Source organism: Schistocerca gregaria, chromosome 1 (assembly GCF_023897955.1).
Source record: "Schistocerca gregaria isolate iqSchGreg1 chromosome 1, iqSchGreg1.2, whole genome shotgun sequence".
NCBI lineage: Eukaryota > Metazoa > Arthropoda > Insecta > Orthoptera > Acrididae > Schistocerca > Schistocerca gregaria.
This window is the reverse complement of record NC_064920.1, coordinates 110,507,099-110,579,187: the sequence shown is the minus strand read 5'-3', so window position 1 is coordinate 110,579,187 and position 72,089 is coordinate 110,507,099.

The following is a 72,089-nucleotide window of genomic DNA, read 5'->3' as shown; positions in this document are numbered from 1 at the left end:
GGACTTTAGTCTCAAAGCCTACTTATCTGCAAGGTCAGCAGTGGAACCATGGAGCATTACCTGGTGGACCAGTAGCTTAAATCCGATCCACCAAAGCAGGTTTACTGTAGCTATCGAAAGATCCTAGTGAGAATATAACGCAGAAATTTCGTCGCAATATAGAACTTTAGTCTCCAAGCCTACTTATTTGCAAGGTCAGCAGTGGAACCATGGAGCATCACCTGCACGACCAGTAGCTTAAATCCGATGCACCAAAGCAAGTATACTGTAACTCAAGAAGCTTCTTAGTGAGAATGTAACCCAGAAATTTCGTCATAATTCAGAACTTTCGTCTCCAAGCCTACTTCTGAATTGTGACGAAATTTCTGGTTTATATTCTCACTAGGAAGTTTCGAGAGTTAGAGTAAACTTGCTTTGGTGCATCGCATTCAAGCTACTGGTCCACCAAGTTATGCTCCATGATTCCACTGCTGACTGTGCAGATAAGTAGGCATGGAGACTAATGTCCTGAATTGCGACGAAAGTTCTGGGTTATATTCTCGCTAGGAAGGTTCGAGAGTTACAGTAAACGTGTTTTGGTGCTTCGGATTCAAGCTACTGGTCCACCAGGTGATGCTCCATGGTTCCACTGTTGACCTTGCAAATAAGTAGGCTTGGAGACTAAAGTTCCGAATTACGACGAAATTTCAATGTTACATTCTGACTAGAAAGCTTCGAGAGTTACAGTAAACTTGCTTCGGTGCATGGGATTCACGCTACTGGTAAACCAGGTGATGCTACTTGGTTCCACTGCTGACCTTGCAGATAAGTAGGCTTTGAGACTAAAGTCCTGAATTGCGATGAAAGTTCTGGGATACATTCTTACTATTAAGCCTCGAGAGTTACAGTAAACTGGCTTTGGTGCATCGGATTCAAGTTACTGGTACACCATATGTTCCTCGATGGTTCCACTGCTGAACTTGCAGATAAGTACTCCTGGAGACTAAGGATCACAATTGCGACAAAATTTCTGGGTTATATTCTCACTAAGAAGCTTCGAGAGTTACAGTAAACTTTCATTGGTGTATCGTATTCAAGCTACATGTCCACCACATGATGCTCCATGGTTCCACTGCTTACCTTGCAGATACGTAGGCTTGGAGACTAATGTTCTGAATTGCTACGACATTTCTGATTTACATTCTCACTAATAAGCTTCGTGAGGCACAGTAAATTTGCTTTGGTGCATCGGATATAAGCTACAGGCCCACCAGGTGATGCTCCATGGTTACACTGCTGACCTTGCAGATAACTAGGCTTGGAGACTAAAGGACTGCTTTGCGACGAAATTTCTGTTTAATATTCACACTACGAAGGTTCGAGAGTTACAGTAAACTTCCTTTGGTGCATCGGATTTAGGCTACTGGTCCACCAAGTGATGCTCCATGGTTTTACTGCTGACCCTGCACATCAGTAGGCTTGTTGACTAAAGATCTGAATTGCGCCGAAATTTCTGGGTTATATTCTCACTAGGAAACTTCGAGAGATACAGTAAACTTGCTTTGGTGCATCGGGTTTAAGCTACTGGTCCACCAGGTGATGCTTCATGGTTCCTTGCAGATAAGTAGGCTTAGAAACTAAAATTCTGAATTGCGACGAAATTTCTGTGTTATATTCTCACTAACAAGATTCGAGAGTTACAATACATTTGCTTGGTGCATTGGACTAATGTTACTGGTCCACTATGTGGTCCTCCATGATTCCACTGCTGACCCTGCAGATAAGTAGGCTTGGACATTAATGTTCTGAATTACAACGAAATTTCTGGGTTATATTCTCACTAGGACGCTTCGAGACCTACAGTAAACTTGCTTCGGTGCATCGGATTTAAGCTACTGGTCCACCAGGTGATGCTTCATGGTTCCACTGCTAAAATTGCAGATAAGTAGGCATTGAGACTAAAGTTCTGAATTGCGGCGTAATTTCTGTTTTACGTTCTCACTAGGAAGCTTCGGGAGTTACAGTATACTTGCTTTTGTGCATCGGATTTAAGCTACTGGTCTACCATGTGATGCTCCATGGTTCCACTACTGCCCTTGCATGTAAGTAGGCTTGGAAACGAAAGTTCTGAATTGAGACGAAAATTCTGGGTTATATACTCAATAAGAAGATTTAAGAGTTGCAGTAAACTTGCTTTGGTGCAACGGATTCAAGCTGCTGGTCCACCAGGTGATGCTCCATGGGTACACTGCTGAAATTGCAGATAAGTAGGCTTGGAGACTAAAGTTCTGAATTGCGACGTAATTTCTGTTTTACGTTCTCACTAGGAAGCTTCGGGAGTTACTGTTAACTTGGTTTGGTGCATCGGATTTAAGCTACTGGACCACTAGGTGATGCTCCATGGTTCAACTGCTGACCTTGCAGATAAGTAGACTTTGAGACTAAAGTTCTGAATTGCAACGAAACTTCTGGGTTATATTCTCACCAGGAAGCTTCGAGATTTACAGTAAACTTGCTTTGGTGCATCAGATTTAAGCTACAGGTCCACCAGTTGATGCCCCATTGTCCCATTGCTGACCTTGAAGATAAGTAGGCTTAGAGACTAATGTGCTGAATTGCGATGAAATTTCTGTTTTACATTCTCACAAGGTAGCCTCAGGAGATACTGTAAATATGCTTTGGTGCATCGTATTTAGGCTACTGGTCCACCAGGTGATGATCCATGGTTCCACTGCTGACCTTGCAGATAAGTAGGCTTGGAGGCTAAAGTTTTGAATTGCGACGAAATTTCTGGGTTATATTCTCACTAGGAAGCTTTGAGAGTTACTGTAAACTTGCTTTGGTGCATCGGATTTAAGCTACTTTCCACCAGGTGATGCTCCTTGGTTCCACTGCTGATCCTGCAGATCTGTAGGCTTGGAGACTAAAGTTCTGAATTGCGACGAAATTTCTGTTTTACATTCTCACTAGGAATATTCGGGAGTTACAGTAAACTTGCTTTGGTGCAACGGACTAAAACTACTGGTAAACCAGGTGATCCTCCATGGTTCCACTGCTGCCTTGCAGATAAGTAGGCTTAGAGACGGAAGTTCTGAATTGCGACGAAATTTCTGTTTTACATTCTCACTGGGAATATTCGAGAGTTACAGTAAACTTGCTTTGGTGCATCGGACTAAAACTACTGGTAAACCAGGTGATGCTCCATGGTTCCACTGCTGACCCTGCAGATAAATAGCCTTGGATACTAAAGTTCTGAATTGCAAAGAAAAATTCTGGGTTATATTTTCACTAGGAAGCTTCGAGAGATACAGTAAATTTGCTTTGGTGCATCGGATTCATGCTACTGGTCCACCAGGTGATGCTCCATGGTTCCACAGCTGACCCTGCAGGTAAGTAGGCTTCGAGACTAAAGTTCTGAATTTCGATAAAATATCTGGGTTATATTCCCACTAAGAAGATTCGAGAGTTACAGTAATATTGCCTTGGTGGATCGGATTTAAGCTAATGGTCCACCAATTGGTGGTCTATGGTTCCACTGCTGACCTTGCAGATAAGTAGGCTTGGAGACTGATGTTCCGAAATGCGACGAAATTTCTAGGTTATGTTATCACTAGGAAGCTTCGAGAGTTACAGTAGTCTTGCCTTGGTGCATCGGATTTATGCTACTGCTCCAACAGGTGATCCTCCATGATTCCACTGCTAACCATGTAGATAAGTAGGGTTGGAGAATAAAGTTCTGAATTGTGACGAAATTTCTGGGTTACTTTCTCACTAGGAAGCTTCGAGAGTTACTGTAAACTTGCTTTGTTGCATCGGATACAAGCTACTGGTGCACCATTTGATGTTTCGTTGTTGCACTGCTATCGTTGCAGATAAGTGGGCTTGGAGACTAAACTTCGGAATTGCGACGCTATTTCTGCGTTACATTCTCACGAGGAAGCTTAGAGAGTTACGTAATCTTGCCTTGAAGCATCGTATTTAAGCTACTGTTCCACCAGGTAATGCTCCATGGTACCACTGCGGACCTTGCAGGTAACTAGGCTTGGAGACTAAAGAAATTAATAGCAACGTAATTTCTTGGTTGTATTCTCACTAGGAACCTTCGAGAGATACCGTAAACCTGCTTTGGTGCATCTAATTTAAGCTACTGGTCCACCAGGTGATTGTACTTGGTTCCACTGCTGACCTTGCAGATAAGTAGGCTTGGAGACTGAAGTTCCGAATTGCGACGAAATTTCTGGGTTATATTATCACTAGGAAGCTTCGACAGATACAGTAATCTTGCCTTGGTGCATCGGATTTTTGCTACTGGTCCACCAGGTGATTTTCCATGGTTCCACTGCTGAACTTGCAGATAAGTAAGCTTAGAGAATAATGTTCTGAATTGCGACAAAATTTATGGGTTACATACTCTCAAGGAAGTTCCGAGAGTTACAGTAAACTTGCTTTGGTGCATCGGATAAAATCTACTGGTCCTCCAGGTGATGCTAAATGGTTCCACTACTGACGCTGCAGATAAGTAGTCTTAGAGACTAACGTTCTGAATTGCGACGAAATTTCTGTTTTACAAATGCACTAGGAAGCTTCGTGAGTTACTATAAACTTGCTTTGGTGCATCGGAATTAAGCTACTCGTTTACCAGGTGATGCTCCATGGTTCCATTGCAGACCTTGCGGTTAAGTACTCTTAGACACCAAAGTTCTGAACTGCGACGAAATTTCTGTTTTACACTCTCACTAGGAAGCTTCGACAGTTACATTAAATTTGCTTTGGTGCATCGGACTTAAGCTACAGGTCCACCAGGTGATGCTCCATGGTTCCCTGCTGACATTGGAGATAAGTAGGCTTGGAGACTAACGATCGGAATTGCGACGAAATTTCTGTGTTACATTCTCATAAGGAAGCTCCGAGAGTTACAGTAAACTTGCTTTGGTGCATCGGATTAAAGCTACTGGTCCACCAGGTGATCCTAAATGGTTCCACTACTGACACTGGAGATAAGTAGTCTTAGAGACTAAAGTTCTGAATTGCGACGAAATTTCTGTTTTACATTCTCACTAGGAACCTTCGGGAGTTACTGTAAACTTGCTTTGTTGCATCGGATTTAAGCTACCGGTTTACCAGGTGATGCTCCATGGTTCCACTGCTAACGTTGCAAATAAGTAGGCTGTAAGATTAAAGTTCTGAATTTTAAGGAAATTTCTGGGTTTCATTCTTACTAGGAAGCATCGATATTTACAGTAAACATGCTTTGGTGCATCAGATTTAAGCTACAGGTCCACCAGTTAATGCTCCATGGTCCCACTGCTGACCTTGCAGATAACTAGGCTTGGAGACTAACGTTCTGAATTGCGACGAAAATTCTGGGTTATATTCTCACTAAGAAGATTCGAGAGTTACAGCAAACTTTCTTTGGTGCTTCGGATTCATGCTACTGGTCCACCAGGTGATCCTCCATTGTTCCACTGCTGACCTTGCAGATAAGTAGGCTTGGAGACTAAAGTTCTGAATTGCGACGCATTTTCTGGGTTACATTCTCACTACGAAGCTACGAGAACTACAGTAAATTTGCTTTGGTGCATCGAACCTAAGCTGCTGCTCCACCAGGTGATGCTCCATGGTTCCCCTGCTGACCGTCCAGATAAGTAGGCTTGGAGACAAAAGATCTGAATTGCAACGTAATTTCTTGGTTGTATTCTCACTAGGAAGCTTCGAGAGATACAGTAAACTTGCCTTGGTGCATCGGATTCATGCTACTAGTCCAATAGGTGATCCTCCATGGTTCCACTGCTGACCTTGCAAATAAGTAGGCTTTAAGACTAAAGTTCTGAATTTTATGGAAATTTCTGGGTTTCATTCTAACTAGGAAGCATCGATATTTACAGTAAACATGCTTTGGTGCATCGGATTCATGCTACTGGTCCACCAGGTGATGCTCCATGGTTCCACTGCTGACCTTGCGGATAAGTAGGCTTGGAGACTTAAATCCCGAATTGAGACGAAATTCTGGGTTGCATTCTCACTAGGAAGCTACGAAAACAACATTAAATTGGCTTTGGTGCATCGGACGTAAGCTACTGGTCCACCAGGTGACGCACTATGGTTCTACTGCTGACCTTGCAGATAAGTAGGCTTCGAGACTAAAATTCTGAATTGCGATGAAATTTCTGGGTTATATTTTCATTAGGAAGCTTCGAGAGATACAGTAATCTTGCCTTGGTGCATCGAATTCACGCTACTGGTCCACCAGGTGATCCTCCATGATTCCACTGCTGACCTTGCAGACAAGTAGGCTTGGAGACTAAAAATATGAATTGCAACGTAATTTCTTGGTTGTATTCTCACTAGGAAGCTTCGACAGATACAGTATACTTGCCTTGGTGCATCGGATTTTTGCTACTGGTCAACCAGGTGATTTTCCATGGTTCCACTGCTGAACTTGCAGGTAAGTAAGCTTGTAGAATAATGTTCTGAATTGCGACAAAATTTCTGGGTTACATTCTCACAAGGAAGCTACGAGAACTACAGAAAACTTGCTTTGGTGCATCGGACTTAAGCTACTGGTCCACCAGGTGATGCTCCATGGGTCCACTGCAGACCTTGCGGTTAAGTAATCTTAGAGACTAAAGTTCTGAACTGCGACGAAATTTCTGTTTTACACTCTCACTAGGAAGCTTCGACAGTTACATTAAAGGTGCTTTGGTGCATCGGACTTAAGCTACTGGTCCACAAGGTGATGCTCCATGGTTCCACTGCTGACATTGGAGATAAGTAGGCTTGGAGACTAAAGTCCTGAATTGCAACGAAATTTCTATGTTACATTCTCATAAGGAAGCTCCGAGAGTTACAGTAAACTTGCTTTGGTGGATCGGATTAATGCTACAGGTCCACCAGGAGATGCTAAATGGTTCCACTAATGACACTGCCGATAAGTAGGCTTAGAGACTAAAGTTCTGAATTGCAACGAAATTTCTGGGTTTCATTCTTACTAGGAAGCATCGATATTTACAGTATTCATGCTTTGGTGCATCAGATTTAAGCTACAGGTCCACCAGTTAATGCCTTATGGTCCCACTGCTGACCTTGCAGATAACTATGCTTGGAGACTAAAGTTCTGAATTGCCACGAAATTTCTGTGTTATGTTCTCACTAAGAAGATTCGAGAGTTACAGCAAACTTGCTTTGGTGCTTCGGATTCATGCTACTGGTCCAGCAGGTGATCCTCCATTGTTCCACTGCTGACCCTGCCGATAAGTAGGCTTGGAGACGAAAGTTCTGAATTGCGACGAAATTTCTGTGTTACATTCCCATAAGGAATGTTCGAGAGTTACAGCAAATTTGCTTTGGCGCATCGGATTCATGCTACTGGTCCACCAGGTGATCCTCCATGGTCCCATTGCTGCTCTTGCAGATAAGTAGTCTTAGAGAATAAAGTTCTGAATTGCGACGAAATATCTGTTTTTCATTCTCATTAGGAAGTTTCGATAGTTACTGTAAACTTGCTTTGGTGCATCGGATTTAAGCTACTGGTCGACTAGGTAATGCTCCATGGTTCCACTGCTGACTTTGCAGATATGTAGGCATGGCAACTAAAGTTCTAATTTGCGACGGAATTTCTGTCTTATATACTTACTAGGAAGCTTCGAGAGTTACAGTAAACTTGCTTTGGTGTATCGGATTCCAGCTACTGGTCCACCAGGTGAAGCTCAATTGTTCCACTGCTGACCTTGCATAAATAGGCTTGGAGACTAACGTTCTGAATTGAGACAAAATTTCCGGATTCCATTCTCACTAGGAAGCTTCGAGAGTTACAGTAAACTTGTTTTGGTGCATCGGGTTTAAGCTACTGGTCCATCTGTTGATGCTCCATGGTTCCACTGCTGACCTTGCAGATAAGAAGGCTTGGAGATTAAAGTTCTGAATTGCGACGGGACTTCTAGTTTATATTCTCACTAGGAAGCTTCTAGAGTTACAGTAAACTTGCTTAGGTGTTTTGGATTTAACTATTGGTCCACCAGGTGATGCCCCATGTTTACACTTAGGACCTTGATGAGACGTAGGCTTAGCGCCTAAAGTATTAAATTGCGACGAAATTTCTGTGTTATATTGTCACTAGGAAGCTTTGAGACTTACAGTAATCTTCCATTGATTCATCGGATTCAAGCTACTCGTCCACCAGGTGATGCTTCATTGTACCACTGCTGACCTTGCAGATAAGTATGCTTGGAGACAAAAGTTCTGAATTGCGACGAACTTTCTGGGTCATATTCTTACTAGGAACCTTCGAGAGGTACAGTGAACTTGCTTTGGTGCATCGGATTTAAGCTACTGGTCCACAAGGTGGTCCTCCATGGTTCCACTGCTGACCCTGCAGATAAGTAGGCTTGGAGACTAAAGTTCTGCATTGTGACGAAATTTTTCTTTTACATTCTTACTAGGAAACTACGAGAAACACAGTAAACTTGCTTTGGTGCATCGGATTTAAGCTACTGGTCGACCAGGTGATGCTCCAAGTTCCACTGCTGACCTTGCTGATAAGTGCTCCTGGAGACTAAAGTTTTGAATTGCGACGAAATTTCTGGGTTATATTCTCACTAAGAGGATTCGAGAGTTACAGTAAACTTGCTTTGGTGCATCGGATTTAAGCTACTGGTCCACCAAGTGAGGCTCAATGGTTCCACTGCTGACGTTGCAGATAAGTAGGCTTGGAGACGAATGTTCTGAATTGCGACAAAATTTCTGGGTTATGTTCTAAGCAGGAAGCTTCGGGTGTTACAGTAAACTTGCTTTGGTGCATCGGATTTAAGCTACTGGACCACCAGGTGATGCTCCATGGTTCCACTGCTGACCTTGCAGTTAAGTAGGCTTGGAGACTAAAGTTCTGAATAGCGACGAAATTTCTGGGTTATATTCTCACTAGGAAGCTTCTGGAGTTACAGTAAACTTGCTTCGTTGCATCGGATTTAAGCTACTGGTCCACCAGTTGATGCTACATGGTTCCACAGCTGACCTTGCAGATAAGTAGGCTTGGAGACTGACGTTCTTAATTGCGACGGAATTTCCGGTGTCCATCCACACTAGGAAGCTTCGAGTGTTACAGTAAACTAGCTTTGGTGCATCAGATTTAAGATACTGGTCCACCAGTTGATGCACCATCGTTCCACACCTGACCTTGCAGATAAGTAGGCTTGGAGACGAATGTTCTGAATTGCGACGAAATTTCTGGGTTATATTCTCACTAGGAAGCTACGAGAACCACAGTAAACTTTCTTTGGTACATCGGACTTAAGCTACTGGTCCACCAGGTGATGCTCCATGGTCCCACTGCTGACCTAACAGATAAATAATCTTGGAGATTAAAGTTCTGAAGTGCGACGAAATTTCTGTCTTACATTCTCACTAGGAATCTTCCGAAGTTACTGTAAACTTGCTTTGCTGCATCGGATTTAAGCTACTGGTTCACCAGGTGATGCTCCATGGTTCCACTGCCGACCTTGCAGATACGTACTCTTGGAGACAAAAGTTTTGAATTGCGACGAGTTTTCTGGGTTATATTCTCACTAAGAGGATTTGAGAGTTACACTAAACTTGCTTTGCTGCTTCGGTTTCATCCTACTGGTCCACCAGGTGCTGCTCCATGGTTGCAGTGCTGACCTTGCAGATAAGTAGGCTTCGAGACTAACCTCCTTAATTGCGACGAAACGTATGGGTTACATTGTCACTAGGAAGCTTCGAGAGTTACATTAAACGTGCTTTGGTGAATCGGATTCAAGCTACTGGTCCACCAGGTGATGCTCCGTGGTTCCATTACTGACCTTTCAGTTAAGTAGGATTGGAGACTAAAGTTCCGAATTGAGACGAAACGTCTGTGTTATATTCTCACTAGGAAGTTTAGAGAGGTCCAGTACTCTTGCTTTGGTGAAGGATTTAAGCTACAGGTCCACCAGGTAAAGCTCCAGTTTTCCATTGCTGACCTTGCAGATAAGTAGGTTTGGAGACTAAAGTTCTGAATTGCGATGAAAGTTCTGTGTTATGTTCCCACAAGGAAGCTTCGAAAGTTACAGTAAAGTTGCTTTGATGATTAAGATTCAAGCTACTGGTCCACCAGGTGCTGCTCCATGGTTCCACTGCTGACCTTGCAGATAAGTAAGTTTGGTGACGAAAGTTCAGAATTAGTACGAAATTTCTGGGTTATATTCTCACTCGAACCCTTCGAGAGTTATGTTAAACTTGCTCTGGTGCATCGGATTTAAGCTACTGGCCCACCAGATGATGCTCCATGGTTCCACTGCTGACTTTGCAGATAAGTAGGCTTGGAGACAAAAGTTCTGAATTGCGACGAAATATCTGGGTTACATTCTCTCTAGGAAGCTTTGAGATGTACAGTAAACTTGCTTTGGTGCATCGGATTTAACTTACTGATCTAGCAGGTGATGCTCCATATTTCCACTGCTGACCTTGTAGATAAGTAGACTTGGAGACCAAAGTTCTCAATTGCGACGTAATTTCTCTTTTATATGCTCACCAAGAATATTCGAGAGTTACAGGAAACTTGCATTTATTCATCGAATTTAAACTACCGGTCCACCAGGGTATGCTCCATAGTTCCACTGCTGACATTGCAGATAATTAGTATTGGAGACTAAATTTGTGGGTTACATTCTCACGAAGATGCTTCGAGAGCAACAGTAAACGTGCTTTGGTGCATCGGATTCAAGCTACAGGTGCACCAGGTGATGCTCCATGGTTCCACTACTGACCTTGCAGATAAGTAAGTTCGGAGACTGGCGTTCCGAATCGCGACGAAATTCTGGGTTACATTCCACTAGGATGCTCCGCAGGGTTACAGCAAACTTGCTTTGGTGCATCGGATTTAGGCTACTAGGTGGACCGGCAGCTAAAATCCGATGCATAAAAGCAAGTTTCCCTTTAACTGTCGAAGCCTCCTAGTGAGAATATAACCCAGAAAGTTCGTCGCAATTGAGAAATTTAGTCTCTAAGTCTACTTACTTGGAAGGTCAGCAGTGGAAACATGGAGCATCACCTGCTGGATCAGTAAGATAAATCTGATGCACCAAGCAGGTTTACTGTAACTCTCGAAGCTTCCTAGTGAGAATGTAATCCAGAAATTTCGTCGTAATTCACAACTTTATGGTCCAAGCATACTTATCTGCAAGGTCACCAACGGAACCATGGAGCATCACCTGATGGACCAGTAACTTTAATTCGATGCTCCGAAGCAAGTTCACTGTAACTCTCGCAGCTTCCTAGTGATAATGAAACCCAGAAATTTCGTCGCAATTCAGAACATTAGTCTCCAAGCCTACTTATCTGCAGGGTTAGGAGTCGAACCATGGAGCATCACCTGTAGGAAAAGTAGCTTCAATTCGTTGACCAAAGCACGTTTACTGTAACTATCGACGCTTATTAGTGAGAATATATTCCCAGAAATTTCGTATCAATTCTGATCTTTAGTCTCCAAGCCTACTTATCTGCAAGGTCAGCAGTGGAACCATGGAGCATTACCTGGTGGACCAGTAACTTAAAACCGATGCACCAAAGCAAATTTACTGTAATTCTCGAAGCTTCCTAGTCAGAATATAACACAGAAAGTTCGTCGCAATTCAGAACTTTGGTCTCCAAGCCCACTTATCTGCAACGTTAGCAGTGGAACCATGGAGCATCACCTGGTGGACCAGTAGTTTAAACCTCATGCACCAAAGCAAGTTTACTGTAAGTCTCAAAGCTTCCTAGTGAGAATGAAACCCAGAAATTTCGTCGCAATTCAGAACGTTAGTCTCCAAGCCCACTTATCTGCAAGGTCAGCAGTGGAACCAAGGAGCATTACCTGGTGTACCAATAGCTTAAATCCAATGCACCAAAGCAAGTTTGCTGTAACTCACGAAGCATCCTAGTGAGAATATAACCCGGAATTTCGTCGCGATTCAGAAGGTTAGTCTCCAAACATACTTATCTGCAAGGTCAGCAGTGGAACCATGGAGCTTCCCCTGGAGGACCAGTAGCTTAAATCCGATGCACCAAAGCAAGTTTACTGTAACTCCCGAAGTTTCCTAGTGAGAATATACCACAGAGATATCGTCGCAATTCGTAACTTTAGTCTGCAAACCTACTTATCTGCAAGGTCACTAGTGGCACCATGGAGCATCACCTGGTAAACCAGTAGCTTAAAACCGATGCACCAAAGCATTTTTACTATAACTCTCGAAGCTTCCTATTGAGAATGTTGCCCACAAATTTCGTCGCAATTCAGAACTGTAGTCTCCAAGCCTACTTATCTGCAAGGTCAGCAGTGGAACCATTGAGCATCACCTTGGCGACCAGTAGCTTAAACCCGATGCACCAAAGCAAGTTTAGTATAACTCTCGAAGCTTCCTAGGGAATATAACCCAGAAATTTCATCGTAATTCAGAACTTTTGTCTCCAAGCCTACTTATCTACAAGGTCAGCAGTAGAACCATAGAGCATCACCTTTTGGACCAGTAGCTTAAATAGGATGAACCAAAGCATGTTTACTGTAACTGTCGAAACTTCCTAGTGAGAATATATCCCAGAAAGTTCGTCGCAATTGAGAAATTTAGTCTCTAAGTCTACTTACTTGGAAGGTCAGCAGTGGAAACATGGAGCATCACCTGCTGGATGAGTAAGATAAATCTGATGCACCAAGCAGGTTTACTGTAACTCTCGAAGCTTCCTAGTGAGAATGTAATCCAGAAATTTCGTCGTAATTCACAACTTTATGGTCCAAGTATACTTATCTGCAAGGTCACCAACGGAACCATGGAGCATCACCTGATGGACCAGTAACTTTAATTCGATGCTCCGAAGCAAGTTCACTGTAACTCTCGCAGCTTCCTAGTGATAATGAAACCCAGAAATTTCGTCGCAATTCAGAACATTAGTCTCCAAGCCTACTTATCTGCAGGGTTAGGAGTCGAACCATGGAGCATCACCTGTAGGAAAAGTAGCTTCAATTCGTTGACCAAAGCACGTTTACTGTAACTATCGACGCTTATTAGTGAGAATATATTCCCAGAAATTTCGTATCAATTCTGATCTTTAGTCTCCAAGCCTACTTATCTGCAAGGTCAGCAGTGGAACCATGGAGCATTACCTGGTGGACCAGTAACTTAAAACCGATGCACCAAAGCAAATTTACTGTAATTCTCGAAGCTTCCTAGTCAGAATATAACACAGAAAGTTCGTCGCAATTCAGAACTTTGGTCTCCAAGCCCACTTATCTGCAACGTTAGCAGTGGAACCATGGAGCATCACCTGGTGGACCAGTAGTTTAAACCTCATGCACCAAAGCAAGTTTACTGTAAGTCTCAAAGCTTCCTAGTGAGAATGAAACCCAGAAATTTCGTCGCAATTCAGAACGTTAGTCTCCAAGCCCACTTATCTGCAAGGTCAGCAGTGGAACCAAGGAGCATTACCTGGTGTACCAATAGCTTAAATCCAATGCACCAAAGCAAGTTTGCTGTAACTCACGATGCATCCTAGTGAGAATATAACCCGGAATTTCGTCGCGATTCAGAAGGTTAGTCTCCAAACATACTTATCTGCAAGGTCAGCAGTGGAACCATGGAGCTTCCCCTGGAGGACCAGTAGCTTAAATCCGATGCACCAAAGCAAGTTTACTGTAACTCCCGAAGTTTCCTAGTGAGAATATACCACAGAGATATCGTCGCAATTCGTAACTTTAGTCTGCAAACCTACTTATCTGCAAGGTCACTAGTGGCACCATGGAGCATCACCTGGTAAACCAGTAGCTTAAAACCGATGCACCAAAGCATTTTTACTATAACTCTCGAAGCTTCCTATTGAGAATGTTGCCCACAAATTTCGTCGCAATTCAGAACTGTAGTCTCCAAGCCTACTTATCTGCAAGGTCAAAATTGGAAACATGGAGCATCACCTGGTGGACCAGTAGCTCAATTCCGATGCTACAAAGCAAGTTTACTGTAGCTCTCGAAGCTTCCTAGTGAGAATGTAACCCAGAAATTACTTCGCAATTCAGAACGTTAGTCTACAATCCTACTTATCTGCAAGGTTTGCTGTGGAATCATGGAGCATCACTTGGTAGAACAGTAATTAGAATCCCATGCACCAAAGCAAGTTTACTGTAACTCGCGAGGCTACCTAGTCAGAATGTAACCCCAGAAGGTTCGTCGCAATTCATAAGTTTAGTCTCCAAGCCTACTTATCTGCAAGGTAAGCAGTGGAACCATGCAGCACCACCTGCTGGATCAATAAGTTAAATCTGATGCATCAAAGCAAGTTTACTGTAACTCTCGAAGCTTCCTAGTGAGAATGTAACCCAGAAATTACGTCGCAGTTCTGAACTTTAGTATCTAAGCCTATTTATCTGCAATTTCAGTAGTGGAACCATGGAGCATCACCTGGTGGACCAGTAGCTTGAATACGATGCGCCAAATTACGTGTACTGAATTTCTCGAAACTTCATACTGAGAATATAGCCCAGGAGTTTCGTCGCAATTCAGTACTTTAGTATCCAAGAGTGCTTATCTGCAAGGTGAAAATTGGAACCATAGAACATCACCTGTTGGACCAGTAACTTAAATCCGATGCACCAAAGCAAGTTTATTATAACTCTCGAAGCTTCTTGGTGAGAATATAGAAGATAAATTTCTTCGCAAATCAGAACTTTAGTCTCCAAGCCTTCTTATCTGCAAGATCAGCAGTGGAACCTTGGAGCATCACTTGGTGGACCAGTAGCTAGAATCCGATGCACCAAAGCAAGTTTACTGTAACTCTCCAAGCTTCCTAGTGAGAATGTAACCCAGAAATTTCGTTGCAATTCGGAACTTTAGTCACCAAGCAGACTTATCTGCAAGGTCAAAATTGGAAACATGCAGGTTCGTCGCAATTCATAAGTTTAGTCTCCAAGCCTACTTATCTGCAAGGTAAGCAGTGGAACCATGCAGCACCACCTGCTGGATCAATAAGTTAAATCTGATGCATCAAAGCAAGTTTACTGTAGCTCTCGAAGCTTCCTAGTGAGAATGTATACCAGAAATTTGTTCGCAATTCAGAACTTTAGTCTCCAAGCCATGGTGGATCATTTGGTGGACCTGTAGCTTGAATCCGATGCACCAAAGCAAGTTTACTGTAACTTTCGAAGGTTCCTAGTGAGAATGTAAAACAGAAATATTGTCGCAATTCAGAACTTTAGCCTTAAAGATTACTTATCTGCAAGTCAGCAGTGGAACCATGGAGCATCACCTGGTGGACCAGCAGCTTCAAGCCGATGCACCAAAGCAAGTTTACTGTAACTCTCGAAGCTTCCTAGTGAGAATGTAACCCAGAAATTTCGTCGCAGTACAGAACATTATTCTCCAAGCCTACTTATCTGCAAGGTCAGCAGTAGAACCATGGGGGATCACCTGGTGGACCAGTAGCTTAAATCCGATGCACCAAAGCAAGATTACTGTAACTCTCGAATCTTCCTAGGAAGAATTAAGACAGAAATTTCGTCGCAGTTCAGAAATTTAGTCTCCAAGCCTACTTATCTGCAACGTAAGCGGTCGAACCATTGTGGATCACTTGGCGGACCTGTAGCTTGAATCCGATGCACCAAAGCAAGTTTATTGTAACTCTCGATGCGTCCTAGTGAGAATGTAACACAGAAATTTCGTCGCAATTCAGAACTTTAGTCTGCAAGCGCGATCAACTGCTGGGTCAGCAGTGGAACCATGGAGCATCACCTGGTGGCTCAGAAGCTTGAATCCGATGCACCAAAGCAAGTTTACTGTAACTCTCGAAGCTTCCTAGTGAGAATTTAACCCATAAATTTCCTCGCAATTCAGAACTTTAGTCTCCAAGCCTACTTATCCGCAAGGTCAGCAGTGGAACCACGAAGCATCACCTGGTAGACCTGTAGCTTAAATTCGATGCGCCAAGGCAAGTTTACCGTAACTCTCGAAGCTTCCTGGTGAGAATATAACGCAGAAATTTCGTCACAATTCAGAACTTTAGTCTCCAAGCTTACTTATATGCAAGGTCAGCAGTCGAACGACGGAGTATCACCTGGTCTACCAGTGGCTTAAATCCGATCCACCAAAGCAAGTTTACTGCAACTCTCGGAGACTCCTAGTGAGAATATAACATAGAAATTTCATCGCAATTCAAACTTTAGTCTCCATGCCTCATTATCTGCAAGGTCGGCAGTCGAACCATGGGGCATCACCTGGTGGACTAGTAACTTGATCCGAGGCAGCAAACAAAGTCTACTGTAGTCCTCGAGCTTCCTAGTGAGAATGCAACAAAGAAAGTTCGTCGCTATTCAGGACTTTAGTCTCCAAGATTACTTATCTGCAATGTCAGTTGTGGAACCAAGGAGCATCACCTGGTGGACCAGTAGCATTAATCCGATGCACCAAAGATAGTTTACTGCAACTCTCGAAGCTTCCTAGTGAGAATGTAACCCAGAAATTTCGTCGCAAATCAGAACTTTAGTCTCCAAGCTTACTTATCTGCAAGGTCAGTAGTGGAACAATGGAGCGTCACCAGGTGGACCAGTAGCTAATATCCGATGCATCAATGCAAGTTTACTGAAACTCTCGATGTTTCCTGGTGAGAATATAAGCCAGACACTTCGTCAAAATTCGGAACTTTAGTCTCCAAGCCTACTTATCTGCAAGGACAGCAGTCTAACCATGGAACATCACCTGCACCACCAGTAGCTTGAATCCGATGCAACAAAGCAAGCTTACTGTAACTCTCGATGCTTCCTAGTGAGAATGTAACACAGAAATTTCTTCGCAATTCAGAACTTTAGTGTCCAAGCCCAATCATCTGCTAGGTCAGCAGTGGAACCATTGAGCGTCACCTGGTGGACCAGAAGCTTGAATGCGATGCACCAAAGCAAGATTATTGTAACTCTCGAAGCTTCCCAGCGAGAATGTAAAACAGAAATTTCGTAGCAATTCAGAACATTAGTCTCCAAGACTAATTATCTGCAAGGTCAGCGGTCGAACCATGTTGAATCATTTGGTGGACCTGTAGCTTGACCCGATGCACCAAAGAAAGTTTACTGTAACTCTCGAAGCTTCCTGGTGAGAATGTAACCCAGAAATTTCGTCGCAATTCAGAACATTAGTATCCAAGCCTACTTATCTGCAATGTCAGCTGGGGAACCATGGAGCATCACGTGGTGGACCAGCAGCCTAAAGCCGATGCACCAAAGCAAGTTTAATGTAACTCTTGAAACTTCCTAGTGAGAATCTAACCCAGAAATTTCGTCGCAAATTAGAACTTTATTAACCAAGCCTACTTACCTGCAAGGTCATCAGTGGATCCATGGAGCATCACCTTGTGGACCAGTAGCTTAAATCTGATGCACCAAAGCAAATTTACTGCAGCTCTCGTAGCCTCCTGGTGAGAATGTAACCTAGAAATTTCGTCGCAATTGAGAACTTTAGCCTCCAAGCCTACTTATCTGCAAGTCAGCAGTGGAACCATGGAGCATCACCTGGTGGACCAGCAGCCTAAAGCCGATGCACCAAAGCAAGTTTAATGTAACTCTCGAAGCTTCCTAGTGAGAATGTAACCCAGAAATTTCCTCGCAATTCAGAACTTTAGTCTCCAAGCCTACTTATCCGCAAGGTCAGCAGTGGAACCACGAAGCATCACCTGGTGGACCTGTAGCTTAAATTCGATGCGCCAAGGCAAGTTTACCGTAACTCTCGAAGCTTCCTGGTGAGAATATAACGCAGAAATTTCGTCACAATTCAGAACTTTAGTCTCCAAGCTTACTTATATGCAAGGTCAGCAGTCGAACGACGGAGTATCACCTGGTCTACCAGTGGCTTAAATCCGATCCACCAAAGCAAGTTTACTGCAACTCTCGGAGACTCCTAGTGAGAATATAACATAGAAATTTCATCGCAATTCAAACTTTAGTCTCCATGCCTCATTATCTGCAAGGTCGGCAGTCGAACCATGGGGCATCACCTGGTGGACTAGTAACTTGAATCCGAGGCAGCAAACAAAGTCTACTGTAGTCCTCGAGCTTCCTAGTGAGAATGAAACAAAAAAAGTTCGTCGCTATTCAGGACTTTAGTCTCCAAGATTACTTATCTGCAATGTCAGTTGTGGAACCAAGGAGCATCACCTGGTGGACCAGTAGCATTAATCCGATGCACCAAAGATAGTTCACTGCAACTCTCGAAGCTTCCTAGTGAGAATGTAACCCAGAAATTTCGTCGCAAATCAGAACTTTAGTCTCCAAGCTTACTTATCTGCAAGGTCAGTTGTGGAACAATGGAGCGTCACCAGGTGGACCAGTAGCTAATATCCGATGCATCAATGCAAGTTTACTGAAACTCTCGATGTTTCCTGGTGAGAATATAAGCCAGACACTTCGTCAAAATTCGGAACTTTAGTCTCCAAGCCTACTTATCTGCAAGGACAGCAGTCTAACCATGGAACATCACCTGCACCACCAGTAGCTTGAATCCGATGCAACAAAGCAAGCTTACTGTAACTCTCGATGCTTCCTAGTGAGAATGTAACCCAGAAATTTCGTCGCAATTCAGAACTTTAGTCTCCAAGCCTACTTATCTGTAAGGTCAGCAGTCGAACAATGGAGGATCATTTGGTGGACCTGTAGCTTGAATCCGATGCACCAAAGACAGTTTACTGTAACTCTCGAAGCTTCCTAGTGAGATTCTAACCCAGAAATTTCGTCGCAATTCAGAACTTTAGTCTCGAAGCCTACTTATCTGCAAGGTCAGCAGTGGAACAATGGAGCATCACCTGGTGGACCAGTAGCTTGAATCCGATGCACCAAAGACAGTTTACTGTAACTCTCGAAGCTTGCTAGTGAAAATATAATCCAGAAATTTCGTGGCAATTCAGAACTGTAATCTCCAAGCTTACTTATCCGCAAAGTCAGCAGTGGAACCATGGAGCATCACCTGGTGGACCAGTAGGTTGAATCTGATGCACCAAAGACAGTTTCCTGTAACTCTCGAAACTTGCTAGTGAGAATATAACCCAGAAATTTCGTCGCAATTCATAACTTTAGTCTCCAAGCCCACTTAGCTGCAAGGTCAGCAGTGGATCCATGTAGCATCACCTCGTTTACCAGTAGCTTATATCCGATGCGCCAATGCAAGATTACTGTAACTCTCGAAGCATCCTAGTAAAAATGTAAATCAGAAATTTCGTCCCAGTTCAGAACATTTGTCTCCAAGCCCACTTATCTTCAAGGTCAGCAGACGAACTATGTAGCAACACCTCGTCCATCAGTAGCTTAAATCCGATGCACCAAAGCAAATTTACTTCAACTCTCTAAACTTCCTACTGAGAATATAACCCAGCAATTTCGTCGCAATTCAGAAGTTTAGTCACCAAGCCTGTTTATCTGCACGGTCAGCACTGGAACCTTGAAGCATCACCTGGTGGACCAGTAGCTTGAAACCGATGCACCAAAGAAAGTTTACTGTAACTCTCGAAGCTTCCTGGTGAGAATGTAACCCAGAAATTTCGTCGCAATTCAGAACATTAATCTCCAAGCCTACTTATCTGCAATGTCAGCTGGGGAACCATGGAGCATTACCTGGTGGACCAGCAGCCTAAAGCCGATGCACCAAAGCAAGTTTAATGTAACTCTTGAAGCTTCCTAGTGAGAATCTAACCCAGAAATTTCGTCGCAAATCAGAACTTTATTAACCAAGCCTACTTACCTGCAAGGTCATCAGTGGATCCATGGAGCATCACCTTGTGGACCAGTAGCTTAAATCAGATGCACCAAAGCAAATTTACTGCAGCTCTCGTAGCCTCCTGGTGAGAATGTAACCTAGAAATTTCGTCGCAATTGAGAACTTTAGCCTCCAAGCCTACTTATCTGCAAGTCAGCAGTGGAACCATGGAGCATCACCTGGTGGACCAGCAGCCTAAAGCCGATGCACCAAAGCAAGTTTAATGTAACTCTCGAAGCTTCCTAGTGAGAATGTAACCCAGAAATTTCGTCGCAATTCAGAACTATAATCTCCAAGCTTACTTATCTGCAAGGTCAGCAGTGGAACCTTGTAGCACCACCTGGTGGACCAGTAGATTATATCCGATGCGCCAATGCATGATTACTGTAAATCTCGAAGCATCCTAGTGAGAATAGAAATCAGAAATTTCGTCGCAGTTCAGAACAATAGTCTCCAAGCCCACTTATCTTCAAGGTCAGCAGTGGAACCTTGGAGCATCACCTGGTGGCCCTGAAGCTTGAATCCGATGCACCAAAGCAAGATTACTGTAACCCTCGAAGCTTCCTAGTGAGAATGTAAAACAGAAGTTGCGTAGCAATTCAGAACTTTAGTCTCCAAGCCTACTTATCTGCAAGATCAGCGGTCGAACCATGGTGGATCACTTGGTGGACCTGTAGATTGAATCCCGTGCACAAAAGCAAGTTTACTGTAACTTTCAAAGCTTCCTAGTGAGAATGTAAAAAAGAAATTTCGTCGCAATTCAGAACTTTAGCCTTAAAGATTACTTATATGCAAGTCAGCAGTGGAACCATGGAGCATCACCTGGTTGACCAGCAGCTTAAAGCCGATGTACCAAAGCAAGTTTACTGTAACGCTCGAAAATTCCTAGTGAGAATGTAACCCTGAAACTTCGTCGCAATTCAGAACTTTAGCCTCCAAGCCCACTAATCTGCAAGGTCAGCAGTGGAACAATGGAGAATCACCTCGTGGACCAGTAGCTTGAATCCGATGCACCAAATCAAGTTTTCTGCAACTCTCGAAGCTTCCTAGTGAGAATATAACACAGAAATTTCGCCGCAATTCAGAACTTTAGTCTCCAAACCCACTTATCTGCAATGTCAGCAGTGGAAACATGGTGCATCACCTGGTGTACTAGTAGCTTGAATCCGATGCAACAAAGCAAGTGTACTGAAAGTCTCGAAGCTTCCTAGTGAGAATCTAACCCAGAAATTTCTTCGCAATTCGGAACTTTAGTCTCGAAGCCTACTTATCTGCAAGGTCAGCAGTGGAACAATGGAGTATCACCTGGTGGACCAGTAGCTTGAATCCGATGCACCGAAGACAGTTTACTGTAACTCTCGAAGCTTCCTAGTGAAAATATAACCCAGAAATTTCGTGGCAATTCAGAACTGTAATCTCCAAGCTTACTTATCTGCAAAGTCAGCAGTGGAACCAGGGAGCATCACCTGGTGGACCATTTGTTTGAATTCGATGCACCAAAGACAGTTTACTGTAACTCTCCAAGCTTCCTAGTGAGAATGTAACCCAGAAATTTCTTCGCAATTTAGAACTTTAGTCTCCAAGCCTACTTATCTGTAAGGTCAGCAGTCGAACAATGGAGGATCATTTGGTGGACCTGTAGCTTGAATCCGATGCACCAAAGACAGTTTACTGTAACTCTCGAAGCTTCCTAGTGAGAATCTAACCCAGAAATTTCGTCGCAATTCGGAACTTTAGTCTCGAAGCCTACTTATCTGCAAGGTCAGCAGTCGAACCATGGAGCACCACCTGGTGGACTAGTAGCTTGAATCCGATGCTCCAAAGATAATTTACTGTAACACTCGAAGTTTCCTAGTGAGAATATAACCCAGAAAGTTCGTCGCAATTCAGAACTATAATCTCCAAGCTTACTTATCTGCAAGGAAAGCAGTGGAACCTTGGGGCATCACCTGGTGGACTAGTAGCTTATATCCGATGCGCGATTGCAAGATTACTGTAACTCTCGAAGCATCCTAGTGAGAATGTAAATCAGAAATTTCGTCGCAGTTCCGAACAATAGTCTCCAAGCCCACTTATCTTCAAGGTCAGCAGTCGAACTATGTAGCAACACCTCGTCTACCAGTAGCTTGAATCCGATGCACCAAAGCAAATTTACTTCCACTCTCTAGACTTCCTACTGAGAATATAACCCAGAAATTTCGTCGCAATTCAGAACTTTAGTCACCAAGCCTGTTTATCTGCAAGGTCAGCAGTGGAACCTTGGAGCATCACCTGGTGGCCCAGAAGCTTCAATCCGATGCACCAAAGCAAGATTACTGTAACCCTCGAAGCTTCCTAGTGATAATGTAAAACAGAATTTTCGTAGCAATTCAGAACTTTAGTCTCCAAGAATACTTATCTGCAAGATCAGCGGTCGAACCATGGTGGATCATTTGGTGGACCTGTAGCTTGAATCCGGTGCACCAAAGCAAGTTTACTGTAACTTTCAAAGCTTCGTAGTGAGAATGAAAAACAGAAATTTCGTCGCAATTCAGAACTTTAGCCTTAAAGATTACTTATATGCAAGTCAGCAGTGGAACCATGGAGCATCACCTGGTGGACCAGCAGCTTAAAGCCGATGCACCAAAGCAAGTTTACTGTAACGCTCGAACCTTCCTAGTGAGAATGTGACCCTGAAACTTCGACGCAATTCAGAACTTTAGCCTCCAAGCCCACTAATCTGCAAGGTCAGCAGTGGAACAATGGAGAATCACCTGGTGGTCCAGTAGCTTGAATCCGATGCTCCAAAGCTAGTTTAGTGTGACTCTCGAGGCTTCCTAGTGAGCATATAACACAGAAATTTCGTCACAATTCAGAACTTTAGTCTCCAAGCCCACTTATCTGCAATGTCAGCAGTGGAAACATGGTGCATCACCTGGTCTACTAGTAGCTTGAATCCGATGCAACAAAGCAAGTGTACTGAAAGTCTCGAAGCTTCCTGGTGAGAATATAACCCAGAAATTTCGTCACAATTCAGAACTTTAGTCTCCAAGCCTGCTTATCTGCAATGAGAGCAGTGGAAACATGGAGCATCACCTGGTCTACTAGTAGCTTGAATCCGATGCAACATAGCAAGCGTACTCTAAGTCTCGCAGCTTCCTGGTGAGAATATAACCCAGAAATTTCGTCGCAATTCAGAACTTTAGTCTCCAAGCCCACTAATCTGCAAGGTGAGCAGTGGAAAAATGGAGCATCACCTGGTGGACCAGTAGCTTGAATCTGATGCACCAAATCAAGTTTACTGTAACTCTCGAAGTTTCCTAGTGAGAATATAACCCAGAAATTTCGTCGCAATTCAGAACTGTAATCTCCAAGCTTACTTATCTGCAAGGTTAGCAGGCGAACATCGGAGTATCACATGGTCTACCAGTGGCTAAAATCCGATCCACCAAAGCAAGTTTACTGCAACTCTCGGAGCCTCCTCGTGAGAATATAACATAGAAATTTCGTCGCAATTCAGAACTTTAGTCTCCATGCCTCATTACCTGCAAGGTCAGCAGTCGAACCATGGAGCATCACCTGGTGGACTAGTAGCATGAATCCGATGCACCAAAGGAAGTTTACTGTAGTTCTCGAGGCTTCCTAGTGAGACTGGAAAAAAAATATTTCGTCGCTATTCAGGACTTTATTCTCCAAGATCAGTTATCTGCAATGTCAGTTGTGGAACCAAGGAACATCACCTCGTGGGCCAGTAGCTTTAATCCGATGCACCAAAGATAGTTTACTGTAACTCTCGAAGCTTCCTAGTGAGAATATAACCCAGAAATTTCGTCACAATTCAGAACTCTAGACTCCAAGCCTACTTAACTGAAAGGTCAGCTGTGGAATCAACCAGCATCACCTGGTGGACCAGTCGCTTAAATCCAATGCAGCAAAGCTAATTTACTGCAACTCTCGAAGCTTCCTAGTGAGAATGTAACCCAGAAATTTCGTCGCAATTCAGAACTGTAATCTCCAAGCTTACTTATCTGCAAAGTCAGCAGTGGAACCATGGAGCATCACCTGGTGGACCAGTAGGTTGAATCCGATGCACCATAGACAGTTTCCTGTAACTCTCGAAGCTTCCTAGTGAGTATGTAACCCAGAAATTTCGTCGCAGTTCAGAACTTGAGTCTCCATGCCTCATTATCTGCAAGGTCAGCAGTCGAACCATGGAGCATCACCTGGTGGACTAGTAGCTTGAATCCGATGCTCCAAAGACAGTTTACTGTAACTCTCGAAGCTTCCTAGTGAGAATATAACCTAGAAATTTCGTCGCAATTCAGAACTCTAATCTCCAAGCTTACTTATCTGCAAGGTCAGCAGTTTAACATTGGAGCATCACCTGGTGGACCAGTAGCTTATATCCGATGCGCCAATGCAAGATTACTGTAACTCTCGAAGCATCCTAGTAAAAATGTAAATCAGAAATTTCGTCCCAGTTCAGAACATTTGCCTCCAAGCCCACTTATCTTCAAGGTCAGCAGTCGAACTATGTAGCAACACCTCGTCCATCAGTAGCTTAAATCCGATGCACCAAAGCAAATTTACTTCAACTCTCTAAACGTCCTACTGAGAATATAACCCAGCAATTTCGTCGCAATTCAGAAGTTTAGTCACCAAGCCTGTTTATCTGCACGGTCAGCACTGGAACCTTGAAGCATCACCTGGTGGACCAGTAGCTTGAATCCGATGCACCGAAGACAGTTTACTGTAACTCTCGAAGCTTCCTAGTGAAGATATAACCCAGAAATTTCGTGGCAATTCAGAACTGTAATCTCCAAGCTTACTTATCTGCAAAGTCAGCAGTGGAACCAGGGAGCATCACCAGGTGGACCATTTGTTTGAATCCGATGCACCAAAGACAGTTTACTGTAACTCTCGAAGCTCCCTAGTGAGAATGTAACCCAGAAATTTCGTCGCAATTCAGAACTTTAGTCTCCAAGCCCACTTAGCTGCAAGGTCAGCAGTCTAACCATGGAACATCACCTGCTCCACCAGTAGATTGAATCCGACGCGACAAAGCAAGTTTACTGTAAGTCTCGAAGCTTCCTAGTGAGAATATAACCCAGAATTTCCGTTGCAATTCAAATCTTTAGTCTCCAGGCTTACGTATCTGCAAGTTCAGCAATTGAAACATGGAGCATCACCTGGTCTACCAGTAGCTTGAATCCGATGCACCAAAGCAAGTTTACTGTAACTCTGGAAGCTTCCTAGTGAGAATCTAACCCAGAAATTTCGTCGCAATTCAGAACTATAATCTCCAAGCTTACTTATCTGCAAGGTCAGCAGTGGAACCTTGGAGCATCACCTGGTGGACCAGTAGCTTAAATCCGATGCGCCAAAGCAAGATAACTGTTACTCTCGAAGCATCCTAGTGATAACGTAAATCAGAAATTTTGTCGCAGTTCAGAACTTTAGTCTCCAAGAATACTTATTTTCAAGGTCAGCAGTCGAACTATGTAGCAACACCTCGTCTACCAGTAGCTTGAATCCGATGCACCAAAGCATGTTTTCTTCAACTCTCTAAACTTCCTACTGAGAATATAACCCAGAAATTTCGTCGCAACTCAGAACTTTAGTCACCAAGCCTGTTTATCTGCAAGGTCAGCAGTTGAACCATGGAGCGTCACCTCGTGGACCTGTAGCTTGAATTCGATGTACCAAGGCAAGTTTTCCCTAACTCTCGAAGCTTCCTGGTCAGAATATAACCCAGAACTTTCGTTGCAAATCAGAACTTTAGTTATTAAGTTTAGTTATCTGCAAGGTCAGCAGTGGAACCATGGAGCATCACCTGGTGGACCAGTAGCTTAAATCCGATGCACCAAAGCAAGTTTACTGGAACTCTCGAAGCTTCTGAGTGAGAATGTAAAACAGAAACATCGTCGCAATTCAGAACTTTAGTCTCCAAGACTGCTTATCTGCAAGATCAGCAGTGGAACCTTGGAGCATCACTTGGTGGACCAGTAGCTAGAATCCGATGCACCAAAGCAAGTTTACTGTAACTCTGGAAGCTTCCTAGTGAGAATGTAACCCAGAAATTTCGTCGCAGTTCAGAACATTATTCTCCAAGCCTACTTATCTGCAAGGTCAGCGGTCCAACCATTGTGAATCATTTGGTGGACCAGTAGCTAAAATCCGAGGCATCAATGCAAGTTTACTGTAATTCTCGAAGTTTCCTGGTGAGAATATAACCCAGAAGCTTCGTCGCAATTCAGAACTTTTGTCTTCAAGCCTACTTATCTACAAGGTCAGCAGTCTAACCATGGGACATAACCTGCTCCACCAGTAAATTGAATCCGATGCAACAAAGCAAGTTTACTGTAATTCTCGAAGCTTCCTAGTGAGAATATAACCAAGAAATTTCGTCGCAATTCAGAACTGTAATCTCCAAGTTTACTTATCTGCAAGGTCAGCAGTGGAACCTTGGAGCATCACCTGGTGGACCAGTAGCTTGAATCCGATGCACCAAAGACAGTTTACTGTAACTCTCGAAGCTTCCGAGTGAGAATGTAACCCAGAAATTTCGTCGCAGTTCAGAACTTATGTCTCCAAGACTACGTATGTGTAAGGTCAGCTGTCGAACAATGGAGGATCATTTGGTGGACCCGTAGCGTGAATCCGATGCACCAAAGCAGTTTTACCATATCTCTCGAAGCTTGCTAGTGAGAATACAACCCAGAAATTTCGTCGCAATTCAGAACTTTAATCTCCAAGCCCACTTAGCTGCAAGGTCAGCAGTGGATCCATGTAGCATCATCTCGCCTACCAGTAGCTTGAATCCGATGCACCAAAGCAAGTTTACTGTAACTCTCTAAACTTCCTACTGATAATATAACCCAGAATTTTTGTTGCATTTCAGAACTGTAGTCTCCAAGCCTACTTATCTGCAAGGTCAGCAGTCGAACGACGGAGTATCACCAGGTCTACCAGTGGCTTCAATCCGATTCACCAAAGAAAGTTAAATGCAACTCTCGAAGCCTCCTAGTGAGAATATAACATAGAAATTTCGTCGCAATTCAAAACTTTAGTATCCATGTCTTATTATCTGCAAGGTCAGCAGTCGAACCATGGAGCATCACCTGGTGGACTAGTAGCTTGAATCCGATGCACCAAAGAAAGTTTACTGTAATTCACGAGGCTTCCTAGTGAGAATGGAACAAAGACATTTCGTCGCAATTCAGGACTTTAGTCTCCAAGATTACTCATCTGCAATGTCAGTTATGGAACCAAGGAGCATCACGAGGTGGACCAGTAGCTAGAATCCGCTGCACCAAAGCAAGTCTACTGTAACTCTGGAAGCTTCCTAGTGAGAATGTAAACCAGAAATTTGTTCGCAATTCAGAACTTTAGTCTCCAAGCCTACTTATCTGCAAGTTGAAAGTAAAACCATGGAGGATCACCTGGTGGACCAGCAGCTCAAATCCCATTGCGCCAAAGCAAGATTACTGTAACTCTCTAAGCTTCCCAGTGAGTATGTAACCCAGAAATTCCGTCGCAATTCAAATCTTTAGTCTCCAAGCTTACGTATCTGCAGGTTCAGCAGTGGGACCATGGAGCATCACCCAGTATGCCAGTAGCTTGAATCCGATACACCAAAAAAAGTTACTGTAACTCTCAGAACTTCCTAGTGAAATTATAACCAAGAATTTGCGTCGCAAATCAGATCTTTAATTTCCAAGCCTACTTACCCGAAAGGTCAGCAGCTGAATAATGCAGCATCACCTGGTCTACCAGTAGTTTGAATCCGATGCACCAAAGCAAGTTTACTGTAACTCTCGAAGCTTCCTATTGAGAATATAAAACAGAAATTAATTGCAATTCAGAACTTTAGTGTCGAAACCTACTTATCTGCAAGGTCAGCAGTGGAACCATGGAGCATCACCTGGTGGACGAGAAGCTTAAATCCGATGCACCAAAGCAAGTTTACTGGAACTGTCGATGTTTCTTAATGAGAACGTAACTCAGAAATTTCGTCGCAATTCAGAACATTAGTCTCCAAGCCTACTTATCTGCAATGTCAGTACTGGAACCATGGAGCATCACCTGGTGGACCAGCAGCTTAAATCCGATGTACGAAAGCAAGTTTACTGTAATTCTCAAAGCTTCCTATTGAGAATGTAACCCAAAAAATTCGTCGCAATTGAGAACTTTAGCCTCCAAGCCCACTCATTTATAAGATCAGCAGTGGAACCATGGAGCATCACCTGGTCTACCAGTAGCTTGAATCCGATGCACCAAAGCAAGTTTACTGTAATTCTCGAAGCTTCCTAGTGAGAAAGTAACCCAGAAATTTCGTCGCAGTTCAGAACTTTGTTCTCCAAGCCTATTTATCTGCAAGGTCATCAGTGGGATCATGGAGCATCACCTCGTGGACCAGTAGCTTAAATCCGATGCACCAAAGCAAGATTACTGTAACTCTCGAAGCTTCCTAGTGAGAATGTAACCCAGAAATTTCGTCGCAATTCAGAATTGTATTCTCCATACCTATTTATCTGCAAGGTCAGCAGCGGAACCTTGGAGCATATCCTGGTGGATCAGTAGCTTAAAGCCGATGCACCTAAGCAAGTTTACTGTAACTCTCGAAGCTCCCTAGTGAGAATGTAACCCAGAAATTTCGTCGAAATTCAGAACTTTAGTTTTTAGCTTACTTATCTGCAAGGTCAGCAGTGGAACCATGGAGCATCATCTGGTGGACCAGTAGCTAAAATACGGTGCATGAAAGCAAGTTTACTGTAACTCTAGAAGTTACCTGGTGAGAATATAACAAAGAAACTTCTCCGCAATTAAGAACTTTAGTCTCTAAGCCTACTTATCTGCAAGGTCAGCAGTCTATACATGGAGGATCACCAGCTCTACCAGTAGATTGAATCCGTTGCACCAAAGCAAGTTTACTGTAACTCTCGAAGCTTCTGAGTGAGAATGTAAAGCAGAAACTTCGTCGCAATTCAGAACTTTAGTCTCCAAGCCTACTTATCTGCCAGTTCAGCAATCTAACCATGGAACATCACTTGCTCCACCAGTAGATTGAATCCGATGCAACAAAGCAAGTTTACTGTAACTCTCGATGCTTCCTAGTGAGTATGTAACACAGAAATTTCGTCGCAGTTCAGAACTTTAGTCTCCAAGCCCAATCATCTGCTAGGTCACCAGTGGAAACATGGAGCATCACCTGGTGGACCAGAAGCTTGAATCCGATGCACCAAAGTAAGTTTACTGTAACTCTCGAAGCTTCCTAGTGAGAATGTAACGCAGAAATGTCGTCGCAGTTCAGAACATTATTCTCCAAGGCTACTTTTCTGCAAGGTCAGCCGTCGAACCATGGTGGTTCATTTGGTGGACCTGTATCCAAAATCCGATGCACCAAAGCAAGTTTACTGTAACACTCGAAGCTTCCTAGTGAGAATATAACCCAGAAATTTCGTCGCAATTCAGAACTTTAGTCTCCAAGCCCACTTAGCTGCAAGGTCAGCAGTGGATCCATGTAGCATCACCTGGTGGACTAGTAGCTTGAATCCGATGCACCAAAGATAGTTTACTGTAACTCTCGAAGCTTCCTAGTGAGAATGGAACAAAGAAATTTCGTCGCAATTCATGACTTTAGTCTCCAAGATTACTCATCTGCAATGTCAGTTGTGGAACCAAGCAGCATCACGTGGTGGACCACTAGCTTGAATCCGATGCACCAAAGCAAGTTTACTGTAACTCTCGAAGCTTCCTAGTGAGAATGTAACCCAGAAATTACGTCGCAATTCAGAACTTTTGTCTCCAAGCCTACTTATCTACAAGGTCAGCAGTTGAACCATGAAGCATAAGCTGGTGGACCTGTAGCTTAAATTCGATGGGCCAAGGCAAGTTTACCATAACTCTCGAAGCTTCCTGGTGAGAATATAACCCAGAGATTTCGGCGCAAATCAAAACTATAGTTATTAAGCTTACTTATGTGCAAGGTCAGCAGTGGAACCATGGAGCGTCACCAAGTGGACCAGTAGCTAAAATCCAATGCATCAATGCAAGTTGACTGTAACTCTCCAAGTTTCCTGGTGAGAATATAAGCCAGAAACTTCGTCGCAATTTCAGAACAATAGTCTCCAAGCCTACTTATCTGCAAGGTCAGCAGTCTAACTATGGAACGTCACCTGCTCCACCAGTAGATTGAATCCGATGCAACAAAGCAAGTTTACTGTAAGTCTCGAAGCTTCCTAGTGAGAATATAACCCAGAAATTTCGTTGCAATTCAGAACTTTAGTCTCCAAGCTTTCTTATCTGCAAGGTCAGCAGTCGAATCATTAAGCATCACCTGGTGGACTAGTAGCCTGAATTCGAAGCACCAAAAGACGTTTACTGTAACTCTCGAAGCTTCCTATTTGGAGTGAAACCCGTTACTTTTGTTGCAATTCAGAACATTAGTCTCCAAGCTTACTTACCTGCAAGATCGGAGTGGAACCATGGAGGTTCACCTGGTGGACCAATAGCTTAAATCCGATGCACCAAAGCAAGTTTACTGTAACTCTCGATGCTTCCTAGTGACATTGTAACACAGAAATTTCGTCCCAATTCAGAACTTTAGTCTCCAAGCCCACTCATCTGCAAGGTCAGCAGTGGAACCATGGAGCACCATCTGGTGGACCAGTAGCTTGAATCCGATGCACCAAAAAAAGGATACTGTAACTCTCGAAACTTCCTAGTGAGATTATAAACCGGGAAATTGCGTCGCAATTCAGAACTTTAATTTCCAAGCCTACTTACCCGAAAGGTCAGCAGCCGAACCATGCAGCATCACCTGGTCTACCAGTACTTTGAATCCGATGCACCAAAGCAAGTTTACTGTAACTCTCTAAGCTTCCTATTGAGATTGTAAAACAGGAATTTCATTCAATTTAGAACTTTAGTGTCCAATCCTACTTATCTGCATGGTCAGTAGTGGAACCATGGAGCATCACCTGGTGGACGATTAGCTTAAATCCAATGCACCAGAGCAAGTTTACTGGAACTCTCGAAGCTTCTTAATGAGAATGTAACCCATAAATTTCGTCGGAATTCAGAACATTAGTCTCCAAGCCCACTTATCTGCAAGGTCAGACGTTGAGTCATGGAACATCACCTGGTCAACCAGTAGCTTGAATCCGATGCACCTAATTAAGTTTACCGTAACTCTCGATGCTTCCTAGTGGGAATGTAACACAGAAATTTCGTCGCAATGAATAACATTAGTCTCGAAGCACACTGATCTGCAAGATCAACAGTGGAACCATATAGCATCACCTGGTGGACCAGAAGCTTGAATCTGATGCACCAATGCAAGTTTACTGTAACTCTCGATGCTACCTAGTGAGAATGTAACCCAGAAATTTCGTCTCAGTTAAGAACTTTAGTCTCCAAGCTTACTTACCTACATGGTCAGCAGTGGGACCATGTAGCATCACCTTGTCTGCCAGTACCTTGAATCCGATGCACCAAAGCAAATTTACTGGAACTCTCGAAGCTTCTTAATGAGAATGTGACCCAGAAATTTCGTCGTAATTCAGAACATTAGTCTCCAAGCCTACTTATCTGCAATGTCAGCAGTGGAACCATAGCCCATCACCTGGTGGACCAGTTGCTTGAATCCGATGCACCAAAGTAAGTTTACTGTAACTCTCGAACCTTCCTAGTGAGAATATAACACAGAAATTTTGTCTCAATTCAGGACTTTAGTCTCCAAGCCTACTTAACTGCAAGGTCAGCAGTGGAAGCATGGAGCATCACCTGGTGGAGCAGCAGTTAAATCTGATGCACCAAAGCAAGATTACTGTACTCTCGCAGCTTCCTATTGAGAATGTAAATCAGAAATTCCGTCGCAGTTCAGAACTTTAGTCTCCAAGCCTACTTATCCTCAAGGTCAGCAGTCGAACCATGTAGCATCACCTCGTCTACCAGTAGCTTGAATCCTATGCACCAATCCAAGTTTATTTTAACTCTCTAAACTTCCTACTGAGAATATAAACCAAAAATTTCGCCGCATTTCAGAACTTTAATCTCAAACCCTAATTATCTGGAATGTCAGTAGTGGAACCAAGGAGCATCACCTGGTGGACCAGTAGCTTGAATCCAATGCATCAAAGATAGTTTACTGTAGCTCTCAGAACTTCCTGGTGAGAATATAACCCAGAAATTACGTCACAATTCAGAACTTTAGTCTCGAAGCCTACTTATCTGCAAAGTCAGCAGTGGAACCATGAAGCATCACCTGGTGGACCTGTAACTTAAATTCGATGCACCAATCCACGTTTACCGTAACTCTCGAAGCTTCCTGGTGAGTATATAACCCAGAAACTTCTCCGCAATTAAGAACTTTAGTCTCTAAGCCTACTTATCTGCAAGTTCAGCAGTCTAACCATGGAGCATCATCTGCTCTACCGGTAGATTGAATCAGATGCACCAAAGGAAGTTTACTGTAATTCTCGAAGCTTCCTAGTGGGAATGTTACTCAGAAATTTCGTCGCAGTTCAGAACTTTAATCTCCAAGCTTACTTACCTACAAGGTCAGCAGTGGAACCATGTAGCATTACCTTGCCTACCTGTAGCTTGAATCCGATGCACCAAAGCAAGTGTACTGTAACTCTCGATGCCTCCTAGTGAGATTGTAACACAGAAATTTCGTCCCAATTCAGAACTTTAATCTCCAACCCTACTTATCTGGAATGTCAGTAGTGGAACCAAGGAGCATCACCTGGTGGACCAGTAGCTTGAATCCAATGCATCAAAGATAGTTTACTGTAGCTCTCGGAACTTCCTGGTGAGAATATAACCCAGAAATTACGTCACAATTCAGAACTTTAGTCTCGAAGCCTACTTATCTGCAAAGTCAGCAGTGGAACCATTTAGCATCACCTGGTGGACCTGTAACTTAAATTCGATGCACCAATCCACGTTTACCGTAACTCTCGAAGCTTCCTGGTGAGTATATAACCCAGAAACTTCTCCGCAATTAAGAACTTTAGTCTCTAAGCCTATTTATCTGCAAGTTCAGCAGTCTAACCATGGAGCATCATCTGCTCTACCGGTAGATTGAATCAGATGCACCAAAGGAAGTTTACTGTAATTCTCGAAGCTTCCTAGTGGGAATGTAACACAGAATTTTCGTCGCAATTCAGATCTTTAGTCTCCAAGCCTACGTATCTGCAGGTTCAGCAGTGGAACCATGGAGCATCGCCTGGTCTGAGAATAGCTTGAATCCGATGCACCAATAAAAGGTTACTGTAACTCTCGAAACTTCCTAGTGAGATCATAACCCGGAACTTTCGTCGCAATTCAGAACTTTAATTTCCAGGCCTACTTACCCAAAAGGTCAGCAGCCGAACCATGCAGCATCACCTTGTAACATTACAGGACATATCTGGACATATTGAAGTATTCGATACTGTAGACTTTTAGGGGATGTCGATACAGATATGCAAAATGTAAAGGGAAACTTTGGTGATGTTCAAATATTGTACTGTGTCAATATTAGGACATTTTGCACAGAAAGAACAAAAATAGAATTAATGTAAATATATATTAGTGTTAGTAACCTATATTCATTCAATTTTGTAATTATATTTCATTTTGTAAAAGAAAGACTCACTGTTTGCTGTAGCTCTGATTAATTGTATAAATTATCAGTTTTAAGCTAAATTATTTCGTATAATACGGACAAGATACTTTTAAAAAACTCACCAGCTAAAGAGAAAGTCCGAAAACGAACGTTTAATGCACACTTCTGGAACTTTCTATGGAGAAATTCTATATTATTATCGCAAAAATACGAAAACTTGTGAAAACTGTTTCATAACCTAATTTCGAAAGACGTTTTGTATTAAGAAATATTGCTAAAAAGATTTATTTACGTTTTGAAACACGATTTAAATCATTTTACATATAAATAGTTGTTCTAAATCACTCAAGAAATATCCAGAATCAAATGTCAAGATATTTCTGGAAACATCGGTACAAATCTGGTGAAGGTTATCCAGAAGCTGGTAGAAAAATGTTATAAAATCTATTTGGAAATTATGGTTGTAAGAATTTATATGTACTGATCCTTTTACTTACTATAATCTGTACTAAAATTCTGTAATGTCTAATTTAGTTTTAAGTCGTGAATTGCTATCGTATTGTAAACAAAACATTGTCAAAGACTCTCATTGTTTGGAAAGATATTAATACACCTAGGAGTTGTCAGTTGCCAGTTCGGATATGCAGTGCGGTTAGCTCTGAGAGTCAGTTGTTGAGTCTGTGAAGTCAATCAGTTCTGTTTGTAAATAAACGTCTGTAATGAAGAATTACTTGTTTTCGTCAATATGAACTCAAGACCTTTTGCACGAAGTAGACACCTCCTAATGCAACATTTTAATTTGGTGTTGAGGAGCTGAAATGTTATAATTTGGTGCAGAAAGTCCTGGGACGTTATAATTTGGTTGAGGAAGCTGGGATGTTATAATTTGGTGGAGGAGCTGGGATGTTATAATTTGGTGGAGTAAGCAGAGGATTTGACGACCACCCAGTGATTCTTCAAAATAAAATACGTCTCTTCTGGCATCAGAAGAAGAAAATACGTTTGTTTTGGGACCACAAGATGAGGATATACGACGGACCAGTCATTCTTCAGAAGTAAATACGTCGATTCTGGGGTCACAAGAAGAGGAGTGAATCAACCGAGCGAAACTATCCTGGAATTGAAGAAATTTGACAAAACACGGACACCAACGACCGCCGACGGACACTAAGATAAGTACCTGCTTTCTAAAATAATGGAAAAAGACGCAGTTTTCAGTATTGACAGCGGTGTAGCAAGTACACCTATTAGGGAAAGTGCTTCTGACAGTGTAGGAATGTTGGAAATGTTAAAACAAATGTTTTCAGAGTTAAACTCGAAGATGGACGATTCTCGTGCCGAATTACGTCAACAAATTGAACAGACACAACAACAGATGGACAGGTCGATTTCGAAGGCTGTGTGTGATTTAAAATCAGAAATAAATTCAAATACAGAACAGATTGCTCACACTAATCAGGTTCTCGAAGAATGGCGAATTACTTTTGAGTCAAACCAAAAAGAACTTAGTTGCCGTGTGGACATGGTTGAGAGCAAAATTTCTGTCCTTGAAACTGATTTAAGTAACGAAATTTCAAATAACCAGTCAAAACTTAAAAAAGTTGTTGATTTTGTAAATGAGGAAAATTCTCAATTGAGAAATGAATTTGACCAGACAAAACGATTTTTTGAAAGCGAAATTGAATCTTTCAAATCTGATTCTGACAAAAAGGTCACAGAAATTTGTAGTAGAGTAGGTAATGTCGAAAAAACTGTAGACAGAAAATTTGGAGAAATACAAGAAACTATGTTGCAAAAAGGTTTTAGTAATAGTTGTAATGGGGTATGGGGAAATTTTCCCATTAAAACTTGTCCCGGTGACAAGAATATACACCCAAAGGACTTCATGCAATTCTGCAAGGAGCAGTTCACGTCCATAATGACAGATAGTGTTCCGCGGAAATGTCCTTTGAAGATTTCGAAAAATGTTTTCTAACCAAATTTTGGTCTGAAACTGAGCAAGCTCGAATCAAAAGTGAATTCTTGAATGGTCCTAGTTACAGAGAATCTGATGGGTCAATGAAAGCCTATTGTGAGAAACAGTTGCAAAAATTTGTGCATCTGGATAAGCCATTGGATGAGCTAACTCAAATTGATGCACTAAAACGGAGACTTCCGAAAAGAGTACAATGGGGTTTAGTATATGGTCCAGACGAGTCCATAGAACAATTCTTGAAACATGTGGACAAACTTGATAGAGCCTTTGAACAAAACAACAGATTTAACGACTTTGTAGGTTCATCACACAGAGGGTGGGAACCGAACCGTGGAAATAATAACAATAATAGTGAACGAAGAAACTTTAACAACAACAGGGATAATTATAATAGCAATGACAGAAGAAATTTTGGTAGGAATGATCAGCACTTTAATTCAAACAGAGAATGGGAAAATCGAAACAGGTCCTGGGGTAATGACATGAGAGAAGGTAACCCGAGGCAGGGAAACGACAGACATAGGCCTTTAAACGACTAAATGCTCCACTGGGAGTCTGTCAGTTTGGGGCAAGGAATTTTCAAAATCAGGCTAATTTCACCCGGAACAGACAGCACTATAATCAGAGACCTAACCAGTATAGACAGTATGCTTATGATCGATCTGTAGATAGAGGTAATGAAAAAATTAAATTTGATAGGAAATTTTGGAATGTCATCAGAGAAAATACTAGAAACAACTGTAATAGGAAACAGGCTACCTTTGATGAAGTAGGCTTAGAAGATGATAAATTGCAAATTTATATAATCAAGAAGAAGCACCTAATGCTGAAATGAAAGGTAAGGATAACTTTGATAATTTTGGATTGTACAAACTTATGTGTGGTGATGTTTTAGATGTAAGTTGTCATAATGATGTTCGTACTGAAGTTTCTGGAAAGTCTGATATTCATGTGGATGTGGTTGGTGAAGATGGTGTTGTAAGTAATGTTGGTGATACTAGTAGTGTTTGTAGTGTAAGCTCAGGCAATGATGATGATAATGTTGATGTTAAGGCTAATGGTGATTATGTATTAGAAGATTCTGATGGTGAATTGGATGGAATAGTTTATGTTGAAGTTAAGGAGGATGTTATAAGCAATAGTGTTGAGAATAGTTGTGCCAGGAACTCTAACTACATTCCACATGAGAATCAGATTGTGCCAGTTCAGCTTAGTAATACATCAGGAGACAGGGGGGTTGATTGTGCTGATGCATCTGAGATTATTTTGAAATCTGTTTGGGACAAATTTAAAGATTACAGTGATGACAATGATGTTAAGATCAAATTAAGGGAAATTTGTGAACCAGTTTCTGCTTTTAAGCCTAATGAAATCATCAAACAGGGTACTAGTCAGGGTGTGTGTGAGGTAAATAGTAATCCAGACATTCCAGTAAATTCCAGTAGACCTAGAAGTTTGAAGAAAGTATTGCCTAATAAAGAAAACCTAAATATGGAACAGAGGTTTGATGAGATAGCAGAAGATCTTTTGTATGAAGAACAGGAAGAAAGGGAAAACACCACTATTGGTAGTCCATACATAAAAATTAAAGCTGCAGGTTGGGAAGGGTATTGTTTGATTGACACAGGGAGTCCAATTAGTGCCATTTCAAGAAAATTAAAAGATATAATTAAGCATGATCCAGACTTTGTTGAATTACCAGTTGTTGGAATAAAAATTAGAGGCATTACCGGCAAACTGAGCAAAATTGTTAATAGACAGGTGTTGTTGTCCTTCAGTATAAATGATGTACAGTTTACTCAAGGATGTCTTGTAATAAGTGACCTAAATGAGAATGTACTGTTGGGTATGGACTGGATATTGAAAGCTAATGCAGCATTTGATTGGGAAAAGAGTTTGTTTACCTTTATTGATCCTAAGACGAGAGTATGTTCCAGTACTGACATGTCGGTTCAAAACTGTGCTGATAAGGGAATTGAAATTAGGGACGTTACATTTTCTAAAGACAGTGGTTATTGTGTAGAGGAAATTACTGAGGATTTTGATGATGGAGAATATGGGGATATAGTTCAAGAAAAATTACGGGAATCAGATAATTTGAACCAAGAACAGAAGGTAGAGTTAGAAAGATTATTGTGGAATTACTATGATGTTTTTGATGATAGACCTGGCAGAGTAAAGAATTATCAGTGTAAACTCAGATTAAAACCACATGAGCCATTCTTTATAAAACCTTATAGTGCACCCATTGCAAAGAGAAAAGATGTAGAAAAGGAACTTCAAAAGATGGAAGAGTGGGGCATCATTGAGAGAAGTAAGAGCCAATACAATAATCCTTTGGTAGTGGTTGCAGAACGTGATGGCAGTGTCAGGCTTGTACTAGATTCAAGACACCTAAATAAGTATCTGGAAAGAGAGACCGATCATCCCGAGAATATAGACGAATTATTTCATAAATTTGAAAGAATGAAATACATGACCAGTTTAGATCTCACATCAGAATTTCACCAAGTAGAATTAGAAAATGATTCCAGAAAGTATACTGCCTTTTTGTATGGGGGAAGATGTTACCAGTATTGTGTGGTACCATTTGGGCTGAATGTCTCAGTAGCCGAATTCATTAGAGCACTTGACTTTGTTTTGGGAAAAAATCTTTTATCAAAATTAACTGTGTATGTAGATGACATTTTGATCACTGGAGAAACTTGGGAAGAACATGTTAATACTTTGAGGGAGGTTTGCAATAGATTAAGGAAAGGGGGAATGTCACTTAAATTTTCTAAATGTAAGTTTGGTATGAAAAAATTGAAGTTTCTGGGGCACAGTATTTCTGAGGAAGGTATTTTGCCAGATCCTGAAAAACTCGAGGCAATTGCAAAATTCCCAATTCCAAAAACCAAGAAACAACTAAAGTCATTTTTCGGGATGTGCAGTTACTACAGAAAGTTCATTAGTACCCAAGCTCTAAATGCTCCAAGTCTTAACAGATTGCTGAAGAAAAACGCAATGTGGGTTTGGGATCACGAATGTGAAGCTGCTTTTGAAGAAATAAAAACACAGTTACATAACAGTCAAATTTTGTACCGTCCTGATTTAAGTTTACCTTTTTGCATTATGGCAGATAGTAATGATTATGGCCTAGGTGCTCACCTTTTCCAAGAAGTAAATATAAATGGGAAAATAGAACACAGGTCTATTGCTTTTGCTAGTCGAACCTTGAAAAAACATGAGAGGCAATACACTGTTACCAAGAAAGAGCTTTTGGCCATTTACTGGGCATTTTCTAAATTCAGAAATTATTTATTGGGAAACCAGGTAGTTGTCTACACAGACCATAATTTATATTCAAGAATGTAGGTTGCATCATGGAAGGATTACCATGTGGGCACTCTTGTTACAACAATTTAATTACTCAATAAAATATCTTAGAGGACCCGATAATGTAGTTGCTGATGCTTTATCTAGACTACCTGTGGGGTTGACTTTGAAGATGACAGTGGGGAATGTGAAAAAAATTCAAAGTTATGTATTTAAGAGGGGTGAACAATGAACAAGAAATCAGAGACATTTGTAATGACATCCAACGGAATCAGAACCACGATGAGAACTGTAAACTGGTCAAAAGTTATTTAGGGAAAAAGGGACATGAAATAGTGGGAGATTATTACAAAATCTACAAGGGGATTCTATTCAAGAGAAACAGTGTAGATAGCGATGTATGGAAATTATGTTGGCCTGAACAGTACATCAATGTACTCATCAAGTACATTCATGAAAGTTTTGGTCATTGTGGGATACAAAAGTGTATCCAGAAAATCCAAGAAAATGTGTACTTTAACAACATAGCCAGGAGGGTTAGAAAAATTTTGACGGGTTGTGACAGGTGCCAAAGAGTAAAAGTATCCAACCAAACTTGTCGAGGATTGATGCAAAACATCTTACCAAAAGAACAACACGAGTTAGTCGCTGTCGACTTATATGGACCATTACCGAAGACCAGAAGAGGCTATTGCTACATTTTTGTAATGGTTGATGTTTTTTCAAAATTCATTAAGTTATACCCTCTTCGCAAGGCAAACAGTAAGAGCATTATTTCAAAAATCAGAGGAGACTATTTTGGCAGGGTTGGAAAACCACTGAAAATCTTATCAGACAATGGGACTCAATTTACTTCTGGAGTATGGAAAGCTTTTGTTGAAGATGAAAATATAAGTCACATTCTTATTTCAGCTTATCATCCGTCAGGAAACCCTTCGGAGAGGTACATGAGGGAAATTGGGCGATTCTTTAGAACCTACTGCAATACTGATCATGCTAGTTGGATTGACTATGTTGAGAAATTCGAAGATCTTGTGAAAAGCCTACAGCATTCCTCAACAGGGTTTTCGCCTTATGAAATACAGTATAATAGCAAACCACCACATCCAATTAGTGATTTCATTGATTTTCCAGTCTGCAAACCATTAAGTACTCAAGAGAGAGAGGAAATAGTCAGAAAGACCATGAAATCTCAAGGTGATAAGAGGAAATGTAGACATGACAAAAGATTGAAGCCTACTCAATTTAAAATTGAAGACTTGGTCCTTGTTAAAACACAAGAGAAGTCTAAAGCCATCAGTGGTGAATTAAAAAAGTTTTTTGACATATACATTGGACCTTTCAAGATTCAGGACAATCCTCATCCGAATGCTTACCGTCTAGTCTACCCAAATTCTGGCAGACTGTTTGGCCTACGAAACGTGACCGAACTGAAATTGTATAAAAAAATGTAAAAAAGTATTTTAGATAATAGATGTTTATAGACTTTTATATGTAATCTTACCAGGATATTTTTGTAAACTTTGTTATGTTGTATTTATCTGATTCCTCAGGGGAGCATACATTCTTTGTATGCTAAGTGTTTGGCGAGCACTAGGTCCCCTAGCTATGCAGTTGTCATATTTCATTTTCGTATTCTGGCATTGCATCTTACACTTATTCTGTGATCCTGTATAATCAATTTTCTCCATCTGTCAGTCTATCCTCTCTTAGCTTTAAGAAATTATTTAGAGTAAATTTTCTTGAGTAATTAGACTTTAGAGAATTCAAATTTCTGTGCCTTAAAAACCGGTCCACCGACTATTAAATGCTTTTGCTAATGTTTAACTGGGTTTGACCACTGTATGCTGTATATTCATAGCAGACTGTGCTATTGCAGCCTGTGATAGCCTGCAGTGTATATGGAAACCATACGGACTGTGAAGATGAGACTGAAATACAGTGTGTGGCATTGATGTATACCGACCTTTAAGGAAGAAGATCACCGACCTTGAAGAAAGAAGATCACCAGTCTTCAAGAAAGAAGACACCAAAGATATGTGTAAAACTTTTCTGTTTTGTAATGTAAGGACATCAACCCTTCCGTGTTTCACGTGGAAGTGCTGATGGGGGGGTTGTGTAACATTACAGGACATATTGGTACATATTGAAGTATTCGATACTGTAGACTTTTAGGGGATGTCGATACAGATATGCAAAATGTAAAGGGAAACTTTGGTGATGTTCAAATATTGTACTGTGTCAATATTAGGACATTTTGCATAGAAAGAACAAAAGTAGAATTAATGTAAATATATATTAGTGTTAGTAACCTATATTCATTCAATTTTGTAATTATATTTCATTTTGTAAAAGAAAGACTCACTGTTTGCTGTAGCTCTGATTAATTGTATAAATTATCAGTTTTGAGCTAAATTATTTCGTATAATATGGACAAGATACTTTTAAAAACTCACCAGCTAAAGAGAAAGTCCGAAAATGAACGTTTAATGCACACTTCTGGAACTTTCTATGGAGAAATTCTATATTATTATCGCAAAAATACGAAAACTTGTGAAAACTGTTTCATAAACTAATTTCGAAAGACGATTTGTATCAAGAAATATTGCTAAAAAGATTTATTTACGTTTTGAAACACGATTTAAATCATTTTACATATAAATAGTTGTTCTAAATCACTCAAGAAATATCCAGAATCAAATGTCAAGATATTTCTGGAAACATCGGTACAAATCTGGTGAAGGTTATCCAGAAGCTGGTAGAAAAATGTTATAAAATCTATTTGGAAATTATGGTTGTAAGAATTTATATGTACTGATCCTTTTACTTACTATAATCTGTACTAAAATTCTGTAATGTCTAATTTAGTTTTAAGTCGTGAATTGCTATCGTATTGTAAACAAAACATTGTCAAAGACTCTCATTGTTTGGAAAGATATTAATACACCCAGGAGTTATCAGTTGCCAGTTCGGATATGCAGTGCGGTTAGCTCTGAGAGTCAGTTGTTGAGTCTGTGAAGTCAATCAGTTCTGTTTGTAAATAAACGTCTGTAATGAAGAATTACTTGTTCCCGTCAATATGAACTCAAGACCTTTTGCACGAAATAGACACCTCCTAATGCAACGTTTTAATTTGGTGTTGAGGAGCTGAAATGTTATAATTTGGTGCAGAAAGTCCTGGGACGTTATAATTTGGTTGAGGAAGCTGGGATGTTATAATTTGGTGGAGGAGCTGGGATGTTATAACCTGGTCCACCAGTAGTTTGAATCCGATGTAACAAAGCAAGTTTACTGTAACTCTCGAAGCTTCCTATTGAGAATATAAAACAGAAATTTCATTGCAATTCAGAACTTTAGTGTCCAAGCCTACTTATCTGCATGGTCAGCAGTGGAACCATGGAGCATCACCTGGTGGACGAGTACCTTAAATCCGATGAACCGAAGCAAGTTTACTGGAACTCTCGAAGCTTCTTAATGAAATTGCAACCCAGAAATTTCGTCGCAATTCAGAACATTAGTCTCCAAGCCTACTTATCTGCAATGTCAGCAGTGAAACCATGGAGCATCACCAGGTGGACCAGCAGCTTAAATCCGATGCACCAAAGCAAGTTTACTGTAATTCTCAAAGCTTCCTAATGAGAATATAACCCAACAAATTCGTCGCAATTGAGAACTTTACCCTCCAAGCCCACTCATTTATAAGATCAGCAGTGGAACCATGGAGCATCACTTGGTCTACCAGTAGCTTGAATCCGATGCACAAAAGCAAGTTTACTGCAATTCTCGAAGCTTCCTAGTGAGAAAGTAACCCAGAAATTTCGTCGCAGTTCAGAACTTTATTCTCCAAGCCTACTTTTCTGCAAGGTCATCAGTAGAACCATGGAGCATCACGTGGTGGACCAGTAGCTTAAATCAGATGCACCAAAGCGAGATCACTGTAACTCTCGAAGCTTCCTAGTGAGAATGTAAATCAGAAATTTCGTCGCAGTTTAGAACTTTAGTCTCCAAGCCTACTTATCTTCAAGGTCAGCGGTCGAACCATGTAGCATCACCTCGTCTACCAGTAGCTCGAATCGATGCACCAAAGCAAGTTTACTGTAACTCTCGAAGCCTCTTAGTGAGAATATAACCCAGAAATTTCGTCGAAATTCAGAACTTTAGTCTCCAAGCCAACTTAAGTGCAAGGTCAGCTGTGGAATCATCCAGCTTCAGCTGGTGGACCAGTGGCTTAAAGCGGATGCACCAAAGCAAGTTAACTGTAACTCTCGAAGCTCCCTAGTGAGAATGTAACACAGAAATTTCGTCGCAATTCAGAACTTTAGTCTCCAAGCCAACTTATGAGCAAGGTCAGCAGTGGAACCATAGAGCATCACAAGGTTGACATGTAGATTAAATCCGATGCACCAATCCAGGTTTACCGTAAATCTCGAAGCTTCCTGGTGAGAATATAACCTAGAAACTTCGTCGCAATTCAGAACTTTAGTCTCCAAGCCCACTCATCTGCAAGGTTAGCCGTGGAAACATGGAACATCACCTGGTCAACCAGTAGCTTTAATCCAATGCACCAAATCAAGTTTACCTTAACTCTCGATGCTTCCTAGTGGGAATGTAACACAGAAATTTCGTTGCAATTCAGAACATTAGTCTCGACGCACACTCATCTGCAAGGTCAGCAGTGGAACCATGGAGCATCACCTGGTGGACCAGAAGATGTAATCCAATGCACCAATGCAAGTTTACTGTAACTCTCGATGCTACCTAGTGAGAATGTAACGCAGAAATTTCGTCGCAATTCAGAACATTAGTCTCCAAGCCTACTTACCTGCAATGTCAGCAGTGGAACCATAGCCCATCACCTGGTGGGCAGTTGCTTGAATCCGATGCACCAAAGTAAGTTTACTGTAACTCTCGAACCTTCCTAGTGAGAATATAACCCAGAAATTCCGTCGCAATTCAGGACTTTAGTCTCCAAGCCTACTTATCTGCAAGGTCAGCAGTGGAAGCATGGAGCATCACCTGGTGGAGCAGCAGCTTAAATCCGATGCACCAAAGCAAGTTTCCTGCAATTCTCGAAGCTTTCTAGTGAGAACGTAACCCAAAAAATTCTTCGCAAATGAGAACTTTAGCCTCCAAACCCACTCATTTATAAGGTCAATACTGGAAACATGGAGCATCACCTGGTCTACCAGTAGCTTGAATCCGATGCACCAAAGCAAGTTAACTGTAATTCTCGAAGCTTCCTAGTGAGAATGTAACCCAGAAATTTCGTCGCAGTTCATAACTTTATTCTCCAATCCCACTTATCTGCAAGTCAGCAGTGGAACAATGGAGCATCAACTGGTGTACCAGTAGGTTGAATCCGATGCAACAAAGCGAGATCACTGTAACTCTCGAAGCTTCCTAGTGAGAATGTAAATCAGAAATTTCGTCGCACTTCAGACTTTAGTCTCCAAGCCTACTTATCTTCAAGGTCAGCGGTCGTACCATGTAGCATCACCTCGTCTACCAGTAGCTCGAATCGATGCACCAAAGCAAGATTACTGTAACTCTCGAAGCCTCCTAGTGAGAATATAACAAAGAAATTTCGTCGCAATTCAGAACTTTAGTCTCCAAGCCAACTTAAGTGCAAGGTCAGCTGTGGAATCATCCAGCTTCAGCTGGTGGACCAGTGGCTTAAAGCGGATGCACCAAAGCAAGTTTACTGTAACTCTCGAAGCTCCCTAGTGAGAATGTAACACAGAAATTTCGTCGCAATTCAGGACTTTAGTCTCCAAGCCTACGTATCTGCAAGGTCAGCAGTGGAAGCATGGAGCATCACCTGGTGGAGCAGCAGTTTCAATCCGATGCACAAAAGCAAGTTTCCTGCAATTCTCGGAGCTTTCTTCTGAGAATGTAACCCAAAAAATTCTTCGCAATTGAGAACTTTAGCCTTCAAACCCACTCATTTATAAGGTCAGCAGTGGACACATGGAGCATCACCTGGTCTACCAGTAGCTTGAATCCGATGCATCAAAGCAAATTAACTGTAATTCTTGAAGCTTCCTAGTGAGAATGTAACCCAGAAATTTCGTCGCAGTTCATAACTTTATTCTCCAAGCCTACGTATCTGCAAGGTCATCATTGGAACCATGGAGCATCACCTGGTTTACCAGTAGCTTAAATTCGATGCACCAAAGCAAGATTAGTGTACCTCTCTAAGCTTCCTAGTGAGAATGTAACCCAGAAATTTCCTCGCAATTCAGAACTTTACTCTCCAAGCCCACTTATCTGCAAGTCAGCAGTGGAACAATGGAGCATCAACTGGTGTACCAGTAGGTTGAATCCGATTCAACAAACCAAGTTTACTGATAGTCGCGAAGCTTCCTAGTGAGAATATAACCCAGAAATTTCGTCGCAATTCAGTACCGTATTCTCCAAGCCTACTTATCTGCAAGGTCAGCACTGGAACCTTGGAGCATCTCCTCGTGGACCAGTAGTTTAAATCCGAGGCGCCAAAGCAAGATTACTGTAACTCTCGAAGCTTCCTAGTGAGAATGTAAATCAGAGATTCCGTCGCAGTTCAGATCTTTAGTCTCCAAGCCCACTCATCTGCAAGGTCAGCAGAGGAACCATGGAACATCACCTGGTGCACCAGTAGCTTGAGTCCGATTCACCAAAGCAAATTTATTATAACCCTCGAAGCTTCCTAGTGAGAATGTAACCCAAAAATTTCGTTGCAGTTCAGAACTTTATTCTCCAAGCCCAGTTATCTGCAAGTTCAGCAGTGGAACCTTGGAACATCACCTGGTGGACCAGTAGCTAAAATCCGATGCACCAAAGAAAGTTTACTGTAACTCTCGAAGCCTCCTAGTGAGGATATAACCAGGAAATTTGGTCGCAAATCAGAACTTTAGTCTCCAAGCCTAGTTATCTGGAAGGTCAGCAGTCGAACCATGGAGCATCACCTGGAGGACTAGTAGCTTGAATTCGATGCACCAAAAGACGTTTACTGTAACTCTCCAAGCTTCCTAGTGAGATTGTAACACAGAAATTTCGTCGCAAATCAGATCTTTAGTCTCCAAGCCTGTTTATCTGGAAGGTCGGCAGTGGAAGCATGGAGCATCACCTGGTGGAGCAGCAGTTTAAATCCGATGCACCAAAGCAAGTTTCCTGCAATTCCCAAAGCTTCCTAGTGAGAATGTAACCCAAAAAATTCGTCGCAATTGAGAACTTTAGCCTCCAAACCCACTCATTTATAAGGTCACTAGTGGAACCATGGAGCATCACCTGGTCTACCAGTAGCTTGAATCCGATTTACCAAAGCAAGTTAACTGTATTTCTCGAAGCTTCCTAGTGAGAATGTAACACAGAAATTTCGTCGCAATTCAGGACTTTAATCTCGAAGCCCACTCATCTGCAGGGTCAGCAGTGGAACCATGGAGCATCACCTGGTGGGGCAGCAGCTTAATTACGATGCACCAAATCAAGCTTTCTGTATTTCTCGAAGCTTCCTAGTGAGAATGAAACCCAAAAAATTCGTTGCATTTTAGAGCTTCAGTCTCCAAGCGCACTCATCTGCAAGGTCAGCAGTGGAACCATGTAGCATCCCCTGGTCTACCAGTAGCTTGAGTCCGATTTACCAAAGCAAGTTTACTGTAACTCCTGAAACTTCCTAGTGATAATTTGACCCGAAAATTTAGTCGCAATTAAGAGCTTTATTCTCTAAGCCTATTTAGCTGCAGCTTCAGCAGTGGAATCATGGAGCATCACCTGGCGAACCAGTAGCTTGAAACCTATGCACCAAAAAAAGTTAACTTTAACGCTCGACACTTCCTAGTGAGAATATAACCCGGAAATTGCGTTGCAATTCAGAACTTTAGTCTCCAAGCCTACTTATCCGAAAAGTCAGCAGCCCAACCATGCAGCATCACCTGGTCTACCAGCGGTTTGAATCCGATGCACCAAATCAAGTTTACTGTAACTCTCGAAGGTTTCTACTGAGAACATTACACAGAAATTTCGTCGCAAATCTGAACTTCAGTCTCCAAACCCACTCATCTGCAAGGTCAGCAGTGGAACAATGTAGCATCACCTGGTTACCAGTAGCTTGAATCCGATGCACCAAAGCAAGTTTACTGTACTTCTCGAAGCTTCCTAGTGAGAATGTAACCCAGAAATGTCGTCGCAATTCAGAACTTTTGTCTCCAAACCCACTTATCTGCAAGGTCAGCAGTGGAACAATGGAGCATCACCTGGTGGAGCAGTAGCTTGAATCCGTTGCAACAAAGCAAGTTTACTGTATTTCTCGAAGCTTACTAGTGAGAATGAAACCCAAAAAATTCGTCGCATTTTAGAGCTTCAGTCTCCAAGCGCACTCATCTGCAAGGTCAGCAGTGGAACCATGTAGCATCACCTGGTCTACCAGTAGCTTGAATCCGATTTACCAAAGCAAGTTTACTGTAACTCGCGAAGCTTCCTAGTAAGAATGTAACACAGAAATTTCGTCGCAATTCAGAGCTTTAGTCTCCAAGCCCACTCATCTGCAAGGTCAGCAGTGGAACCATGGAACATCACCTGGTGGACCAGTAGCTTGTATCCGATGCACCAAAGCAAGTTTACTGTAACTTCTGGAACTTCCTAGTGAGAATTTGACCCGAAAATTTAGTCGCAATTACGAGCTTTATTCTCCAAGCCTACGTAGCTGCAGCTTCAGCAGTGGAATCATGGAGCATCACCTGGCGAACCAGTAGCTTGAATCCTATGCACCAAAAAAATTTAACTTTAACTCTCGACACTTCCTAGTGAGAATATAACCCGGAAATTGCGTTGCAATTCAGAACTTTAGTCTCCAAGCCTACTTATCCGAAAAGTCAGCAGCCCAACCATGCATCATCACCTGGTCTACCAGCGGTTTGAATCCGATGCACCAAAGCAAGTTTACTGTAACTCTCGAAGGTTTCTAGTGAGAACATTACACAGAAATTTCGTCGCAAATCTGAACTTCAGTCTCCAAACCCACTCATCTGCAAGGTCAGCAGTGGAACCATGTAGCATCACCTGGTTACCAGTAGCTTGAATCCGATGCACCAAAGCAAGTTTACTGTACTTCTCGAAGCTTCCTAGTGAGAATGTAACCCAGAAATGTCGTCGCAATTCAGAACTTTTGTCTCCAAACCCACTTATCTGCAAGGTCAGCAGTGGAACAATGGAGCATCACCTGGTGGAGCAGTAGCTTGAATCCGTTGCAACAAAGCAAGTTTACTGAATTTCTCGATGCTTCCTAGTGAGAATATAAGCCAGAAATTGCTTCTCAATTTAGAACTGTATTCTCCAATCCTACTTATCTGCAAGGTCAGCAGTGGAACCTTGGAGCATCACCTCGTGTACCAGTAGCTTAAATCCGATGTGCCAAAGCAAGATTACTGTAACTTTCGAAGATTCCTAGTGAGAATGTAACCCAGACATTTTGTCGCTGTAAAGAACTTTAGTCTCCAAGCCTACTTATCTGCAAGTACGGAAGTGGAACCAAGGAGCATCACCTGGTCAACAAGTAGCTTGAATCTGATGCAACAAAGCAAGTATACTGTAACTCTCAAAGCTTCCTAGTGAGAATACAACACAGAACGTTCGTCGAAATTCAGGACTTTAGTCTCCAAGCATACTTATCTGCAACGTCAGCAGTCGAACGATGTAGCATCACCTGGCGGACCAGTAGCTTCAATCCAGGCACCAAAGGACGTTGACTGTAACTCTCGAAGTTTGCTAGTGAGAATATAACCCAGAAATTTCGTCGCAATTCAGAGCTTAAGTCTCCAAGCTCACTCATCTGCAAGGTCAGCAGTTTAAGCATGGTGCATCACCAATGGATGAGTAGCTTGAATCCGATTCACCAAAGCAAGATTACTGTAACTCTCGAAGCTTCCTAGTAGGAATGTAACACAGAAATTTCGTCGCAATTCAGAGCTTAAGTCTCCAAGCTCACTCATTTGCAAGGTCAGCGTTGGAACCATGGAATATCACCTGGTGGACCAGTAGCTTGAATCCGATGCACCAAAGCAAGTTTACTGTAACTCTCGTAACTTCCTGGTGAGATTTTGACCCGAAAATTTTGTCGCAATTAAGAATTTTATTCTCCAGGCCTTCGTATCTGCAGGTTCAGCAGCGGAACAATGTAGCATCACGTGGCGAACCAGTAGCTTGAATCCTATGCACCAAAAAAGTTTACTGTAGCTCTCGAAACATCCCAGTGAGATTATAAGCCAGAAATTTCGTCGCAATTGAAAACTTGAGCCTTAAAGCCCACTCATTTATAAGGTCAGCAGTGCAACCATGGAGCATCACCTGGTCTACCAGTAGCTTGAATCCGATGCAACAAAGCAAGTGTACTGAAACTCTCGAAGCTTAATAGTGAAAATATAAGCCAGAAATTTCGTCGCAATTCAGAACTGTATTCTCCAAGCCTACTTATCTGCAAGGTCAGATGTGGAACCTTGGAGCATCACCTCGTGGACCAGTAGGTTACATCCGATGTGCCAAAGCAAGATAACTGTAACTTTCGAAGCTTCCTAGTGAGAATGTAAATCAGAAATTTCGTCGCAGTTCAGAACTTTAGTCTCCAAGCTTACTTACCTACAAGGTCAGCCGTGGAAGCACGTAGGATCATTTTGTCTAACAGTAGCTTGCATCTGATGCAACAAAGTAAGTTTACTGTAACTCTCGAAGCTTCCTAGTGAGAATATAACCCAGAACTTTCGTCGAAATTCAGGACTTTAGTCTCCAAGCCTACTTATCGGCAAGGTAAGCAGTCGAACCATGCAACATCACCTGGTGGACCAGTAGCTTCAATCCATGCACCAAAGGAAGTTGACTGTAGCTCTCGAAGTTTCCTAGTGAGAATACAAAACAGAAAATTCGTCGCAATTCAGAACTTTAGTCTCCAAGCCTGCTTATCTGCAAAGTCAGCAGTCGAACCATGGAGCATCACCTGGTAGGCTAGTAGCTTGAACCCGATGCACCAAAGCAAGTTTACTGGAACTCTCCATGCTTCTTAATGAGAATGTAACCCAGAAATTTCGTCGCAATTCAGAACATTAGTCTCCAAGCTTACGTATCTGCAATGTCAGCAGTGGAACCATAGCTCACCACCTGGTGGGCCAGTTGTTTGAATCCGATGAACCAAAGTAAGTTTACTGTAACTCTCGAACTTTCCTAGTGAGAATATAACCCAGAAATTCCGTCGCAATTCAGGACTTTAGTCTCCAACCCTACTTATCTGCAAGGTCAGCAGTGGAACCATGGAGCATCACCTGGTCAACCAGTAGCTTGGATCCGATGTACCAAAGCCAGATTACTGTAACTCTCTAAGCTTCCTAGTGAGAATGTAACCCTCAAATTTCATCGCAATTCAGAAGTTTAGTCTTCAAGCCCACTTATCTGCAAGGTCAGCACTGGAACAATGGAGCTTCAAATGGTGGAGCAGTAGCTTGAATCCGTTGCAACAAAGCAAGTTTACTGAATTTCTCGATGCTTCCTAGTGAGAATATAAGCCAGAAATTGCTTCTCAATTTAGAACTGTATTCTCCAAGCCTGCTTATCTGCAAGGTCAGCAGACGAACCATGGACTATCACCTGGTAGACTAGTATCTTGAATTCTATGCACCAAAGCATGTTTACAGTAACTGACGAAGCTTCCTAGTGAGGATGTAACACATAAATTGCGACGCAGTTCGGAACTGTAGCCTCCACGCCCACTTATCCGCAAGGTCAGTCGTCGAACCATGGAGCAGCACCTGGTCTACCTGTAGCTTGAATCCGATTCACCAAAGCAAGTTTACTGTAACTGCACCTGGTTTATCAGCAGCTTGAATCCATGCACCAAACGAAGTTTACTGTAACTCTCGAAGTTTCCTAGTGAGAATATAACGCAGAAAATTCGTCTCAGTTCACAACTTTAGTCTCCAAGCCTGCTTATCTGCAAGGTCAGCAGTCGAACCATGTAGCTTCACCTCGTCTACCAGTAGCTTGAATCCGATGCACCTAAGCAAATATACTTTAACTCTCTATACTTCCTAATGAGAATATAAACCAGAATTTTTGTCGCATTTCAGAACTTTAGTCTCCAAGCCTACTTATCCGAAAGGTCAGCAGCCGAACCATGCAGCGTCACCTGGTCTACTAGTAGTTTGAATCCGATGCACCAAAGCAGGTTTACTGTAACTCCCGAAGCTTCCTATTGAGAATATAAAACAGAAATTTCGCCGCAATTTAGAACTTTAGTCTCCAAGCCTACTTATCTGCAAGGTCAGCAGTGGAACCATGGAGCATCACCTGGTAGACCAGTAGCATGAATCCGATGCACCAAAGGAAGTTTAATGGAACTCTCGAAGCTTGTTAATGGGATTGTGACCCAGAAATTTCGTCGCAATTCAGAACTTTAGTCTCCAAGCCTACTTATCTGCAAGGTCAGCATTGGAACCATGGAGCACCACCTGGTGGACAAACAGCTTAAATCCCATGCACCGAAGCAAGTTCACTGTAACTCTCGAAGCTTCCTACTCAGAATATAACCCAGAATTTTTGTCTTATTTCAGAACTTTAGTCTCCATGCCTACTTATCTGCAAGGTAAGAAGACGAACCACGGAGTATTACCTGGTGGACCAGTAGCTTAAATCCGATGCACCAAAGCAAGTTTACTGTAACTCTCGAAGCCTCCTAGTGAGAATATCAACCAGAAATTTCGTCGCAATTCAGAATTTTAGTCTCCAAACCTTCTTATCTGTAAGCAGTCGAACCATGTAGCATCCCCTTTGGACTAGTAGCTTGAATTCGATGCAGCAAAGGAAGTTACTGTAACTCTCGAAGCTTCCTAGTGAGAATGAAAACCAGAAATTTCGTCGCAATTCAGAGCTTAAGTCTCCAAGCTCACTCATCTGCAAGGTCAGCGGTGTAACCATGGAATATCACCTGGTGGACCAGTAGCTTGAATCCGATGCACCAAAGCAAGTTTACTGTAACTCTCGTAACTTCCTGGTGAGATTTTGACCCGAAAATTTTGTCGCAATTAAGAATTTTATTCTCCAAGCCTTCGTATCTGCAGGTTCAGCAGCAGAACAATGTAGCATCACGTTTCGAACCAGTAGCTTGAATCCGATGCATGAAAGCAAGTTTACTGAAACTCTCGAAGCTTCCTAGTGAAAATATAAGCCAGAAATTTCGTCGCAAATCAGAACTGTATTCTCCAAGCCTACTTATCTGCAAGGTCAAATGTGGAACCATGGAGCATCACCTCGAGGACCAGTAGCTTACATCCGATGTGCCAAAGCAAGATAACTGTAACTTTCGAAGCCTCCTAGTGAGAATGTAAATCAGAAATTTCGTCGCAGTTCAGAACTTTAGTCTCCAAGCTTACTTACCTACAAGGTCAGCAGTGGAATCACGTAGGATCATTTTGTCTAACAGTAGCTTGAATCTGATGCAACAAAGTAAGTTTACTGTAACTCTCGAAGCTTCCTAGTGAAAATATAAGCCAGAAATTTTCGTCGCAATTCAGAATTTTAGTCTCCAAACCTTCTTATCTGTAAGCAGTCGAACCATGGAGCATCCCCTTTGGACTAGTAGCTTGAATTCGATGCAGCAAAGGAAGTTACTGTAACTCTCGAAGCTTCCTAGTGAGAATGTAACCCAGAAATTTCGTCGCAATTCAGATCTTTAGTCTCCAAGGCCACTTATCTGCAAGGTCAGCAGTGGAACAATGGAGCATCACCTGGTGGACCAGTAGCTTGAATCTGATGCAACAAAGTAAGTTTACTGTAACTCTCGAAGCTTCCTAGTGAGAATATAACCCAGAACTTTCGTCGCAATTCAGGACTTTAGTCTCCAAGCCCACTTATCTGCAGGGTCAGCAGTCGAACCATGCAACATCACCTGGTGGACCAGTAGCTTCAAATCATGCACAAAAGGAAGTTGACTGTAACTCTCGAAATTTCCTAGTGAGAATACGAAACAGAAAATTCGTCGCAATTCAGAACTTTAGTCTCCAAGCCTGCTTATCTGCAAGGTCTGCAGGCGAACCATGGAGCATCACCTGGTAGGCTAGTAGCTTGAATCCGATGCACCAAAGCAAGTTTACTGGAACTCTCGAAGATTCCTAGTGAGAATATAACCTAAAAATTACGTCCCGATTGAGAACTTTAGTCTCCAAGCCTACTTATCTGCAAGGTCGGCAGTTTAACCATGGAGCATCACCTGGTGGGCCAGTTGCTTGAGTCCGATGCACCAAAGCAAGTTTACTGTAACTCTCGAGGTTTAATAGTAAGAATGTAACACAGAAATTTCGTAGGAATTAAGAGCTTTATTCTATAAGACAACGTAACAACAAGGTAGGCAATGGAACCATGGAGCATCACTTGGTGGACCAGTAGCATAAATCTGATGCACCAAAGCAAGTTTACTGTAACTCTTGAAGCTTCCTAGTGAGAATGTAACCCAGATAATTCGTCGCAATTCAGAACTTTAGTCTCCAAGCCTACTTATCTGCAAGGTCAGCAGTTGATCAATGGAGCATCACCTGGTGGACCAGTAGCTTGAATCCTATGCACCAAAGCCAGTATACTGTTACTTTCGAAACTTCCTTGTGAGAATGTAACCCAAAAATTTCTTCGCAATTCAGAACTTTAGTCTCCACGCCTACTTATCTGCAAGTTTAGCAGCGGAACCATGGTGCATCACCTGGTCTACCAGTAGCTTGAATGCGATGCACCAAAAGAAGTTTACTGTAACTCTCGAAGCTTCCTGGTGAGAATATAATCCAGAAATTTCGTCGCATTGCAGAAATTTAGTCTCCAAGACTACTTATCTGCAAGGTCAGCAGTGGAACCATGGAGCATTATCTGGTGGACCAGTTGCTTGAATCCGATGCACCAAAGGAAGTTTACTGTAACTCTGGAAGATTCTTAGTGAGAATGTAGCTCTGAAGTTTCGTCGCAATTAAGAACTTTAGTCTCCAAGCCCACTTATCTGCAAGGTCGGCAGTTTAACCATGGAGCATTACCTGGTGGACCAGGTTGCTTGAGTCCGATGCACCAAAGCAAGTTTACTGTAACTGTCGAAGCTTTCTAGTGAGAATGTAACCCAGATAATTCGTCGCAATTCAGAACTTTTTGTCTCTAAGCCTACCTATTTGCAAGGTCAGCAGTTGATCAATTGAGCATCACCTGGTGGACTAGTAGCTTGAATTCGATGCACCAAAGCAAGTTTACTGTAACTCCCGAAGTTTCCTACTGAGAAAGATACACAGAAATTTCGTCGCTATTTAGAACTTTAGCCTCCAAGACTAATTATCCGTAAGGTAAGCAGTCGAACCATGGAGCATCACATGGTCTACAAGTAGCTTGAACCCGATGCACCAAAGCAAGTTTACTGGAACTGTCGAAGCTTCCTATTGGGAATGTAACGCAGAAATTAAGAAGAAATTCAGAACCATAGTCTCCAAGCCTACTTATCTGCAAGTTCAGCAGTGGAATCATGGAGCATCACCTGGCCTACCAGTAGCTTGAATCCGATGCTCTAAAACAAGTTACTATAACTATCGAAGCTTCTTAGTGAGAATACGACCCAGAAGTTGCGTCGCAATTAAGGACTTTAATCTCCAAGACTACTTATATACATGGTCAGCAATGTAACCGTAGAGAATCAACTGGGGGATCAGTAGCTTGAATCAGATGCACCAAAGCAAGTTCACTGTAACTCGCGAAGCTGCCTAGTGAGAATATAACCCAGACGTTTCGTGGCAATTCAGAACATTAGTCTCCAATCCTACTTATCTGCAAGGTCAGCTGTGGATCCATGGAGTATCACCTGGTGGACCACTAGTGTGAATCCGATGAACGTAAGCAAGTTTACTGAACTCATGAAACTTCCTAGTGAGAATGTAACATAGACATTTCCTCGCAATTGAGAACTTTACGCTTCAAGCCTACTTATCTGCAAGGTCAGCAGTGGAACCATGGAGCATCACCGGGTCTACCAGTAGCTTGAATCAGAGGCACAATAGCAAGTTTGCTGTAACTCTCGAACTTCCTAGTGAGAATGTAACCCAGAAATTTCGTAGCAATTCAGAACTTTAGTCTCCAAGCCTACTTATCTGCAACATCAGGAGTGGATCCATGAAGCATAACCTGGTGGAGCAGTAGCTTGAATCCGATGCACTGAAGGAAAATTACTGTAACTCACGAAAGTTGCTAGTGAGAATGTAAACCAGACAAATTTGTCGCAATTCAGAACTACCATCCAAACCTCCTTATCTGCAAGGTCAGCAGTGGAACCATGGAGCATCACATGGTGGACCAGTAACTTGAATGCGATGCACCAAAGCAAGTTTACTGGAACTCTCGAAACTTCCTATTGAGAATGTAACACAGAATTTAAATCGCATTTCAGAACTTTAGTCTCCAAGCCTAGTCATCTGCAACATCAGCAGTGAAACCATGGAGCATCACCTGGTGGACCAGCAGCTTAAATCCGATGCAAAAAAGCAAGTTTACTGTAACTCTTGAAGCTTCCTAGTGAGAATGTAACCCAGAAAATTCGTCGCAATTCAGAACTTTAGTCTAGAACCTACTTATTTGCAAGGTCAGGAGTTGATCAATGGAGCATCACCTGGTGGACCAAAAGCTTGAATCCGATGCACCAAAGCAAGTTTACTGTAACTCTGGAAGCTTCCTAGTGAGAATATAGCCCAGAAATTTCGTCGCAATTAAGAACTTTGGTCTCCAAGCCTACTTATCTGCAAGGTCAGCGGTGGAACCATGGAGCATCTTCTGATGGACTAGTAGCTTTAACTTGATGCACGAAAGCAAGTTTACTGTAACTATCGAAGTTTCCTACTGAGAAAGATACACAGAAATTTCGTCGCTATTTAGAACTTTAGTCTCCAAGACTATGTATCTGTAACGTCAGCAGGCGACCCATGGAGCTTCACCAGGTCTACAAGTAGCTTGAATGTGATGGACCAAAGCAAGTTTACTGGAACTCTCGAAGCTTCCCATTAAGGATGTAACACAGATATTAAGTCGAAATTAGGAACCATAGTCTCCAAACCTACTTATCTGCAAGCTCCGCAGTAGAATCATGGAGCATCACCTGGTCTACCAGTAGCTTGAATCCGAGGCTCAAAAGCTAGTTTACTGTAACTCTCGAAGCTTTCTAGTGATAATGTAAACCAGAAATTTCGTAGCAAGTCATAACCTTAGTCTCCATGCCTCTTTATCTGGAAGGTCAGCAGTGGAACCATGGAGAATCACTTGTTGGAACAGTAGCTTCAATGCGATGCACCAAAGGAAGTTTACTGTAACTCTCGAAGCTTCCTAGTGAGAATATAAACTAGAAATTTCGTCACAATTAAGAATTTTAATCTCCAAACCTACTTATCTGCAAGGTCAGCTGTGGAACCATGCAGCAACACATGGTGGACCAGTAGCGTGAATCCAACGCACCAAAGCAAGTTTACTGTAACTCTCGAAGATTTCTAGTGACAATGTAATACAGACATTACGTCGCAATTCAGAACTTTACGCTCCAAGCCTAATTATCTGCAAAGTAAGCTGGGAATCCATGGAGCATGACCTGGTGGACCAGTAGCGTGAAACCAATGCACCAAAGCAAGTTAACTGTAATTCTCGAAGATTCCTAGTGAGAATATAAACCAGAAATTGCTTCGCAATTCAGAACTTTAGTCTCAAAGCCTACCTATCTGCAAGGTCAGCAGGCGAACCATGGAGCATCGATTAGAGTACAAGTAGCTTGAAAACGATACACCAAAGCAGCGATGCACGAAAACAAGTGTACTGTAAATCGCAAAGCTTCCTAGTGAGAATGTAACTCAGAAATTTCATCGCAATTCAGAACTTTATTCTCAAGGCTACTTATCCGCAAGGTCAGTAGCCGAACCATGCAGCATCACCTGTTCTACCAATAGCTTGAATCCGATGCAGCAAAGCAAATTTACTGTACTTCTCGATGTTTCCTAGTGAGAATATAACCCAGAATTTTTGTAGCAATTGAGGACTATAGTCTCCAAGCCTACATATCTGCAAGGTCAGCAGTGGAACCATTTAGCGTCACCAGTTGGACCTCTAGCTTAAATCCGATGCACCAAAGCAAGTTTACTGTAACTCTTGAAGCTTTCTAGAGAGAATGGATCCCACAAATTTCGTTGCAATTCAGAACGTGAGTCTCCAAGCCTACGTATCTGCAAGGTCAGCAGTGGAACCATTGGGCATCAACATGTGCACCGGTAGCTTCTATCCGATGCACCAAACAAGTTAACTGTAACTCACAAAGCTTCCTAGGGCGAATATAACGCAGAAATTTCGTTGCAATTCAGAACTTAAGTCTCCAAGCCTACTTATCTGCAGGGTTTGCAGTGTAACCATGGAGGATCACATGGTAGACAACTAGCATGAATCGGATGAACCAATGTAGGTTTACTGCAGCTCTCGACGCTTAGTGAGAATATAACACAGAAATCCCGTCGCAATTCAGAACTTTAGTCTCCAGGCGTACTTATCTGCAAGGTCAGCAGTGGAACCATAGAGCATGACCTGGTGGACCTGTAGATTAAATCCGATGCACCAAAGCAAGTTCACTGTAACTCTCGAAGCTTCCTAGTAAAAATGGAACACAGAAATTTCGTTGCAATTCAGAACGTTAATCTCCAAGCCTACTTATCTGGAAGGTCAGCAGTGGAACGATGGAGCATCACCTGGATTACCAGTAGCTTAAAGCCAATGCACCAAAGCAAGTTTACTGTATCTCTCGAAGCTCACTGGTGAGAATATGACAGAAGTTTCGTCGCAATACAGAACCTTGGTCTCCAAGACAACTTATATGCAATTTCGGTAGTGAAACCATGGAGCATCATCTGGAGGACCAGTAGGTTTAATCCGATGAACCAAAGCAAGATTACTGTAGTTCTCGTAGCATCCTAGTGAGAATGTAACCCAGAAATTTTGTTGCATTTCAGAACTTTAGTCTCCAAGATTACTTACCTGCAAGGTAGCAGTGGAACCATGGGTTATCACCTGGTGGACCAGTAGCTTAAAGGCGATGCACCAAAAAATGTTTACTTTAACTCTCGAAGCTTCCTAGTGAAAATACAACCTAGAGATTTCGTCGGAATTCAGAACTTTAGTCTCCAGGACCTACTTATCTGCAAGGTCAGTAGTGGAACCATTGAGCATCACCATGTGGACAAGTAGCTTGAATCCGATGCACCAAAGCATGTTTACTGTAACTCACGAAGCTTCCTAGTGAGAATATAACCCAGAAATTCCGTCGCAATTCAGAACTTTAGTCTCCAACCGTACTTATCGGCAAGGACGGCAGTGTCATCATGGAGCAACACCTGGTGGACCAGTACATTATATCCGATGCAGCAAAGCGAGTTTATTGTAACTATCGAAGCGTCCTAATGAAAATGTAACCCAGAAATATCGTCGCAATTCAGAACTTTAGTCTCAAAACCTACTTATCTGGAAGGTCAGCAGTGGAACCATGGAGCATCTCATGGTTACCCAGTAGCTTGAATCCGATGCACAAAAGCACGTTTACTGTAACTCTCGATGCTTCCTAGTGAGAATATAACACAGAAATTTCGTCGCAATGCCGGAATTTACTCTCCAAGCATACTTATCTCCAAGGTCAGCAGTGGGACGATGGAGCATCACCTGGTTTACCAGTAGCTTAAAAAAGATGCAACAAAGCAAGTTTACCGTATCTCTCGAAGTTTCTTAGTGAGAATATAAACCAGAAATTTCGTCGCAATTCAGAACTGTAGCCTCCACGCCTACTTATCTGCAAGGTTAGTAGTGGAAGCATGGAGCATCACCTGCTGGACCAGTAGCTTAAAATAGATGCACCAAAGCAAGTTTACTGCAGCTCTTGAAGCTTTCTAGTGAGAATGGAACACAGAAATATCGTCGCAATTCAGAACGTTAGTCTCCAAGCTTACTTATCTGGAAGGTCAGCACTGGAACAGTGGATCTTCACATGGTGGACCAGAAGCTTGAATCCGACGCACCAAAGCAAGTTTATAGTAACTCTCGAAGCTTCCTAGTCAGAATATAACACAGAAATTTTGTCGCAATTCAGAACCTTAGTCTGCAAGCCCACTTATCTGCAAGTCGGCGGTAGAACCATAGAGCATCACCTGGAGGACCAGTAGCTTTAATCCGATGAACCAGAGCAAGATTACTGTAGTTTTCGTAGCATCCTAGTGAGAATGTAACCCAGAAATTTTGTTGCAATTCAGAACTTTAGTCTAAAAGATTACTTATCTGCAAGGTCAGCAGTGGAACCATGGAGGATCACATGGTGGAGCAGTAGCTTACATCCGATGCACCAAAGCATGTTTACTGCAACTCTCGATGCTTCTTAGTGAAAATATAACCCAGAAAATTCGTCACAATTCAGAAATTTAGTCTCCAAGTCTACTTATCTGCAAGGTCGGCAGTGGAACTATGGAGCATCACCTGGATTACCAGAGGTTAAAGCCGATGCACCAATGCAAGTTTACTGTATCTCTCGAATCTTCCTAGTGAGTATAATACCCAGAAATTTTGTCTTAATTCAGAACGTTAATCTCCAAGCCTACGTATCTGCAAGGTCAGCAGTGGAACCATTGAGCATCACCATGTGGACCAGTAGCTTAAATCCGATGCACCAAAGCCAGTTTACAGTAAATATCGAAGCTTGCTAATGCGAATGTATCCCAGAAATTTCGTCGCATTTCAGAATTTTACTCTCCAAACCTACTTTTCTGCAACGTCAGCAGTGGAAGCATGGAGCATCACCTAGTGGACCAGTAGCTTAAAGCCGATGCACCAAAGCAAATTTCCTGTATCTCTCGAAGCTTCCTAGTGAGAATATAACCCAGAAATTTCGTCGCAATTCAGAACTTTAGTCTCCAAGCCTACTTATCTGCAGTGTCAGCAGTGTAACCATGGAGGAACACATGGTGGACAACTAGCATGACTCTGATGGACCAAAGTAAGTATACTGTACTCTCGACACTTCCTAGTGAGAATATAACCCAGAAGTTTCGTCGGAATTCAGAACTTTAGTTTCCAAGCCTACTTATCTGCAAGGTCAGCAGTGGAACCTTGGAGCATCACCTGGAATACCAGTAGCTTAAATCCTATGAACCAAAGCAAGTTTACTGTAGTTCATGTAGCATCCTACTGAGAATGTAACACAGAAATTTCGAATCAAGTCAGAACTTTAGGCTCCAAGATTACTTATCTACAAGGTCAGCAGTGGAACCATGGAGCATCACCTGGTGGACCATTAGCTTAAAGCCGATGCACCAAAGCAAGTTTACTGCATCTCTCGAAGTTTCCTAGTGAGAATATAACCCAGATTTTTCGTCGCATTTCAGAACTTTAGTCTCGAAGCCTACTTATCTGCAGGGTCGACAGTGTAACCATGGAGTATGACATGGTGGACCACTAGCATGAATCGGATGCACCAAAGCAAGTTTACTGTAACTCTCAATGCTTCCTAGTGAGAATATAACACAGAAACTTCATCGCAATTCAGAACATTAGTCTCCAAGCCTACTTATCTGCAAGGGCCGCAGTGGAATCATGGAGCATCACCTGCTGGACCGGTTGCTTAAAACGGATGCACCAAAGCAAGTTTACTATAACTCTTGAAGCTTCCTAGTGAGAATGGAACCCAGAAATGTCGTTGCAATTCAGAGCGTTAGTCTCCAAGCCTACGTATCTGCAAGGTCAGCAGTGGGGTCCAGGAGCATCACCTGGTGGACCATTAGCTTAAAGCCGATGCACCAAAGCAAGTTTACTGTATCTCTCGTAGCTTGCTGGTGAGAATATAACCCAGAATTTTCGTCGCATTTCAGAACTTTATTCTCCAAGCCTACTTATCTGCAAGCTCAGCAGTGGAACCATGTAGCATCACCTGGTCCACCAGTAGCTTAAAACCGATGCACCAAAACAAGTTTGCTGTAACTCCCGAAGCTTCCTAGTGAGAATGTAACCCAAAAATTTCGACGCCATTCAGAACTTTAGTCTCCTAGTCTACTTATCTGCAATTTATGCAGTAGAACCAAGTAGCATAACCTGCTGTACAAGTAGCTTAAATCCGATGCACCAAAGCAAGTTTACTGTAACTCTCGAAGCTTCCGTGTGTGAATACAACCTAGAGATTTCGTCGCATTTCAAAACTTTAGCCCCAAGCATACTTATTTGGAAGGTCAGCAGTGGAACCATGGAGCATCACCTGGTGTACCTGTAGCTTAAATCCAATGCACCAATTCCAGTTTACTATAACTCTCGAAGTTTCCTAGTTAGAATGCAACCCAGAAATATCTTCACAATTCAGAACTTTAGTCTGGAATCCTATTTATCTGCAAGGTAAGCAGTGGGAACATGGAGCATTACCTGGTGGACCAGTAGCTTCAATCCGATGCACCAAAGCAAATTTACATTAACTCTCAAATCTTCGTAGCGAGAATATAACACAGATATTTCGTCGCAATTAAGAACCTTAGACTCCAAGCCTACTTATATGCAAGGTCCGCAGTGGAACCATGGAGCATCACATGGTGGACCAGTAGCTTAAAGCCGATGCACCAAAGCACGTTTTTTGTAACTTTCGAAGCTTCCTAGTGAGAAATTAACCCCGAAATTTCGTCGCAATTCAAAAAATTAATCTCCAAGCCTACTTATATGGAAGGTTAGCATTAGAACCATGGAGCATCACCTGGTTTACCAGTAGCTTAAATGCGATGCACCAAAGCAAGTTAACGCTGACTCTGGAAGCTTCCTAGTGAGAATGGAACCCAGAAATTTCGTTTCAATTCAGATCGTTAGTATCCAAGCCTACGTATCTGCAAGGTCAGCAGTGGAATCAAGGAGCATCACCTGGTGTACCAGTAGCTTAAATCCGATGCACCAAAGGAAGTATACTGTAGCACTTGAAGCTTGCTAGTGAGAATACGACGTAGACATTTTGTCTCAATTCAGAACATTGGTCTCCAAACCTTCTAATTTACAAGGTCAGCAGTGGAACCATGGACCATCACCTGGTAGACCAGTAGCTTAAATCCGATCCACCAAAGCGCGATTACTGTAACTCTCGAAACTTTCTAATAAGAATTTAACCCAAAAAATTTCGACGCAATTGAGAACGTTAGTCTCCAAGCCTACGTATCTGCAAGGTCAGCAGTGGAATCCAGGAGCATCACCTGGTGGACCAGTAGCTTAAATCCGATGCACCAAAGCAAGTATACTGTAACTCTCGAAGCTTGCTAGTGAAAATGGAACCCAAAAATTTCGTCGCAGTGCAGATTGTAGTGTCCAATCCTACATATCTGGAAGTTCAGCAGTGGAACTCTGGAGCATCACCTGGTGGATCAGTAGCTTGCATCCGATGCACTAAAGCAGGTTTACTGTAACTCTCGAAGCTTCCTAGTGAGAATATAACACAGAAATTTCGTCGCAATTCAGATTGTAGTCTCCAAGTGTACTTATCTATAGGGTCAGCAGTGGAACGATGGAACATCACCTGGTTTACCAGTAGCTTAAAGCCGATGCACCAAAGCAAGTTTACTGTATCTCTCGTAGATTCCTAGTGAGAATATAACCCGGAACATTCGTCGCAATTAACAACTTTAGTTTTGAAGAGTACTTATCTGCAATGTCAGCAGTGTAACCATGGAGCATAACCTGGTCTACCAGTAGCTTAAATCCGATTCACCAAAGCAAGTTCACTGTAACTATCGAAGCTTTCTAGTGAGAATATAACCAGAAATTCTATCGCAATTCAGAACTTTAGTCTCCAAGCTTACATATGTGCAAGGTCAGCAGTGGTACCATGTTGCATCACCTGGTGGACCTGTAGATTAAGTCCGATACAGCAACGCAAGTTTACTGTATCTCTCGAGGGTTCCTAGTGAGTATGTTGCCTAGAAATTTCGTCACAAATCAGAACTTTTGTCTCCAAGCCTATATATATTCAGGGTCAGCAATGTTAATATGGAGCATCACCTGGTGGATCAGTAGATTGAATCCGATGCTCCAAATCAAGTTTACTTTAAATCTCGAAGCTTCCTAGTGAGAATACAACGTAGAAATTTCGTCGTATTTCAGAACTTAAATCTCCAAACCTCCTTATTTGCAAGGTCAGCAGTGGAACAATTTAGCATCATCTGGTGGACCTCTAGCTTAAATCCGATGCAAAGCAAGTTTACTGTAACTCTTGAAGCTTTCTAGTGAGAATGGATCCCAGAAATTTCGTTGCAATTCAGATCGTTAGTCTCCAAGCCTACTTATCTGCAAGCTCAGCAGTGGAACCGTTGAGCATCACCATGTGGACCAGTAGCTTGAATCCGATGCACCAAAGCATGTTTACTGTAACTCACGAAGCTTCCTAGTGAGAATATAACCCAGAAATTCCGTCGCAAATCAGAACTTTAGTCTCCAAGCGTACTTATCTGCAAGGACGGCAGTCTCACCATGGAGCATCACCTGGTGGACCAGTACATTAAATCCGATGCAGCAAAGCAAGTTTATTGTAACTATCGAAGCTTCCTAATGCGAATGTAACCCAGAAATTTCGTTGCAATTCAGAACGTTAATCTCAAACCCTACTTATGTGCTACGTCAGCAGTGGAACCTTGGAGCATTACCTGGTGGACCAGTAACTTAAAGCCGATGCACCAAAGCAAGTTTACTGCATCCCTCGAAGCTGCCTATTAAAAATGGAACACAGAAATTTCTTTGCAATTCAGAACGTTAATCTCCATGCTTACTTACCTGGAAGGTCAGCAGTGGAGCCATGGAGCATCACATGGTGGAGCAGTAGCTTGAATCCGATGCACCAAAGCACTTTTGCTGTAACTCTCGAAACTTCCTAGTGAGAATATAACACAGAAATTTCGTCGCAATTCAGAAATTTAATCTCCAAGCCTACTTATCTGCAAGGTCAGCAGTGGAACATTAGAGCATCACCTGGTTTACCAGTAGCTTAAAGCCGATGCACCAAAGGACGTCAACTGTAATTCTCGTAGCATCCTAGTGATAAAATAACCCAAAAATTTCTTCGCAATTCAGAACTTTAGTCTCCAAGCCTACCTATCTGCAAGCTCAGCAGAGGAACCATGGAGCATCACCTGGTGGATCAGTAGCTTGAATCGGATGCACCAAAGCAACTTTACTGTATCTCTCGAAGCTGTCTGGTGAGAATATGACACAGAAATTTCGTCGCAATTCATAACCTTTGTCTCCAAGACAACTTAAATGCAATTTCGGTAGTGAAACCATGTAGCTTCATCTGGAGGACCAGTAGCTTTAATCCGATGAACCAAAGCAAGATTATTGTAGTTCTCGTAGCTTCCTAGTGAGAATATAACCCAGTAATTACGTCGCAATTCAGAACTTTACTCTCCAAGCGTACTTATCTGCAAGGACGGCAGTGGCACCATGGAGCATCACGTGGTGGACCAGTAGGTTAAATCCGATGCAGCAATGCACGTTTATTGTAACTATCGAAGCTTCCTAATGCGAATGTACCAAGAAATTTCGTCGCATTTCAGAACCTTATTCTCCAAGCCTACTTATCTGCAACGTCAGCAGTAGAACCATGGAGCATCACCAGGTGGACCAGTAGCTTAATGCCGATGTACCAAAGCAAGTTTACTGTATCTCTCGAAGCTTCCTAGCGAGAATAAAACCCAGATTTTTCGTCGCAATTCAGAACTTTAGTCTCTAAGCCTACTTATCTGCAGAGTCAGCAGTGTAACCATGGAGGATCACATGGTGGACCACAGCATGAATCGGATGCACCATAGCAAGTTTACTGTAACTCTCGACGCATCTTAGTGAGAATATAACCCAGAAATTTTGTTGCAATTCAGAACTTTAGTCTAAAAGCCTACTTATCTGCAATTTCCGCAGTGGAACCATGGAGCATCATCTGGTTTACCAGAGGTTAAAGCCGATGCACCAAAGCAAGATTACTGTATCTCTCGAAGCTTCCTAGCGAGAATAAAACTCAGATTTTTCGTCGCAATTCAGAACTTTAGTCTCCACGCCTACTTATCTGCAAGGTTAGCAGTGCAAGCATGGAGCATCACCTGCTGGACCAGTAGCTTAAAATAGATGCACCAAAGCAAGTTTACTGCAACTCTTGAAGCTTTGTAGTGAGAATGGAACACAGAAATATCGTCGCAATTCAGAACTTTAGTCTAAAAGATTATATATCTGCAAGGTCAGCAGTGGAACCATGGTGCATCACCTGGTGGACCAGTAGCTTAAAGCCGTTGCACCAAAGCAAGTTTACTTTAACTCTCGAAGCTTTCTAGTGAGAATATAACCCAGAAATTTTGTTGCAATTCAGAACTTTAGTCTAAAAGCCTACTTATCTGCAATGTCCGCAGTGGAACCATGGAGCATCATCTGGTTTACCAGAGGTTAAAGCCGATGCACCAAAGCAAGATTACTGTATCTCTCGAAGCTTTCTAGTGAGTATATAACCCAGATACGTTTTCGTAATTCAGAACTTTAGTCTCCAAGCCTACTTATCTACAAGGTCGGCAGTGGAACCATGGAGCATCACCTAGTGGCCCAATAGCTTAAAGTCGATGCAAAAAAGCAAGTTTACTGTATTTCTGGAAGCTTCCTAGTGAGAATATAAAACAGAATATTCGTCGCAATTCAGAACTTTAGTCTCCAAGCCTACTTATGTGTAGGGTTGTCTGTGTAACCATGGAGGAACACATGGTGGACAAATAGCACGAATCGGATGCACCGAAGCAAGTTTATTCTACTCTCGAAGCTTCTAGTGAGAACATTACCCAGCAATTTCATCGGAAATCAGAACTTTAGTCTCCAAGCCTACTTATCTGCAAGATCAGCAGTGGAACCATGGAGCATCACCTGGTGGACCAGTAGCTTAAATGCGATGCACCAAAGCAAGTTCACTGCAACTCTCGAAGCTTCCTAGTGAAAATGGAACACAGAAATTTCGTTGAAGTACAGAACGTTACTCTCCAATCCCACTTATCTGGAAGGTCAGCAGTGAAACCATGGAGCATCACATGGTAGACCAGTAGTTTGAATCCGATGCAGCAAAGCATGTTTTCTGTAACTATCGAAGCTTCCTAGTGAGAATATAACACAGAAATTTGGTCGCAATTGAGAATTTTAGTCTCCAAGCCTACTTATCTGCAAGATCAACAGTGGAACCATGGAGCATCACCTGGTGGACTAGTAGCTTAATGCCGATGCACAAAAGCATGTTTATTGTATCTCTCGAAGTTTCCTAAAGAGAATATAACCCAGAAATTTCGTTGCAATTCGGAACTTTATTCTCCAAGCGTACTTATTCGCAAGGTAGGCAGTGGAACCATTGACCAGTAGCTTAAAGCCGATGCACCATAGCAAGTTTACTGTAGCTCTTTAACCTTTCTAGTGAGAATGGAACCCAGAAATTTCGTTGCAATTCAGAACGTTAATCTCCACTTCTACTTATATGCGAGATCAGCAGTGGAACAAAGGAGCATCTCCTGGTGGACCAGTAGGGTAAATCCGATGCAACAAACCAAATTCTCTGTAACTCGTGACGCTTCTTAGTGAGAGTATAACACAGTCATTTCGTCGCAATTCAGAACTTTAGTCTCCAAGATTACTTATCTGAAAGGTCAGCAGTGGAACCATGGAGCATCTCGTGGTGGACCAGTAGTTTAATGCCGATGCACAAAAGCAAGTATACTGTATCTCTCGAAGCTTCCTAGTGAGAATAAAACCCAGATTTTCGTCGCAATTCAGAACTTTAGTCTCCAAGCCTACTTATCTGCGATGTCTTCAGTGGAACAATGGAACATCACCTCATTTACCAGTAGGTCAAAGCAGATGCACCACATCAAGCCTACTGTATGTCTCGAAGCCTCTTAGTGAGAATATAACCCAGAAATTTCGTCGCAATGAACAACTTTGGTCACGAAGCCTACTTATCTGCAAGGTCGGTAGTGTAACCATGGAGCATCACCTGGTTTAACAATAGGTTAAATCCGATGAGGCAAAGCAAGTTCACTGTAACTATCGAAGCTTCAGAATGAGAATATAACCCAGAAATTTCGTCGCACTTCAGAACTTTAGTATCCAAGCCTACTTATCTGCAGAGTCAGCAGTGTAACCTTGGATCATCACATGGTGGACCACTAGCATGGATCGGATGCACCAAAGCAAGTATACAGTAACTCCAGAAGTCTCCTAGTGTGAATGTAACCCAGAAATATCGTTACAATTCAGAACTTTTGTCTCCAAGCCTACCTATCTTCAAGGTCAGCAGTGGAAACATGGAGCATAACCTGGTTGACTTGTAGCTTGAAGCGAATGCACCAAAGCAAGTTAACTGTATCTCTCGAAGCTGCCTAGTGTGAATGTAACCCAGAAATATAATCGCAATTCACATCTTTAGTCTCAAAGCCAACTTATCCTCAAGGTCGGCAGCGCAACCATGGATCATCACCTGGTGGACGTGTAGTTTAAATCCGATGCAGCAAAGCAAGTTTACTGTAACTCTCGAAGCTTTCTATTGAGAATGTAACCCAGAACATTCGTCCAAATTAAGATGTTTGGTCTCCATGTCTGCTTATCTGCAAAGTTAGCAGTGGAACCATGGAGCATCACCTGGTGGACCAGTAGCTAAAAGCCGATGCACCAAAGCAAGTTAACTGTAACTCTCGAAGCTGCCTAGTGTGAATGTAACCCAGAATTATCGTCGCAATTCCGACCTTTAGTCTCAAAGCCTACTTATCTTCAAGGTCAGCAGTACAACCATGGAGCATCACCTGGTGGACCTGTAGCTTAAATCGGACGCACCAAAGCAAGTTTACTGTAGTTCTCGTAGCATCCTAGCGATAAAGTAGCCCAGAAATTTCGTCGCAATTCAGAACTTTAGTCTCCAAACCAACTTATCTGCAAGGTCATCAGTGGAACCATGGAGCATCACCTGGTAGACCAGTAGCATAAATCCGGTGCACCAAATCAAGTTTACTGTAACACTCGAAGCTTCCTAGTGAGAATATAACACAGAAATTTCGTCGTAATTCAGTACTTTAGTCACCAAGCCTACTTAATTGCAAAGTCAGCAGTGGAACCATGGAGCATCACCTGGTGGACCAATAGCTTAATTCCGATGCACCAAAGCAAGTTTACTGTAACTCACGATGCTTCCTAGTGAGAATGTAACCCAGAGATTTCGTCGCAATTCAGAACTTTAGTCTCCAAGCCTCGTTAACTGCGAGGTCAGCAGTGTAACCATGGAGCATCACTTGGTGGACCAGTAGCTTGAATCCGATGCACCATAGCAAGTTTACTGTAGTTCTCGTAGCATCCTAGTGGTAAAGTAACCCAGAAATTTCGTTGCAATTCAGAACCTTAGTCTCAAAGCCTCATTATCTGCAAGGTCGGCAATGGAACATGGAGCTTCACCTGGTGGATCACTATCTTACATCCGATGCACCAAAGCAAATTTACTGTACCTCTCGAAGGTTCCTAGTGGGAATGTAACCCCGAGATTTCGTCGCAATTCAGAACTTTAGTCTCCAAGCCTACTTATCCGCGAGGTCAGCAGTGGAACCATGGAGCATGACTTGATTGACCAGTAGCTTAAATCCGATTAACCAGCACGTTTACTGTAACTCTCGAAGCTTCCTAGTGAGAATATAACCGAGAAATCTCGTCGTAAATTAGAACTTTAGTCTCCAATCCTACTTATCTGCAATTTCAGCAGTGGAACCAAGGAGCATCACCTGGTGGTCCAGTAACTTAAATCCGATGCACCATAGCAAGTTTGCTGTAGTTCTCGTAGCATGCTAGTGTTAAAGTATCCCAGAAATTTCGTCGCAATTCAGAATTATAGTCTCAAAGCCTCTTTATCTGCAAGGTCGGTAAGGAACACTGGAGCTTCGCCTGATTTAGCTGTAGCTAAATCAGATGCACCGAGGCAAATTTATTGTACCTCTCGAAGTCTCCTAGTGAGAATGTAATCCAGAGATTTCGTCGGAATTCAGAACTTTTGTCTCCAAGCCTAGTTACCTGCGATGTCAGCAGTGGAACCATGGAGCGTCACTTGGTGGACTAGTAGCTTATATCCGATACACCAAAGCCCGTTTACTGTACCTGTCGAAGCTTCCTATTGAGAATGTAACACAGCAATTTCGTCGCAATAGGGAACTTTAGTCTCCAGGCCTACTTATCTGCAAGGTCAACAGTGGTATCATGGAGCATTACCTGGTGAACCAGTAGCTTTAAGCCAATTCTCCAAAGCAAGTTTACTGTATCACTCGAAGATTCCTAATGAAAATATAACCCAGAAATTTCGTCGCAATTCAGAAGGTTAGTCTCCAAGCTTACTTCTTCGCAATTTTTGCAGTGGAACCATGGAGCATCACCTGGTCGACCAATAGATTGAATCCCATGCACCAACGCAAGTTTACTGTAACTCTCGTAACTTCGTAGTGAGAATATAACTCTGAATTTTCGTCTCAATTTTGAACTTTCGTCTCAAAGCCTACTGCAAGGTCAGCAGTGCGACCATGGAGCATCACCTGGTTGACCAGTAGCGTGATTCCGATGCTCCAAAGCAAGTTTACTGTAACTCTACAAGCTTAATAGTGAGAATACAGCAAAGAAAATTCGTCGCAATTCATACCTTTAGTCACCAAGCCTTCTTATCTGCAATTTCAGCGGTGGAACAATGGAGCATCTCCTGGTGGACCAGTAGCTTGATCCGATGAATAAAAACAAGTTTTCTGTAACTCTCGAAGCTTCCTAATGATAATACAACCCAGAAATTTCGTCGCAATTCAGATCTTTAGTCTCCAACCCTACTTATCTGCAATGTCAGCAGTGGAATCATGGAGCATCACCTGCTGGACAAATAGCTTGAATCCGATGCACCAAAGCAAGTTTACTGTAACTCTCGAAGCTTCCTTGTGAGAATGTAGCCCAGAAATTGCGTGGAAATTCATAACTTTAGTCTCTTAGAGTGCTTATCTGCAAGGTCAGCAGAAGTACAATGGAGCATCACCTGGTGGACCTGTAGCTTAAATCCGATGCACCAAAGCAAGTTTACTGTAACTCTCGATGCTTCCTAGTTAGAATATAACCCAGAAATTTCGTCGCCATTCAGAACTTAAGTCTCCAAGCCTACTTATCTGCAAGGTAAGCAGTGGAACAATGGAGCATCACCTGGTGGACCGGTAGCTTAAATCCGATGCACCAAAGCAAGATTACTGTAACTCTCAAAGCTTCCTAGTGAGAATATATCACTGAAATTTCGTCTCAATGTTTTACTTTAGTCTCAAAGCCTACTTATCTGCAGGACCAGCAGTAACACCATGGAGCATCACCTGGTTGACCAGTAGCTTGAATCGAATGCACCAAAGCAAGTTTACTGTAACTCTCCAAGCTTCCTAGTGAGAATATAACCCAGGAATTTCATCGCAAGTCAGAACATTAGTCTCCAAGGCTAAATATCAGCAACGTCAGCTTGGAACCATGGAGCATCACCTGGTGGACCAGTAGCTTGAATCTGATGAACCAATGCAAGTCTACAGTAGCCCTCGGAGCTTCCTATTGAGTATGCAACCCAGAAATTTCGTCACAATTTAGATCTTTATTCTCCAAGGCCACTTATCTGCAAGGTCAGCAGTGCAACCAAGGAGCATCACCTGGTGGACCGGTAGCTTAAATCCGATGCACCAAAGCAAGATTACTGTAACTCCCAAAGCTTCCTAGTGAGAATGTAACACAGAAATTTCGTCGCAATTCAGAACTTAGGTCTCCAAGTCTACTTATCTGCAATTTCAACAGTGGAACAATGGAGCATCGCCTGGTGGACCAGTAGCTTGAATCCGATGCACCAAAGCAAATTTTCTGTAACCCTTGAAGCTTCCTAGTGAGAATATAACCCAGAAATTTCGTCGCTATTCTGAACTTTAGTCTCCAAGCCTACTTATCGGCAAGGTCAGCAGTGGAACCAAGGAGCATCACCTGGTGGACCAGTAGCTTAAATCCGATGAACCAAAGCAAGTTTTCTATAACTCTGGAAGCTTCCTAGTGAGAATATATCACTGAAATTTCGTCTCAATGTTTTACTTTAGTCTCAAAGCCTACTTATCTGCAGGGCCAGCAGTAACACCATGGAGCATCACCTGGTTGACCAGTAGCTTGAATCGAATGCACCAAAGCAAGTTTACTGTAACTCTCCAAGCTTCCTAGTGAGAATATAACCCAGGAATTTCATCGCAAGTCAGAACATTAGTCTCCAAGGCTAAATATCAGCAACGTCAGCTTGGAACCATGGAGCATCACCTGGTGGACCAGTAGCTTGAATCTGATGAACCAATGCACGTCTACAGTAGCGCTCGATGCTTCCTAGTGAGAATGCAACCCAGAAATTTCGTCACAATTTAGAACTTTAGTCTCCAAGCCCACTTCTCTGCAATTTCAACAGTGGAACAATGGAGCATCACATGGTGGACCAGTGGCTTGAATCCGATGCACCAAGGCAAGTTTACTGTAATTCTCGAAGCTTCCTAGGGAGAATATAACCAAAAAATTTCGTCGCCATTCTGATCTTTAGTCTCCAAGACTACGTATCTGCAATGTCAGTAGTAGAACCATAGAGCAGCACCTGGTGGACCAGTAGCTTAAATCCGATGCACCAAAGCAAGTTTACTGTAGCTCCCTAAGCTTCCTAGTGCGAATGAAACAGAGAAATTTTGTCGCAATTGTGAACTTAAGTCTCCAAGTCTACTTATCTGCAATTTCAGCAGTGGAACAATGGAGCATCACCTGGTGTACCAGTAACTTGAATCTGATGCACAAAAGGAAGTTTACTGTAACTCTCTAAACTTCCTTCTGAGAATATAACCCAGAAATTTCGTCGCGGTTCAGAACTTTAGTCTCCAAGCCTACTTATCTGCAAGGTAAGCAGTAGAACCATGGAGCATCACCTGGAGGACCAGTAGCATAAATCCGATGCACCAACGCAAGCTAACTGTAACTCTCATAGCTTCCTTGTGAAATGTAGCCCAGAAATTTCGTCGCAATTCAGAACTTTATTCTAGAAGCCTGTTTATCTGAAAGGTCAGCAGAAGTACCGTGGAGCATCACCTGGTGGACCAGTAGTTGGAATCCGATCCACCAAAGCAAGTTTACTGTAACTCTCTAACCGACCTAGTTGGAATATGAGCGAGAAATTTAGTCGCAAGTCAGAACTTTAGTCTCCAAGCCTACTTACCTGCAACGTCAGCAGTGGAACTATGGAACATCACCTGGTGGACCAGTAGCTTAAATCCGATGCACTAAAGCAAGGTTACTATAACTCACGAAGCTTCCTAGTGAAAATATAACACAGAAAATTCGTCGCAATTCAGAACTTTAGTCTCCAAGCATACTTATCTGGAAG